The sequence below is a fragment of the Schistocerca gregaria genome, chromosome 1 (assembly GCF_023897955.1).
Source record: "Schistocerca gregaria isolate iqSchGreg1 chromosome 1, iqSchGreg1.2, whole genome shotgun sequence".
In the NCBI taxonomy this organism is placed as follows: Eukaryota; Metazoa; Arthropoda; class Insecta; order Orthoptera; family Acrididae; genus Schistocerca; species Schistocerca gregaria.
The window spans coordinates 170332296-170404384 of NC_064920.1; the positions used below are offsets into that span (position 1 = coordinate 170332296).

A 72089-nucleotide genomic window follows, 5' to 3' on the forward strand; every position below is an offset into this window, starting at 1 on the left:
ATTTTGGATATCACTGTCGTGTCCAGAATAAGATTTTCACTCTGCAGCAGAGTGTGCACAGACATAAAACTTCCTGGCAGAACTGTATGCTGGACCGAGACTCAAAATCGGAGCCTTCGCCTTTCGCGGGCAAGTGCTCTACCATCTGAGCCGAGTGTGCGCTAATATGATAGTTCCTGGCAGATTAAAACTGTGTGCCGGACCGAGACTCGAACTCGGGACCTTTGCCTTTCTCGGGCAAGTGCTCTACCAACTGAGCTACCCAAGCACTTCTCACGCCTAGTCCTCACACTTTTACTTCTGCCCGTACCTCGCCTCCTACTTTCCAATCATCCATTCAGAACTAGGTTCTGCAAGGTTCACAGGAGAACTCCTGTGAAGTTTGGAATTTAGGAGATGATTTACTGGCGGAAGTAAAGCTGTGAGGACCGGACGTCAGTCGTGCTTAGGTAGCTCGGATGGTAGAGCACTTGCCCGCGAAAGGCAAACGTCCCGAGTGCGAGTCTCGGTCCAGCACACACTTTTAATCTGCCAGGAAGTTTCACTCTCGTGTCCATTTTTCTTATTCCATCCGCCTGGGAGTAACATTCTACAAGCCTCCGAAGAAGCTCTCGTATATCTGATTTGTCCATCTTGGTAACCTCGTCAGATAGGAAAACGAATGAAGAAGTATCCGAGTAATGCACAAGAGGTACCACATTATTGATAATAAATGGAGAGAGACATTTATTATGACACTCACGCTGGTGCATTTCGGCAATAGAAGGGAAAAGCAGGAGAAAGTCCAGGACGAGGTTGTGCAAGGGCAGAAGTCTGATGGCAGAAGAAGCCCATAGTCGCGGCTGAAACGATTATTTCAGGGAAATTTGACGTCTTGGCGCCTTTAGTCAAAGGGTTGGAGAGAGAGGAACAAGACAAAAAATATTTTGTGAAATATGTGGGAGGAAGATACACTGTATGTTACCTAGATATTCTTGAACGTACAGTCACAGAAATTTATAGTAAATCCGTCTGAAATGCACAACGCTTTACGCTTACGTGTGGAAGAGCCTTACTTGTCCACGGATTTAAAAAAAAAAGGCACCAGCCATATCGAAGCCACGATGAAATAATCTGCTCTTCGATTGAATTCCATTCGTTTCTCTATTAACTCTACGCCGTGAGAATTCCTCACCGAACATCACTGGTAAGAATTTATGACAAGAGGTTTTAGTGGTCTACTACTTTACAGGGGTAGAAACAAATAGGATTCTTCCAGTGACTCTCTCTCAGGCGGCAGATTTTCAACTCCTAGTTTCAGGTGGTCACCCCACTTCGGGTTCTTCTAGACGTACACTACTCAATATTTTACTATTCTTCATCCACCGCGTAATGAAACAGTAAAGGATTCTTACGCCAGTTTACGTGCAAGTACAAATTTTATTTGTGAATAATATCAGCTGCTAGTTCTTATGTCGTCCATCTTCAACAGATTTCCCTGTGCATCGCTGTAATGTTCTAGCATAGCAACGTTTCCATAGGGGAAAGAGTGTTTGTTGTGCCTGGAGGATAGCATACCTACGACCACACCACGTTTTCTGATCGGTGTTTCAATCTAGAGACCGATTTTAGAATAACATGACGGAAGAGCGCTATGGACTGCCACAAACATTTTCTGGCATTTTCTACTGTTTTCGTTCTTATCAGACATTACGTTGTGTATTTTTTTATTCGGCCCTTGTAAATACTACGAGTTCTACATATTTAAGTGCTTTGTAATACCTTACAACAATTTGGATGATTCTTTTAATTCTTCAGTCAAAACATTTTGTGGTGAGGGCAGCTAAGCCGTGCGTCGTCAGTCCTGAACTGTCTTATGTCTTGGAACGGTCCTGCTTCTCTCATGCAACACGTGGTGCTTGCAAATGAACTGAATTTAGGTAGCACCTTAAAAATTTTCTGTGTCTTCAAGACGGAAATTCGTGTTAGTTGCTAATAAAATCTGTTTCAAAAGTGTTTTGAAATGAAATAGTTTGTTGATAATGCTTCTTCTTAATCTGATTTCACTTACTGATATATTGGAGTGTAGCAGAGTAAGGGCGTAACACAAAGGCTGTTAAATACAGCACTGGCCAGTTTTTCTCTACTGCAATACTTTTCAATTCCAACAGAATATTTGCCCATTCGTACATGACCATCTTGTACATTGGTACAGTTTTTCACGTTGGAACGAGCCTTACTTGTCCAGGAGTAATTTTTGTAATTTCAAAAAAAAAGGCACCAGCACCCATATAGAGAATGCTATAGTTTCAAAATAAATAAATTATATGAAACTTATATTACAGGGCTGGGTAGGGGCGAAACTATGGAACTTTATAAGGTCGTGGGTTATTTTCCCAGATGATATTGGATAACTGTAAGCATGACAATGGCTTCCGCATAAGCTAGGTGCCATCATCTAAGCTTGGATGTAATCGGTGAACACATCGAACAGAGTTGCACCAGACGGCTGTTCGTGGAATCTGTGTTTCTTCCTACAGAGAAGATATTCAATTTCCTGAAACAGACAAGGCGCGCAAGCATAAAGTGAATTCCATAAATCAGTCACATATTCAAAACATGGATGCTGGCCTATAGTTGAACACATCAGTTCAAAGACATTTTTTGAAACCAGTAATGACCTCCATTTTCCAATCGTTTCGAGAGGTTCACTGATCTAGTGAGCAACTAATAATAGCTGCTAGACAGGGAGTAGTGTATTTCTCAAAACCTACACAGAAGCACACTTTCCTGTCTTGGTGAGTGATTGGTCTTCTGACTGCTTTGGTGGGCCCATCAACAATACCCTGTCCTGTGTCCAACTTCTACGTTTGATATTTTCTACGCATATCAGTGTCTGTGTCACCCTAAAATTTTCGTCGAGTACATCCCCCACTTGTTATTTCCTGATTTCTTAACAGAAGTCCCATCGTTTTGAATTCGACGTATTAAATGACTCTTTAATGTTCTACTAATTAAGTAATATCAACTAATGAAAGACAATTTTTCTTCAGGTCTTATTACGCACGAACTTTCATTTATTGCTCTGTGGGCTACTAGCGAGCAGATAGGTTGCGAAGAGTATTCTCATAAAGCTAGTCCATATGAATGAATATGTATACACTTTAGATATTCCGAGATGTTTTCAAGCTATCTTCGACCAAAGCCACGAGTTCCAGCTTCTAGACAGCAGATGGTAGCAGACTATCATTTTAGTGCAAAAATGTTTAGAAGACTGATGGATGATGATAGGTTGTAGACAGTTCGAATCCTGCCTCGGGCATGGATGTGTGTGATGTCCTTAGGTTAGTTAGGTTTAGTTAGTTCAAAGTTCTAGGCGACTGATGACCTCAGAAGCTAAGTCGCATAGTGCTCAGAGCCATTTGAATCAATTTGTGGACAGTAGAAGTAAATTCCATACCTCACAGCAACAGAGAGACCTCTCAGAAACGGAGGAGATGCAAAGTAAAACAACACTTTGCTTGTTTGTTAGGAATACACGTAATTCCCAATATGTACATCAGCTTATGCTCTCGACATGTTCCTGTTCACATGTCGACTGAAATCCAAAAAAGCAGTTCCAACATATATCCAAGATGTTTCCAAAGACGCTACCGCTTTACATAGAGATCACAGTTTATATCTGTTGTGGTTGGCAGGAGAGCCAACCGTATTGCTAAAGGAGGCCGAAATGCACGCGTTTTAGCTCATGCAGGCTGGCGTGAGGTCTGGAACATGACAAGGGAATTAGAATTGAGAAAAAAGGAAGTAGCTGGTGGAATACTTAACTTTAATCCATTAATGGAGAACGTCGCTCTTTATGGTACATGATTTACAATATCAATAGAACGGATACTGGCGCCTTGCTAGGTCGTAGCAAATAACGTAGCTGAAGGCTATGCTAACTATCGTCTCGGAAAATGAGAGCGTAGAAGTCAGTGAACCATCGCCAGTCGGCTGTACAACTGGGGCGAGTGCTAGGAAGTCCCTCTAGCCCTGCCGTGTGGCGGCGCTCGGTCTGCAATCATTGATAGTGGCGACACGCAGGTCCGACGTATACTACCGGACCGCGGCCGATTTACAGGCTACCACCTAGCAAGTGTGATGGTGTCTGGGGGTGACACCACAATATCAATAACTGGTTGGTTGGTTTCATGTTCCACGGATCATGTGCATGATAAATCGTAGTGATGTGGAATGAGTTATTTTACATTCACATACCAAATTAATTTGTAAATATGGCTACATGCTGAACTTTCATAAAATTGTTTTAAAAAATACATGTATGTGAGTTACTAATTCCTATCCATCACATTTATACATTGCAGTCATATAAGCTCTTCTGTGGAATGAAAGAAGTTGTCATGAATGAACAGTTTCGGTGTGTTTTCAAATTTTATGTTGCTGTGTTTCATATTCTATACGACTGGGTAAGTTACCAAAAATTTAGTTGCAACATTGTGTACTCCACTTTGTGCTAAAGACCAACTGAGTGTGGAGTAATGAATATCATTTTTCCTTTTGGTACCGTAATTATGTACATCATTGTTGCTTTTGAACTGTAGCCGATTATTTACAACAAACTTCACAAGGAACTAAATATACTGTGAGCGGAAGTAAGAACGCCGAACTTCTTAAACAGGTATTTACTAGGTGAACGCGAGTGAGCATCACATACTATTATTACGGCCCATTTTTGGGCAACGAGAAGTTTCTTTCTTAAACATGAGTTACCTCAGAAGATAAATCCATAAGACATTACAAAATGAAAATATGGCAAATATATCAGCTTACAGATTTGTCGCTACCTAAGGTTTCCAGTGACTATGTGCAGGAGTGGCTGAACCAGTTTGTTTTAAAATTTCCAAAATTTGCGTACTCCAATTGAAATCCTCATCAATATGGACACTTAGGAGGCTTACCACTGAGGGTTTGACCATTCGCTGTAAGCCAGTCAATGACATGCCTACTTTTAAGAATATTGTTTACCATTTCTTCTGTTTCTGTATATGAGCTTGGATTCATTACAGTACAGCTCTCGCCTGCAAGAAGAACTAATTCGACTTATTATATATTAGGTAAGAGATCGTTTACACTTATGGGAGACAATAGTGTACCTATGATTGAGCCCTGGACAACACTGTATTTGAGTTCTCTCCTCTCAGAATAATGTCCATGGATTACATGGTTGAATTATTGAGTACAATTTTCTGCATTTTTTGGTTAGTTATGGTATTATTCATTGTTTGGCAATATCATCAGTCCACTAAACATTCATTTTATCTTCGAGAATATTGTAATTCATACAGTCAAATGCCCCAGATGGGCTGCAGAAAATAGCATCTGGTGCTATTTTCTTATTTAGAGTTTGTAAAATTTGGTTAATGAACATATAAATATCATTCCCAGTGGAGCAAGCGCAATGAAATAAATGTGATTTGCCAATGATATTATTACTCAGGTTAAATTATAGTATAAAATACACCACATTCTCATAATTTTTGGATATGTCTGTGGTAAACAGGTCGGTAGTTACAGAAATGTCTCCCATCACCTTCATTAATAGAGGGGTTTGGAAATGGCACATTATAATGTATACCTATGCATTATAAATTGTTCTCTGCTCATGGTGTAAGCAACAGGATCATTAGATGGCTGGTTTCAAAAATACAACACGCACAACATTACAATGTCATAGCTATCTAAACCTAATAACATGAATGTCAAATGTAGGTTAGACAGAGCTAGCACTATAAAACGTCATTTCTACAATCGTGACATGCATGAATTGCATATGTCTCTAGAAACACTATTCAGCTCATATCAGTGTTACAAAACGTAGACTATAAAACAGTCCTCAAGTATGTAGGGGAAGGCGGAGCAAGACGGGGACATGGGGTAAGATGGGAAATGGCTATAAGCTACAGTTAGTGTGCTGTCATCTGTCGATAGCTACGTCAATATCAATACACAGGTCCCAGTGTGTTGACATTGCTGAACCTTAGTTTCGCGGCGGTTTCTGAGAGTTTTGCAAGGTGCGTACAATTGTTACACTGATTTGTAATGTTTTACACCTTTCGGCGCCCTAAAACATGCGTTTCGTCAACATTTGTTGAGACTGTATATATAGCAATGAATAGTACGTCTCATTAACAGTAAACGGCAGTGTCAGTAGTCAATGTTCACTACATAGTGTTCATGTAGGCTTAACATAACCTGACAGAATGGTAGGGGGCAAGGCGGGGTGGGGCAAGATGGGGAGCTTCCCCGTCTTACTCCTACTATTTGTTCAGCCATTACGTTCTTATCGTCTCATGTGTTTACCTCGCTGCGGGTTTTGAACACGTACGTTACACGTTGAATACAATTGTAAATAGAATGATATTCGTTATTCCAACGTTTCCTAATTAATTACAAGGTATGCCTTAGACTATATGGTGAATACAAATACACAAAACGTGCCTAGTCCGTATTCTTGCTATGCTTTAACGACTGACTATAGGAAATATGGTATTTACCATATAATATAGACTTCCAGGAATGATGTGACTCAATAGTTCGTTCACGTGTTTTATTCCAGGTGGTTCCTAAGTATCGGCGACAATCGTCTAGGCAAGATTGGTCATTGGACTCAATGGAAGGCGCTGTAAATGCTGTTATAGAAAGTCATGGGTTCTTTCAGGGCTGCTCGACAGTTCAACGTGCCACAGACAACGACTGAACGACACGTGGCAAAGAAACGTGCTAATCCTGGCTATACAGTTGTGAAAAGGTTAGGACCAATCACTAGTGTGTTTACCCCAGAACAAGAGGCAGAACTTAAAGACTACTTAATACAGATGGAAGGACAGTATTTTGGCCTAACACGTAAAGAACTTTGTGGACTTGCTTTTCAGCTAGCTGAACGAAACAAAATCAAACATCCATTTAATACTGCAGCCAAACTGCTGGATGAGATTGGTTAAATGGGTTTCTTGCACGAAGTCCTACGTTAAAAATACGAAAACCAGAGGCTACATCAATCGCACGAGCAATAGGGTTTAATCGAGTTGCAGTAGATCGGTTATTCGATCTGTTAGAAAGTAAATTATACACATTAAAGTTTACGTGAGACAATTTTCAATTGCTATGAGACTGGTTTGTCATTCCAAAAGGTCACAAAAAGGTGCTTGCTTCGAAAGGAGGTCAGACAGGTGGGAGCAGTTACTTCAGCAGAAAGAGACCAGACTGACTGCAGAAATCTGTCTTTCAGCGTCGGGGTGCTACGTACCACCTATGTTAATTTATCCTCGAAAACGCATGCTACAAGCGTTTGAGACTGGCCTGCCCCCTGGTGCCTGAGCAGAAGTCCAAGAAACTGGTTGGATGACGAATGAACTATTTTTGACTTGGTTTAAGAGATTTATTGCACTTACTGGAGCAGCAAACGGAAACCGATACTTCTCATATTGGACGGCCACAAGACGCACACCAAGAATTCAGAACTGACTGATATGGCCCACGAAAATGGGGTTGTCTTGCTGTGTTTGCCACCATACTGCTCACACCGTCTTCAACCATCGGACGTGGCATTTATAAAACCTCTCTGTAAATTTTATGAAGATGAAGTAAGATCCTGGCTTCGCACCCATCCTGGAAAAGTTGTTACGCTGCATCACATCGCAAGTTTATTCGGCAAAGCCTTCATTCATTCAGCTACAATGTCCACAACAGTGAACGAGTTTCGGAAAACGGGTATTTGGCCTGTAAACAGAAATGTGTTTCAAGAAAGTGATTACCTTCCCTGTTCAACCACAGACACTCATCAAGCTCACATATCGTAAGTTACTGAAACGGAAGACCAAATACCAGAGACGTTGTCAAGACGTAAGACACCTGAACAATTAACAACTAACGGTCAAGCCTCTGTTTCGTCTAACTTTCAGATTACCAGCCCTGAGATGGTGTTAGCTATTCCAAAGGTGGATAAAAAACCAAAAGGAAACCATCTAATAGGCGTGGAAAACCCGTTGTTTTAACCGAATCCCCTTATACGAGTGAACTATCTGAAGAAATTAAACGAAAAGAAGTCCCCAAACGTGCTGCATGTAAACGAAAACTTTTCTCAAAGACGTTTACTAAACCTGGGGTACCACCGAAAGGACGTAATGACAAAGAAAAAGTGACGAACGTTACTGACGTCTTAACCACCCCTTCATGCTCAAGGGATAATAAACTGCGGTCGAATGACAACGAGGAAGAGAGTGAACAACGTTTATACTGCTATGACTTCTCTGAAGGAGGCTGGATACGGTGTATTAGCTGCGGACGCTGGGCCCACGACACTTGTGCAAGGATAGAAAGTGATGATGACGAGGCTGTCCACACTTGCGTACTATGTGAAAGTAAGAGGCCTAAATAAAACGTAATACCTGATTCTACAATTCGCAGAACCATGTTTCGAAACCTTATCGTCACATGATTTCGTTATTCCAGTCCTTATTTAAGCTTTAGAGATGAATTCATGCTAGTTCCCCATCTTACCCCGCATATCGGGCAAGACAGGGAATTGGTAGTTTATGTTTCGCAGCGAGATATTTCTAACTAAATGTAACAGGTTGGCAGGTTTCTTTGCATGCTATTGTAAGTTAATGGTTAAGTATTCAAATGATAATCAAACCTTCCTGAATTTGTTTATTTTGTCCCTCTTGTAAGGGTTTAAACTTGGCTTCCCCATCTTGCCCCGCCTTCCTCTACATAAAATAGTGAGATCATCATTCATACTCTATCGCAAGATACAGTGGAAAATAACAAAATACAGAGGGAGAAACTCCATATAAGCCAATGTGCTGACGTACTTGCATGAACTGTCAAGGACGTCATTCATATTCATATCGTAATAGCGAATAACTCGCTTAAAAGTAATCTTATGAAATATAATAAAATTAGTGGTGGGGAAACAAGAGCAATTATTGAAAGCTGATTCCATCTTTCGACTATTTTAGCCTTCGACGCACAATATATACCCAATCCGATGGTTTGACTACACGTTGTTGTATCAGAAAATGTCTCCAGTGCTTATCACACCACAAGTGTTCTCACGGAAGTACCACAGGCGAGCGCTTCACGGTAATAAGTTGGGTACGTGGACTTTCCACCTGTCGTGTTTCAGACACTTTGGGGCTGCCACAGTTACCGTGGGGCTTTCGACCAAGGCAGTTTCGCACCGTGTTTATTCCGACCAGAGCCTCCCCGACTTCAGATTTACCTCAGTCGATCAGCAACGGCAGATACGTTACCGTCGTCAGTCGCGCAGTGCTCTTGTCGAAGGTCTTCGTTTCCACTATAGTTTCGTAGGCCTAAACTACGTAAGATCTGGACACTAGTAGTAATGGAAATAATTCCAACAACGAAAAGGAAACACTGTCTTCTCAAGAATACTCATTGCTACCACATGCACAGGTAATGTGATGGGTATACGAGCTATCTGTTTTGTAAATTCCTAACGGAGTAAGTGTCGAGGCCGTTTAGAAATGAAAATGGCAGAATCATGGCTGAAGAGCACCATTCCAGCCCACCTGACGAAGCAGATGTGCAGATTAAGAAACGATTGCGTAGCTGCAGGAAGAGAGTCACGAAGAAAATATAGTGCCTGTGTTCCAAATTTTTAAAGAGCAGTTTCGAGATTTGAAGATAAAAGATTTTTTTTTTTTTTTTTTTTTTTTTGCAAATGAACCAAATTATGAGAATTTCAGAACTGTATTGTGTAAAGCAAGAAGGGAAACTATCGAGACTAACCATGACGCTGGTATATGTTCCAAGCTTCAACAGGGTGAAAACATTTTGAAATTTACTTACGGTATCACTTTTTTGAAAACTGGCGATAGGTCTGTTCCTCATAAAAGAATCCTGGTATTCGGTTGTGAAGAAGCAAAGAAAATCCCGCGTGAAATTTAAATAGTTCTTATTTACGAAATATTGCAGAGTTGTTCGGAAACGGTTCAAACAAATACACACACGAGCACACTTTACATCAGAAGCACAGAAAAAAAGAGACAGGTATTACCTCTTTCCTTTGGTACCTGACAAAAGTCAATATACACATTAAAGACTTCTTTCTGGATTGAAGAATCAGATCCATTTAACGTCACCGAAAACGGCGCTACCACACTTTGAAATTGCTACAATTAAAGCTATGAAAATTGTTCCCAGAAATATCCCTTACCACTTTTAATTTTCACTTCAACGATTACCTGTGCAAGCAAATGCAAGAACTGTGATTAACGGAGTTATGTAGGGATAGAGGGAAGTCCGACGGTTCTGCCGCAAATGTGCGGCAGTTTACATCTCCTAGCAATAAGAAATGATGAAGTTTAAATTAAATGTGGAATCTTTTTAACCAATAGCAAAAGACCATGAATGCTGTCGAAGACTGGCACAGGAATCAACTCCTCAATAAATCAATAGATTCTAACGTATATTTGCTGAGAAGTAAGCAGAAGAAGGATTGAGTACGAGTTATATTTTAAATTAAAAATCATTCCATTGCCCAACCACTTCAAAAAAGACAAAAAATGTTCAAATGTGTGTGAATTCGTAAGGGACCAAACTGCTGAGGTCATCGGTTACTAGACTTACACACTACTTGAACTAACTTAATGCTAAGAGCAACACACATACCCATGACCGAGGGAGGACTCCAACCTCCGGCAGGAGGGACCGAGCAATCCGTGACATGGCGCTTCAAAGCGCGGGCCGACTTCGTGCGGCTAAAAGAAGAAAGAGAAGCTGCAGAAAAATACCAAAACGCCATAAACACATCACCATGCCTAATACGGTGTAGGAAAACCGTTGGAATTCGAAACAGCTTCCAGTCGTCTCGGAATGGAGAAATACGTCTCTTGTTTGGTTCTCAATGGAATCTTGTAGCAGTCTTACAGCAAAATAGTGGTAAGTTCAGGTAAAAATTATGGAGGCAGATAATCATGTACCTGTCACCTCGAAATAGACAGCACAATCTCAAATTGAGAATGACCGTGGTGGTCAGAGAACATTGCGAGAATACATTCTCGTGCTCACATAATCAGTCCTGGATGATAAGAGCTGCGTGAACGAAGGATCACCAATTTGCAACAAAGCAGAGACGGATCCGATCAGGCAAAGTGGTCATAGTAATGCGACCTCAAAGTAGTCATGGGGCCTATAAAAATACCACGAACCGTCGTGCCCAAATCAAGACGGAACCAAGTAATATCTTGCCAGGGCTCGTTTCAACAAACACAGACAGACATCCAGTTTCTTTGCTCGATTATTGCTGTCTGACAAGTGAACCTTCGCAAACCACGGTACGACTAATGGACAACATTCATTACTGGAAAGTGTAAAGGCGACAACAGTTACACGAAGATGAATATCAGGGTCCGTGGAATTTGAATGGTTGATGAGAAACTCATTTGTCGCTTCTTTATCGATGACACCTTAAATGTTTACTTATATCGAACATTCTGCGAGGACGATCTTCCAGTACTACTGGCGAACATTCCTTTGGACTTTCGACAACCAGTGTACTTTCAGCATGATGGCTGTCCGGCACATTACTCTATAATAGCACGGAAAGTATTAGATCGCAGGTACAACTGACCACGTACTGGGTTTGCTTGAAGAATGAAGTTTATAGTGAAGTTTTAACAACGAGCGGTAAGATGATTAAGAGTATCACCAATGTATGTCAGCAGCTCACATCGGGAACACTTCTCAGCTGCGTTGATTATTCCATGTGCTCACAGAAAAGTGCTTCAAAGTGGGCGGATTCGTTTTAAAGCACGTACTATGAAATAATTCTTATAAACAAAAGCCCCATTGGTGAGAGGGCACACCTCTACCATACTTCTTTCACAGTTACTTAATACGCCTGGATTTCTTTTTCTGATCCAACGCAATTTTCTCTAGATAATGCAGTTTTGGAACTGAACTGAGTTATTTGTCGATTGCAGCAACACCTACCGTGCAAATAACGAAAGTGTTACATACATACAGTTTAATAGTACCCCAAACTAAGCAGTTGTGTGTGTCATTGCAGCCTCTTGTGTAAAATGTCATCACTGCATAGGATATTGCCTGACCACCTGTCACCTACTTCAGTCTGGCCGGAAACCGAAGAGCAAACTCAGAACATTGCTGTGGATCATAAGGTTTCAGATGCTGCACCTTCTGGACCCTGTACATGTACGAGTGTGAAATAAACCGCAAAATACAGAAATAAGGCTAGTTGACGATGGGATGGACGGTTGTCGAAACACTGTACGAGCAATAGCATTACTCTGGGCATGTGATGCACTGTGAATTACAGCAACAGCAGCCTCGTTACTACCTTCCTCTGGGATACGACGTTTTCCTCTTCCAGGCGCCACACCAAGCTCATCCGTGTTTTGGAAATTCATTATCTTCTTTTAATAACATCGCGCATCTCCTCATATGTTTCATTTAGTCTTACTCTTTCAATGCAGCACTGTGATTGCTCCCATTCACATAAAACAGTTTCACTAACAGCACACAGTCCGTCCTCTCGATAGCCACATCGTTCTATCACCTTAGGGTTTGTCAAATGACATCTTTTGTGTCATACAGTCATAGAGTACAGCAGCAGATTTTCACCTGGTAGCCAAAAATGAAACTTGTTTTCCGCCGTAAATCGGTTCCCCATCAACGCATTACCGTAACCGCCGTATAAAAATTACAGCCTGCACTCGACTTTTGCACAGATGAACTTTAATTGTAAACCCTGGGACCAGTGTGCATGATAGACCTCTAGTGTGGTGTAAATATGGCTACCAGTGTCACAGTGTAATTAGACTGGTGCACATCTATACTGCAGACAAAGTAGTAAATTCAGTATGAGCTCAAAGGAGAATGTATTTCTAACCATTTGTCTTACATAGTAATCTTCTGGGGACAGCTACAGTTTACATGCTGTTAGCATTGCATTATACACTCTCTTACTAAGCAGATTTCGGTAATTAAGTAATGTAGGAGATCGGTTGAAACAACTTACAGGAAATCAGCCAGGTGACATACTTGAAACAACCGTTATTTCTCCATTTGCACATTGAAAATAATTGGGTTTTTACCAATTGACCTGTCGGCGGTTGTGTAAAATGTCACCTGGTTTCATTATTTTAAGTTGTTTATTTTGCACACTGGAAGAAATTCTAGTTTCAGACAGAACTGGCGTCTATCGGTAATGAAATTAGTATATTTTCATTGTTGAGTTTTGCAAAGATCCCTCAAAAAACCTTTTACTTTAGTCGGTTTCCTCAATTTAAAAGTTATTTACATTTGGTTATGGATATCTCCTCTTTTCATACTAGTTGAGGTCTTCCTAGAGCCTTTGTATGCACTATATAATGATGGGTAGGAATGAAATTTTTTTTATTTCTTAATTTAAAAATAATGGAAACTGACGTAGTGAAGTATCATTTTTTATATCATAGATATTTATTGAACTGTTAGTTATATGATGGAATCCATATGATCTCCTGGTTGTCAATCGAGGTAGGTTCTCCCATCATCATCCCTAGCTTCCGTGTCGGCTCCCGCCTCCACCAGAAACGCTGCTGTATCTTCGTGCCCATGCCACGCAGCAAACTGCAGCGGTGTTCTGTTGTGACAGTTCCTTGCGTTGACGTCCGCGGAACACGCTACCAGCAGTCGCACAATATATGAGTGGCCACCGATTGCAGCCAAGTGCAGGGGCGTCTCCATACTGCTGATCCTGGCGTCAACCTCTGCCCCTCTCTCCAACAGACTCCTCACTATCTCCACGTATCCCACCTGTGCAAAGAAGTGCAGGGCGGTCATACCATCACTGTCCCTCGTCCTCACAACCGCCCCTGCCTCAATGAGTTCCAGCAGCTCCTCTACATCCCCCTCTTCAAACGCCTCAGTCAGTCTCCTGATTTCATTCTTTCCAAAACCGCTCCTGTGCGAAACATAAAAGAGTCTTACAAAAATGGCTCTGAGCACTATGGGACTCAACTTCTGAGGTAATCAGTCCCCTAGAGCTTAGAACTACTTTAACCTAACTAACCTAAGGACATCACACACATCCATGCCCGAGGCAGGATTTGAACCTGTGACCGTAGCGGTCACGCGGTTCCAGACTCTAGCACCTAGAACCGCTCGACCACCCCGGCCGGCAAAAGTCACACACACACACACACACACACACACACACACACACACACACACACACACACACACACACATTTTTTCCACTCTGTACAAACAGAGGGGATACGCAACAAATAAAGCCTATTCAGCTTACGTCCGGTAATGCATGATTTCCATACAAGAGACTATTTAATTGCACTGTTACAGAGACTGCGATGTAATACGTGCTGTACCATGCAGCCATAGTTACAATATGCATCATCTCCTGATAATGTTCCTCATACGTCACTCCCTAGCGCTCTCTCTGGCCACAGCAATTGATAATCTAGTGTCCGATTCACTTCTTTTGTTGAATCACCTTGTAGTGGATGTGATACAGCGTTGTACACAATGATTCCGTATTCGAATAGAGAGAATGCTGAAATGTTTACTTACGCAAAGGCAAATAACAACGGGCTGTGAGAAGCACGGTTGTATGAGAATACCTATCCCCACTGACAACAGCCACAGCATTTAGTGTTTGCAATCGTGTTTCGCCCTTTGTCTGATGGAGTGTCGTTCCAGGAAGCATGAAGTCTGGAAAGGCACCAGAATTCGAAGAAAATGACTAAGCAGCGGACCCGCCCGTCGACCATGTGGAACACTCTCCAAGCCAACCGTTACCCGCCACATCACTTACAGCAAGTGCAGCGCTCACTAGTGACAGGATTTTCACATCTGTAATACTTTGGTCACTGGATTCTTCACCAGGCTCCCCACGATTCCGGGATTTGGGTCATCCATCCTACACTCCTGGAAATGGAAAAAAGAAAACATTGACACCGGTGTGTCAGACTCACCATACTAGCTCCGGACACTGCGAGAGGGCTGTACAAGCAATTATCACACGCAGGGCACAGCGGACACACCAGGAACCGCGGTGTTGGCCGTCGAATGGCGCAAGCTGCGCAGAATTTGTGCACCGCCGCCGTCAGTGTCAGCCAGTTTGCCGTGGCATACGGAGCTCCATCGCAGTCTTTAACACTGGTAGCATGCCGCGACAGCGTGGACGTGAACCGTATGTGCAGTCGACGGACTTTGAGCGAGGGCGTATAGTGGGCATGCGGGAGGCCGGGTGGACGTACCGCCGAATTGCTCAACACGAGGGGCATGAGGTCTCCACAGTACATCGATGTTGTCGCCAGTGCTCGGCGGAAGGTGCACGTGCCCGTCGACCTGGGACCGGATTGCAGCGACGCACGGATGCACGCCAAGACCGTAGGATCCTACGCACCGCCGTAGGGGACCGCACCGCCACTTCCCAGCAAATTAGGGACACTGTTGCTCCTGGGGTATTGGCGAGGACCATTCGCAACCGTCTCCATGAAGCTGGGCTAAGGTCCCGCGCACCGTTAGGCCGTCTTCCGCTCAGGCCCCAACATCGTGCAGCCCACCTCCAGTGTTGTCGCGACAGGCGTAAATGGAGGGACGAATGGAGACGTGTCGTCTTCAGCGATGAGAGTCGCTTCTGCCTTGGTGCTAATGATGGTCGTATGTGTGTTTGGCGCCGTGCAGGTGAGCGCCACAATCAGGACTGCATACGACCGAGGGACACAGGGCCAACACCCGGCATCATGGTGTGGGAAGCGATCTCCTACACTGGCCGTACACCTCTGGTGATCGTCGAGGGGACACTGAATAGTGCACGGTACATCCAAACCGTCATCGAACCCATCGTTCTACCATTCCTAGACCGTCAAGGGAACTTGCTGTTCCAACAGGACTATGCACGTCTGCATGTATCCCGTGCCACCCAATGTGCTCTAGAAGGTGTAAGTCAACTACCCTGGCCAGCAATATCTCTGGATCTGTCCCCCATTGAGCATGTTTGGGACTGGATGAAGCGTCGTCTCACGCGGTCTGCACGTCCAGCACGAACGCTGGTCCAACTGAGGCGCCAGGTGGAATTGGCATGGCAAGCCGTTCCACAGGACTACATCCATCATCTCTACGATCGTCTCCATGGGAGAAAAGCAGCCTGCATTGCTGCGAAAGCTGGATATACACTGTACTAGTGCCGACATTGTGCATGCTCTGTTGCCTGTGTCTATGTGCCTGTGGTTCTGTCAGTGTGATCATGTGATGTATCTGACCCCAGGAATGTGTCAATAAAGTTTCCCCTTCCTAGGACAATGAATTCACGGTGTTCTTATTTCAATTTCCAGGAGTGTATTCACAGTTGAGGGCACCTTTACACCGAGTGGTATCTTCAACTTTCATAAGTCATCTGCAGGATTGTATGCAGAACCCCCACTGTATGGTGACAATCATCAGCAACGGTTCAGCTGGTACCTCTTTATTTCGGAACCAGTCTTGCTTCTACGTCGCTTAACGGGCCGTAATTGTCAGAGTTTCTTGCAGGTGATTTTGTCTCCTCTGCTGGCAGAAGAGCTAGTGATGATTCGAACGGTTATGTCATCCCTACATGATAGTTCTCCAACCCTGTTCACCTTTAACATCTGGATGCTTCTCAGTTGTGTCTTCACTGGGCGATGGATCGGACGAGGGGGATCCAGTTGCACGACCTTGTTCACAGGACCTCAACCCATGCGATTTCTGGTTATAGGACCATCTCAAAGGTGTTGTGTATGCAGAGACCATTAATGATGTGGAGACAGTGGGGCGGCGTATTCATGCTGCCTTTGACACTGTTTGGATATGGCCTGGCTGATGTGAATGTGTGAGACAACATGCTACGGCGCGTACACACATGGAAACGTTTTTCAACAAATACGTTAACTGTGGCTGCACGGTACAGCGCCTATTAGACTGTAGTCTCTGTAACAGTGTACATTTGAATAAAATAACCATAAATTTTCGGACGTAAGGTCATTATACATTTTTTGTGTTCCGTATCTTCTCATCAATGAATCCCTGGAGTTTGTACACTGTGGAACAATCACCCAGTTTATAGGATTTATTTTTATTGAGATAAGTATGATTTTTAAATATGATATAACCAAACAATACAAGAAACGTACTAAAATTGGAAAGCAAAGTGGCCAGAGTCAGCTACTGCACTGTAAAGGTCGCCAAACAAAGTTCTTGTGCGAAGCTCTCGGATAACTGTGGGCATAAACACTAATAGAAGTTATGAATACATGGAATACACTTCAAATGAACTGAATGTTGGTTGGTTTAAAAGGGAGGAAACGGACCAAACTACTTGATCATCGGTTCCTTGTTCCTATTGTAACAATTCCACAAGGGAAAGACTAAAACAAACTAGACACACAGCACAATACCAAGACGAAGGACAAACCACAAGAACGACAGAAGACCAACTAACACTACAAGGAACAAAATAGGCCAAATACAACAAAGAGATGCAAGAAACTGGTAGAAGAGAGTAAGACAAGAGAGCAGATTGCTGTGGCTGGCTGACAACGAAAATAAAAGGATAAACCAGTCTCTCTGCAACACATTAAAACCTCTACCCTAAAAGGGTGGAGGACACTGACGGACAAAGGACCTGCGCTGAAACTTACATCAAGTGACAAAACCCACCCTCAGCACAAAATGTAAAACCAAATCAGCCAATGAGGCGTTGTCTTCTAAACTAGGACAGTACAAAAGAATATGGGCCACTGTCAACTGGGCGCCCCACCGACACGCAAGTGGATCGTCACAGTGCCAGAGGTAGCCGTATGTCGCCCAAGCACTGCCAGTGTGGAGCCATCAGAGATTCACAGAGTACCTGTGAGACACCTGCATGGAGGACTTACACACTTTCGTAGTCTCCTTAATGGCACACAGTTTGTTGTGTTTACTCAGACTATGTCATTCTGCCTCCCAAAGCCGAGAAACCTTGCTGCATAATAATGAATGCTGGTCAGTTATTGGAATTTTTTTGTGGTTTTAGGGCGCACAACTACAATGGTCATTAGCGCCCAGACTAAGATAGGAATACACCGCGAAGCGTAAGGTTAAAACAGCAACTAAAAGCGACAACCCTATAAAAGACGTATTAACAGGCATAGGATTTAAAAAAAACAGCATAATCAAATGTCTTTAGACAGGTTTGTCAAGTTGATAAAACGAAGAACGCGAGCAACTGCTCCTAGGTCATCCGCTAAAATGGCATTCAGAGTACATGGCAGGCCAAGATCAAGACGCAGTGTAGTAAAATCCGGACAGGACGTTAAAATGTGGCGGGCCGTCAGCAATTGCCTACTTGGGCAGAACGGTGCCGGCGCAGCCGTCAGCAGATGGCGATGGCTGAACCGGCAGTGTCCAATTCGTAACTGGGCCAAAACGACCTCCTCCCGCCGAGAAGAACGTGAGGAGGACGACGTCCAAGCCGTGGGAAGAGGCTTCAAGGCCTGAAGCTTGTTGTCTGTAACTGCAGCCCAATCGGCATGCCACAGCGATAAAATGCGCCGACAAATCACCCTGCTACAATCTCATGAAGGGACACAACAAGAAGCAGTCCGAGGGTAGAGAACCGCAGCCTTGGCCGCTGCATCTGCAGCTTCGTTCCCAGGGATACCGACATGGCCAGGAACCCACATAAAGCTAACTGGAGACCTGTCGTCCACCAGCTGCTGAAGAGAGCGTTGGATCCGGTGCACGAAAGGGTGAACCGGATACGCATCACTGAGGCTCTGGATGGCGCTCAGGGAATCGGAGCAGATGACATAAGCAGAATGCCAGTGGCGGCAGATTTAAAGAACAGCCTGGTAGAGGGCAAAGAGCTCAGCTGTGAAGACCGAACAATGGCCATGGAGCCGGTATTTGAAACTTTGTGCCCCGACAATAAAAGAACAGCAGACACCGTCATTGGTCTTAGAGCCAGCTGTATAAATGAAGGTCATATTAATGAACTTCGAAGTTCGACGAAACGGGAGTGGTATACCGAACCAGGGGTAACCTCCTTTGGGAGCGAGCTGAGGTCAAGGTGAATCCGAACCTGAGCCTGGAGCCAAGGTGGCGTGTGGCTCTCGCCCTCTGTAAAGGTTGCAGGGAGTGAAAAATCAAGGTGTTGAAGGAGGCGACAAAAGCGAACTCCAGGGGGTAGCAGGGCAGAGACATACAACCCATATTGACGGTCGAGAGAGTCGTCAAAAAAGGAACGATAAGATGGGTGGTCGGGCATTGACAGTAGCCGACAGGCATACCGACAAAGCAGTATATCGCGCCGGTAGGTGAGTGGCAATTCACCGGCTTCAGCATGAAGACTCTCGATGGGACTAGTATAAAACGCTCCGATCGCAAGACGTAAACCCCGATGTTGTATGGAGTTGAGGCGGCGTAAGATGGATGGCCGTGCAGAGGAGTATACGAAGCTCCCATAATCCAGCTTGGAGCAGACGATCGACCGATATAGGCGAAGTAGGACGGTTCGATCTGCTCCCCACGACATACCACTGAGAACACGGAGGACAACGGGCAGCCAAATATGACATGTGGAGACCAGCTAAGTTTCCTGTCAAATGCAAGACCTAAAAAATTTGTTGTCTCCACGAATGGGAGAGCAACGGGACCGAGTTGTAAGGACGGTGGGAGGAACTCTTTGTAGCGACAGAAGTTACTACAGACCGTCTTCTCGGCAGAAAAACTGAAGCCATTGGCGACACTCCTGGAGTAAAGACGGTCAAGGGAACGCTGAAGACAGTGTTCCAGGAAATATGTACGCTGCGCGCTGCAATATTTGGTAAAATCGTCCAGGAAAGGGGAGCCTGATACATCAGCTGGGAGGCAATCCATTATAGGATTGAACGCTATGGCGAAGAGAGCGACGCTCAAAACTGAGCCCTGTGGCACCCTATTCTCCTGGCGAAAGGTGTCTGACAGGACAGAACCCACACGTACGCTGAACTGTCGATCCATTAAAAAGGAACGAATAAAAAGAGGGAGGCGACCGCGAAGACCCCATGTATGCATGGTGCGGAGAGTGTCCGCCCTCCAATAGGTATGTTAAGCCTTCTGCAAATCAAAGAACACAGCCGCGGTCAGGCGCTTCCACAAGAAGTTATTCATATTGAAGGTCGACAAGGTAACCAGATGGTCAACAGCAGAGCGGCCCCTACGAAATCCGCATTGTACATTGCTAAGTAGGAGTCGAGATTCGAGCAGCCAAACCAAACGAGAGTTAACCATTCGCTCCATCACCTTACAGACATAGCTGGTAAGCGAGGCGGGTCGATAACTGGAAGGCAAGTGCTTGTCCTTCCCCGGCTTAGGAATCGGTACAATAATAGACTCGCGCCAGCATGCGGGAACATGCCCCTCAGTCCAGATGCGATTATAAGTACGAAGAAGGAAACCTTTACCCGCAGGAGAAAGGTTCTTCAGCATCTGAATATGAATAGAATCAGGCCCTGGAGCGGAGGACCGTGACCGGGCAAGTGCATTTTCGAGTGCCCGCATGGTGAATGGGGCATTATAACTTTCAAGATTCGAGGAGCGGAAGTTAGGTGGCCTAGCCTCCTCTGCCTGTTTTCAGGGGAGGAAGGCAGCGTGGTAATGAGCGGAGCTCGAAACCTCTGCGAAAAAGCGGCCGAAGGCATTGGAGAAATCCTCAGGGGCCACAAGGACATCATTCGCGACCGTCAAGCCAGGAACTGGTGAGTGGACCTTAGTGCCAGATAGCCGGCGCAGGCTACCCCAGACAACAGAAAGAGTAAACCTGTTGAATGTGCTTGTGGAAGTAGCCCAGCTGGCTTTCTTGCTTTCTTTAATAATACGACGACACTGCGCACGTAATCCTTAATAATTAATACAATTCGCCACTGTAGGGTGGCGTTTAAAGGTACGTAAAGCACGTCGACGAGCACGTAAAGCGTGTCTACATGCTGCGGTCCACCAGGGGACCGGTACGCGACATGGAGAAGAAGTAGTGTGAAGGATGAAATATTCAGCAGTAGTGACAATGACTTCTGTGAGGTATGCGACCTGACTATCGCAGCTTGTGAAGGTTTGATCCTCAAAGGTCGCCAGTCTGCTTTGGAGATGTTCCAACTAGTTGAGCATGGAGAGGGGGTATGATGCAGAAGATGGATAACACACGAGAAGTGGTCGCTCGAATATTTATCAGAAAGTGCATACCACTCAAATCGGCGTGCAAGTTGGGCAGTACATATAGAGAAGTCTAAATGGGAATAGGTGCGAGATGTGTCCGAAAGAAAAGTAGGGGCGCCAGTATTGAGGCAGACAAGATTGAGCTGGCTGAAAAATCTGCTAACAGGGAGCCCCTCGGGCAGGATGCTGGAGAGCTCCAAAGGGGATGGTGGGCATTGAAGTCTCCAGTTAACAAAAATGGTGCAGGTAGCTGAGCAATAATTTGCATCATGTCTGCCCTGGTAACGGCAGACGACGATGGAGTGTAAACGGTACAAATGGAAAATGTAAAAGTGGGGAGAGTAATGCGGACGGCAACTGCCTGCAGGCCGGTGTGCAATGTGATGGGACCATAGTAGATATCATCCCGGACCAGCAACATAACCCCTCCATGAGCCGGAATACCTGCCACAGGGGGTAAGTCAAAATGCACAGAGGTGTAGTGTGCCAAAGCAATTTGATCGCATGGCCGTAGCTTCGTTTCCTGGAGGGCTACGACGAGCGGACGGTGCAAGAGGAGCAGCAATTTCAAGTCCTCTCGGTTGGAGCAAATGCGGCAAATATTCCAGTGAATAAGTGCCATCGTGAGAGGAAGAATATGCAAGAAGGGGTCATCTCGAAGGCCGCTGAGGGCCCGGCTTCGAGCGAGCACTGCCGCCGCTAGCAGGAGGCGGACAGACATTGTCCATTTGTTCTATAGGTTCATCGGCCAACTTGTGAAGATGGCCAGAAGGGGGAGCTTCCTCCGCTGGTGAACGGCCAGAGGTTCGGCTACCAGCAGTGCGGCCAGGCGAAACGGATGACGGCCTTTGGCGGCAACCGCTTGGTGGCGCAGGAGAAGTTATGCGCCGTGGCGGAGACAGAGAACTGTGCTTCCTATGAGCCTTCTTGGAAGGTCGTTTAGTGGAAGGATTGGTCGATGGCTGAGGGTTCGAGATACGTAGGAGGTCTGCACGGGATGGTTCCTTCTTGAAGACCCGTGCATCTGACTTCTGGGTCCTCGTCTTGGCAGAAGTTGATGAAGGTGCTTGTGTCTGAGGGGTGACGGGAGAAAGAGGAGACACGTCGACCGGGCGATGTCAGCACTGGCCGAACGGATGACGGTAGTGCTGAAGGTCAGATCGCATGTCTGCCTCGCCACCTCCCTGGCAGTCCGAGGAGAGGCGAGGACAGTACTGTATTCCCCCGCTGGGAGCAGCGTGGGCTTCCTACTAGTAAAGAGCTTGCGAGCAGCCGAGGTGGACACTTTCTCTTTGACCCGAATTTCTTGAATACAGCGTTCTTCCTTGTAGATGGGACAGTCACGGGAGGACGCTGCATGGTCACCCTGACAATTCACACAACGAGGAGACGGAGGTGAACAGTCACCCTCATAGGCATCCCTGCCTCAAGTGACACATTTAGCTGCATTGGAACAAGACTGGCGAGTGTGATTAAAACGCTGACACTGGTAGCAGCGCGTAGGTGTCGTGACATAATGGCGAACATAAATAATCTCGTAGCCCGCTTTGAGGCGCGATGCCAGCTGAACACTATCAAAGGTCAAGAAAAGCGTCCGGGTCAGTACAAGGTCATTTTTGACGTTTTTCATGGCCCTACGGACAGTCGTCACGCCCTGCTCAGTGAGGAAAGTCAGTCTCCTCGTCAGTCAATCCGTCGAGTGATCTAGTATATACCACACCACGAGACGAATTCAAAGTGCGGTGAGCCTCCACCCGGACAGGGATCGTGTACAGGAGCGTGGCCCGAAGCAGTTTTTGTGCCTGAAAGGCGCTCTCAGTTTCTAGTAACAAGGTACCGTTACGCAACGTGGTACAAGACTTGACTGATCCGGCTATGGCATCTACGCCCTTCTGGATAACGAAAGGGTTGACAGAGGAACAATCCTTTCCGTCCTTAGATCGAGAAACTACAAGGAACTGTGGGGCAGGCGGTAGTACTTTTGTCACTGGTGGCTGGTCAAGTTTCCGTTTGTGGGCAGAAGTCGAGAGAGAAGAAGAGAAATCCATTGCGGAGCAAACCCCCACGATTGCCAGCATCTCTGATGGCGCACTCCTTCCTTGTGGGAACGCTTTCAGAGGGCACTCCCGCCTTAGGTGGATGTTTACACCTCAGGTCACACCTCCCGAGAAACAGACGGAGGGACCAAACGGCATGGTCAGAAGGTATCAGCTCAGGCAATCACCCCTCCCTGGGCCTGGCCTTTACCAGGGGGTACGTGCGTGCCTTACTTGTCTACCCAGTGCGGGGAATTACGCGTTACCCCGTCATCGGGTACGAGTGCAAACGCGTGGGTCAGCCTTCAGGCGCGCACAGGGAGGAAGGAAGAAGAGGAGAATCAAGGGAGAGAGAAGAGACTGTCTCAAACGCCGAGGCGGAGACCAGAGAAGGCAAGGGAAAGAAGGCAAGGGAAAGAAGGCAAGGGAAAGAAGGCAAGGGAAAGAAGGCAAGGGAAAGAAGGCAAGGGAAAGAAGGCAAGGGGAAAGAAGGCAAGGGGAAAGAAGGCAAGGGGAAAGAAGGCAAGGGGAAAGAAGGCAAGGGGAAAGAAGGCAAGGGGAAAGAGAAAGGGAAAGGGAAAGGGAAAGGGAAAGAAGGGAAAGGGAAAGGGAAAGGGAAAGCAAAAAAGAAAGAAGGCAAGGGAAAGGGAAAGGGAAAGAAGGCAAGGGGAAAGGGAAAGGGAAAGGGAAAGAAGGGAAAGGGAAAGGGAAAGCAAAAGGGAAAGAAGGCAAGGGAAAGGGAAAGGGAAAGAAGGCAAGGGAAAGGGAAAGAAGGCAAGGGAAAGGGAAAGAAGGCAAGGGAAAGGGAAAGAAGGCAAAGGAAAGGGAAAGAAGGCAAGGGAAACGGAAAGAAGGAAAGGGAAAGGGAAAGAAGGCAAGGGAAACGGAAAGAAGGAAAGGGAAAGGGAAAGAAGGCAAGGGAAAGGGAAAGAAGGCTAGGGAAAGGGAAAGAAGGAAAGGGAAAGGGAAAGAAGGCTAGGGAAAGGGAAAGAAGGCAAGGGAAATGGAAAGAAGGAAAGGGAAAGGGAAAGAAGGCTAGGGAAAGGGAAAGAAGGCAAGGGAAAGGGAAAGAAGGAAAGGGAAAGGGAAAGAAGGAAAGGGAAAGGGAAAGAAGGAAAGGGAAAGGGAAAGAAGGAAAGGGAAAGGGAAAGAAGGAAAGGGAAAGGGAAAGAAGGAAAGGGAAAGGGAAAGAAGGAAAGGGAAAGGGAAAGAAGGAAAGGGAAAGAAAGACAGTGAGATGGAAAGAACAAAGAAAGGAACCAACGAAAGGAAGGAAGAAACGAGAAGAAGTGAAAAACCAAAATGACTGCAAATAAAGATCGTGCAACTGTCCGACTCCCAACGCAGGCGCTAACTACCCCCTGAGGGGGAGGGAATCCTTTTAGTCACCTCTTATGATAGGCAGGAATACCTCAGGCCTATTCTAACCCCTGAAACTGCAGGGGGAGTTATTGGAATGCCGTTCTCCATAAGTGGTTTCCATCTAGTGTAATGTATTGCGAATACATAGAAAGAAGGATTCTTTATTGTATGATTATATGATAGCAGAACACACACTGATAGCAGTTACTTCTGTAAAATATCTGGGAGTATGCGTGCGGAACGATTTGAAGTGGAATGATCATATAAAATTAATTGTTGGTAAGGCGGGTACCAGATTGAGAATCATTGGTAGAGTCCTTAGAAAATGTAGTCCATCAACAAAGGAGATGGCTTACAAAACACTCGTTTGACCTATATTTGAGTATTGCTCATCAGTGTGGAATGCGTACCAGGTCGGTTTGACCGAGAAGATAGAAAAGATCCAAAGAAGAGCGGCGTGTTTCAACACAGGGTTATTTGGTTAGCCTGATAGTGTTACGAAGATGTTTAGCAAACTCAAGTGGCAGGCTCTGCAAGAGAGGCGCTCTGCATCGCGGTGTAGCTTGCTGTCCAGGTTTTGAGAGGATGCGTTTCTGGATGAGGTACACAGTATATTGCTTCCCCCTACATATACATCCCGAGGAGATCACGAATGTAAAATTAGAGAGATTCGAGCGCGCCGGAGGCTTTCCGGCAGTCTATCTTCCTGTGAACCATACACAACTGGAACAGGAAAGGGAGGTAATGACAGTGGCACATTAAGTGCTCTCCCCCTCACACCGTTGGGTGGCTTGCGGAGTATAAATGTATAGACGTAACCTGTTTGGCCAGCCTGTTAACAAGTCCGTTGCCTGGGATTCAGACGTGACCTAGGGTCCAGACAAACACCACTGAACGCCTGGACCATTCCACGGCATAGATGGACTCCCGGATAGACGCTACAAAAGGATGGTGAGGGTAACATTGGCCGATAGGTTGTAGGCTGCTCAAGGAGTCAGTACACAGAAGAAACGACTCCCCAGGACTTAAATGTATGTGGTCAAGAGCACAAGATATAGCCACCAGTTCTGCAGTGAAAACACTGCAGCCATCGAGGAAGGAATGCGGTTAAATATGGCGAAGCCAACGTGCCCATCGTGTAAACCACTTCAGAGCCCAGGAACGCTTCAAGAATGGAAGGGAAGTGGCAGCAGAGAGCTGCGGGAGTCACTCGTCTTTAGGGCCATGTGAAAGGCCCAGGTGAAGCTTTGGCCGAGGTTTACACCATGGAAGTGTATGTGAATGGACCTCGAGTAGAGGTGGTAAAGGGAAGGACTCCAGACAGAAGCGATCAGACACGAAGCTCAATCATGAGCCATGACCAGGGCCGCCAATGCGGGAGAAGAACTGCAGTGGTTGGGAAAAAGAGACGTTAATTCGGATGTGCAGGAGAACTACGAATGTGTGCAACGTAACTGCCTATCAGTTGTGCATGCCTAAGCTTCAATGGGGGGACTCTGGCCTCCATCAGGATGCAGGTCACCGTACTCGTCCTAAGAGCTCCTGTCGCTAGTCGAACTCCACTGTGGTGCACTGGGTCGGGTAAATGCAACGCTGAGGGCACCACCGAACAATAAACCAGACTCCCACAGTCATGGCGAGATTGGAAAAAGGGCTCTATAGAGCTGTGGCAGCGTAGAGGGATCTGCACTCCAGTTGGCGTAGCTCAGGCAATGGTGGTCATTGAGGTGCTGATAGCACTTCCGCTTAAGCTGACGAAGATGAGAAAGCTAAATCAATCTAGCGTCGAAAACCAGTCCTAAGAATCGATACGTCTCCGCTACAATGAGAGGATCGTCATTAACTTGAAGTTCTGGTTCCAGATGAAAAGTACAACGCCCAAAGAAATGAATGACACACGACTTTGCGGCTGAAAATTGGAAGCTGTGGGCTAGAGCCCATGACTGTGCCTTTTGGATGACTCCCTGTAGGCGTCGCTCAGGTACTGGAGCAACAGTACGAAATGCAGAGGTCGTCTGCATACAGAGAAGGTGAGACGGATGGCCCTACAACTTCTGCAAGGCTGTTAATAGCCATTAAAAATACACACTCAGTACAGAGCCCTGATGAGCCCATTATGCTGCATAAGAGGTGAACTACGGGAGGCACCAACTTTGACATGGAAAGTACGGATCAATAAGTAATTTTGGGATAAAATTCGAAGTGGGTCCCCAGAGACCTCACTCATATAACATGACAAGGATATGTTGTCGCCAGGTCATGGCGTAAGCTATCTTTGTAAATAAAAAAAGATGGCAACAAGGTGTCGGCACCTGGAAAAGGCTGTTCAGGTGGCTGACTCTAGGGCACGAGGTTATGAGTGGTAGACTGACCCCGGCGGAAACCGCCCTGGCATGGAGCCAGTCGGTCACATGGTTCCAGGACCCAAGAAAACCACTGACACACAATACGTTCTAGGACCTTACAAAGAACGTTGGGTGAAGCTGATGAGCCGATAGCTATCTGCACCAAGTGGGTTTTTACCTGGTTTGAGCATTGGAAAGATTGTGCTCTCCCGCCATTGCGATGGAAAGACGCCATCGCACCAGATCTCGTTGAAGATGACGAGGAGATATCGCTTGTAGTTGGACGAGAGATGACTGATCATCTGACTGTAGATCCGATCCAATCCAGGAGCTGTGTCGAGGCAATGTGCAAGGACACTGCGGAGCTCCCACTCTATAAATGGGGCATTATAGCGTTCACTATGGCGTCTAGTGGACGAGAGGACTTTCCATTCGATGCGCCATTTGAGAGTGCGAAAGGCTGGGGGTAATTCTCCACTGCAGAGGCTCGAGCATATTGTTCAGCGAAGTGCTTGGCAATCGAGTTTGCGTCGGTAAATAAGACAGACAGATACCTGTTGGGGTCTGTTACACGTCTGATCTTCATCTAGACTTGGGAAGCTGATGTACGGAACCCAATGGTCGAGACGTACCTCTCCCAACACTCCCGTTTCCATCTTCTTATAAGCTGGCGTACGCGGACAGGGAACCGTTTAGAAGCTCTTAGGTGCTCCAGATATGTGTGCAGCTTATGTTGCTGTAGAGCCGCCTATGCTCTTTAATGGCCTCAGCAATTTCCGGCGACCACCAAGGTACTGTCTTTCGCCAGGGACACCCTAAGGAAGAAGGGATCGTGTTTTCCGCCGAAGAAACGATCGTTCTATTCACCTGCTCAACTATGACATCGTTAGTAGCATGTGGAGGAAATCCAATGGGGAAAAAAGAGGTGAAAGTTTCCCAGTCTGCCTTTCTTAGAGTCCACCTGGATAGGAGTCCATGTGCATGACGCCAAGGGAGTAGCAGGAAGATGAAGTGGTCACTAGAACACAAGTCATCATAGACTTTCCAGTGGACTGATGGGAGAAGTCCTGGGCTGCAAAGAGATAAATTAATGGCCCAGTAAATGCCATGAACCACACTAAAATGCGTGGCAGCCCCAGTATTTATGAGGCAGAGGTCGAGCTGAGACATAAAATTTTCGACCTCTCTACCTTGGCCAGTAAGCATGGTGCCACCCCATAAGGGGTTATGGGCGTTAAAATCTCCCAAAAGTAGTAAAGCTTTAGGGAGTTGTTCAATCAGTGCAGCCAAGATGTCCAGGAGTACCACACCATCTGGAGGAAGATATACATTGCAGACAGTAATTTCCTTTGTTGTCATAATCCTGACAACCACAGCTTCAAGGAGTGTGAAGAGGCACAGGTTCTCTACATACTGAGTTCAGGACATAGACAAACTCCATCAGACACACCACTATATTCACTATTGTTCTTTTAATATCCCCTATAACCGCAAAGGGTAGGGGTCCACATTGCCGGGAACCAAGATTCCTGGAGGGCAGTGAAGAAATCAAGTGTAAGGCTTAAACAGTCATGTAGCTCAACCAGGTGGTAGAAAAAACAGCGGCAATTTCACTGAAGGATGACGATATCGTGAGGCAGGGAAGGCATGAACCGCTCAAAGAGCCAGTTTACACTTCAGGCTCACCTGCTGCCACAGTTCCTGAGCAGCCTTTATCCATTGTATCTGATGGTCCGGCGAATCTAGGTCCTGAGTGGATGCCAGAATCTTCACCTCACCCTCAGATGCAGAGCTTGTAGGTAGTGGTGGTATGGGTGCCAACGCAATTTCCTTGTTCTTGGGGGCCTTGCTTTTAGATTTTACTCACTGCTCTTTGAGTTTCTCTGGCTGGGAGGGATTCTTTGATTCGGAGTCCAGGACTGAGGAGGATCGTGAAGCCGTATGACCAGCTGCTTTTGGGCACTTCAGCCACTGGTGGGTGGCAGCTTCCCCAATAGTAGAAACCTGGGGAGGAAGTGAGCTGAAAGAGACACGCCTTTCTAACTGAAAAGTGGGGACAGACATCCCCAATGTTTGGGGAGGGGGGGATAGTGCTTCCAAAGTAGGTGGTGTGGGAGCAACCGGGAGGGAAGAGCCCCCCCCACCGTCAAGGGGGCACGAGTAGTCTATGGCTCAGAACCAACTGGAATTGACTGAACAGATGGGGCTAGAAGTGTTCTTGTAGTGGTGGTGTAAGAAGATGTCGGAGGTATGGGATGTAGGTGGTCAAATTTCCTCTTAGCCTCTGTGTAGGACAGTCAGTCCACGATCTTGTATTTTATGATTTTCCGTTCCTTCTGGAGAAGCATGCAGTCTGGTGAGCAAGGGAATGGCGCTCTCTGCAGTTGATACAGATGAGAGGTGGGGCATATGAAGTATTGGGATGTGATGAACATCCCCTGTCACAACAATACCCTGGACCATATTTAAGCTCTTATGGTTTGTGATGGAACCACAGACACTCCCAGCTTGTCACAGGCGTGTAGTGCCTGTGACTGGGCATACGATGCTGTTTTTATCCAGACTGAGCCCTATCGCCTTTTCTACAATCCCTACACCTCCCCAAAATTGTCCTTTAAATGTTCCACAAAAATCTGAGGCTTCATCGACATGAAGGATGCCCCATCAGCTCTCGTACATATGAGGTACTGGGGGGGGGAGGTCAGATTTGCTACCTTCCTTAGCCTGACATTCCTCCCATGGTGTGGCCAGGGAAGGGTACTCTCACCATGTACTTTCAGCAATGAAATATTTATACAAATTCAAAAGCTAAAGGCCATTTTTCAGACACATTATGTTAAGCTAATTGTAACTGGTCTTGAGGCAGATACTAAATCTGTGTCATGCCACAATGCAACACTATATGATAGGGGTCATGAATTACAGAAGCTGTTCTCGAGCTGCAGTTTTACACCGATGAGCCAAAACTTTATGACCACATGTTTAACAGCGTGTTGTTCGAATTTTCAAACACAGTCCAACAAAGATTCCGATTGCCATGGATTCTGCAAGTCATTTAAGTAAGAGGGCAATCCCAAAAGTAAGGTCTATTTTCTTATAAGTACAAAACTCTGTGTGGGAGATGGTCACTGTTATGAAGGGTGCTTCGCGCCCTGTGGGTAAACATGCACCCGTCGCACTGAGGGGCTCAGTCTTGGCTTGACAGCCGTTGAGTATGGAGCTCTCGTTTAGTGTAACCGCTAAGTGCAAATTGCGCGCAGTTTTTCGGTTTTTGAACACAAAGGGCACTGCACCGATTTAAATCCATTGCCAATTGACGGAAGTGTATGGAAAGCCGTGCATGGATGTCAAAAATGTTCGTAAGTGGTGTAGTGTATTTGCAGCTGGTCAGTCCGTAATTCACGACGAACAAAGGAGTGGGAGAACGCCAGTTTCAGGAGACAGTGTTGAAGGTTGAGCAAAACATCTGTGAAGATCGGCGGATCACACTGGATCATCTCTGCATGTTGGTTCCTGAAGTTTCCCCAAGCATCGCTCACAGAATTTTAACGGAAACATTGAACTATCCAAGGCGTGCGCAAGATGGGTGCCAAGCATGCTGACTGAGGACCACATGTCGCAACGACTTGATGCTTCCCGCTCATTTCTTCACCGCATTGCAGCCGAACAGGACCACTTTCTGGACTCAATTTTCACGAGTGACGAAACCTGTGCATACCACTTTACACCTAAGACCAAGCAACATTCTTCTTCGCCAAAGCCGTGGAAGTCAAGCAAGCGCAGTCTGCCGGTAAAGTCATGACAACAGTTTTTTTGGGATCGGCAATGGGTTGGTCGACTTAATGCCTACTGGGACCACAATTAACGATGATAGGTACTGTGAGATTGTGAAGAAACTAAAACGGGCAATTCAGAACCGGGAAAGAGGAATGTTGAGCAAGAGCCTACACATTCTTCATGACAACGTTCGCCCATACATCGCTCGGCAAACCGTTGCTTTCCTGCCACAGTTTCAGAGGAACATAATCACCCACCCTATAGCCCTGACTTGCCGCCCAGTGACTATCACCTGTTACCTACGTTAAAAGAACATTTGGCCGGAAAGCGATTCAGCTCCGACGACGAGGTGAAAGAAGAGGTTCATATCTTTCTGAACAGCATGGCGGCGAGCTCGTATGAAGTGGGCATACAGAAACTGCCACAGCGTCTACAAAAATGCACCGACAGAAATGGCGATTAAGTCAAAAAATAGCTAAATGTTCAAGCTGTAAACTGATGTAAACCACTGTAGGAATAAACAGGTCTATGTACTTATAAAAAATATCTGAAGTTACTTTTGGGATTACCCTCGTATGTGGCCCTAGATGTCTATGCACAGGTGAAGCAATTCCTGCAAAGTAAGAGACGGCTATGTACTGGCACATAGTTGGTTCCAGATGTGTGTTCCAATGGGTACATGACAGGCACGTTTTCTGGCCAAGACATTGTGATTAAACTGCAGCAAGATTTTGACTTTGCAACACAGACGGTTATCCTCCTGGAAGATGTCATCACCTCAAGTTGAGACTACAAGCATGAAGCGATGCAAGTGGACCGTAATGTTGACGTAGTTCACAGCCGTCATAGTGCCTTTTATTACCATCACAGATCTAGTTGAAGCCCAACTCAATGTATCTCTTAACACCACACATCTGTGGTGCAGTGTACGTTTCGTGCCTGGTTGACGGCGTGTGATGACCCAACCATCGATCTGTTGTAACAAGAAATGCGATTTATTCGACAGGCCACATGTTTCTATTTATCCGCAGTGAAAACTCTGTGATGCTGTGACCTCTACAATCGTGACTGACTATGTCATTGGGTTAACTCAGGAATATGTAGGGGTCGTGTGACGTGGAGCTCCATGTTCGACGATGGCCTTTGGACGGTGTGCTGCGAGACACTTGTGCCTCCCCCAGCACTGCACTGTGTCGTCAGACTTATCACAGATGCCTACCTGTCTAGAGTTACACGGGAGGGATCATCCGACCTCTACGTTTCGTGAAGAGACGAGGTCGTCCAAAACCATAAGGCCTACTCCTCGTTTCACCATCCTTCAACCACTTTCCATAGGTGCTCACGACGGCATTAGGTAAATAGGCGACCACCTTTGCCTTTTCAGAGATTCTCGTTTCCAGTCGCAGTGCCACAACAATGGGCCCTTTGTCAAAACGGCTTGTACCAGTGGATTTGCGCCAGAATCTTTGTTATAATGGCTACCCATTCGTCTCGGTTCCGCTGACATTCTTCCTTTACTTGGCCACATGCCCGCTACTGCAACAGGAGGCATTCAACATAATAGTTGGCTGCGGACATAATGTTTTCAGTCATCACTGTATGTGCACAATCGGTCTGGAAATACACCTACTTACCAGAACAGGGCGTGAGCAAGCTCCAATGCACATGTTACATTTACGAGTGTCTCAGCTTGTAGGTATGTTCATTGGGAAGTCACATCAGGATAGAGAACTAGCGATTATAATCTGAAAAAGTACTGATTTACTAGGAGGGCCCACAGAATGATTTATAGTTCAAGACTGTAAAAGAATTTCACTAAATCGAGCTGGGAGCTTCTGTGGACTGTGTACGCTTCCCCGCCCTTAACAGACCCCAGAGACAATGTTGGCGAAAATGCCTTCGAATTAGAAAAGACTGTCAGGGATGCGATTAGGACTCTTACACTGATGATTCCATGCAAACTAGCACCGTGGTGTAGTGGTTATAATACTAAAATGTTGCATGAAGGGTCGTGTGTTCAAAACTCACCTGGACTTTACACTTTTAATTTCTATACTCGGTTCCTCAAATATCATCAATCATTGTACTGGAGTGTTTTGTAGCTGTATATATACCGTTTGTGTTCTATCCAGAGGCAGTTGGCTCCTTGCTCTTGTATCTGCAAGTGCTGAATAAACCTTCGTGAAATGAAGTTAGTGTTCATCATTAATTACATCTTCTTTTGCACGGCAATATTCTGGTGCAGACGCTGGGTATTGGAACTTGTGATAGCGCACATTACTGACGACACAGTGGCTCCCATCAGGTCACGACAGAGCCGCCGTTAACGTGGCGAGGAACCTGAGTTCGATCCATATTCAACAGATCGCAGTCTATCGCAGACAGGAGAAGACGAGTACTTTACGATGACAGCAACTGTGAGCCGGGTTCTCTGGTGACGATGGCCCTGATCCAAACAAGTGGCTGAAGGTATATGGGCGTATAGCCAAATTTAACATATGGGATAACATATGACAGTTGTATGAGAACAACGAGGAGAAGTTCACGAGCTGGGGAGTATTCCAGGCGGAACTGTGAAGTAATTCGGTGACACACAACGACAAAAGTGCAAAGCTGAAGATGAAGTGCAAGGCTGAAGATGAAGTGCAGGGCTCAGCGTCCGGGAGAAACTATAGCATCCTACATTCAGGACGTCTTGGAGCTGTGTAAAATAGTGGATGTTAGACTGAAGGAGGAAGATAAGGTTGCACATCTCATGAAGGGTGTTGCTGAGGACATGTATCAAGCCCTACTGCTGAAGGAGGTTCCGACAGCAGGCGACTTCATAAAATGGTGACAGTATATCGAGACCATGCATCAAAAAATAATTACACGCAAGAAGTTTGAACGGCTTCCAAACGTCGTGTTGATGTCTGTGACGGGGGAAGCAACTGATTTCACAAGTGTTCTTCGTTAGATAGAGGAAATTCAGAAGACACTTGGATTGCATGGCGAGCAAAAAACCGAGACGCTTCAAGAGGTCGCAAGGACGAAGTGGAACAGAAATTTAACCAAATCTCCCGTCCTTCATTTCCCTGAAGAGGTGAAAAAGTCGAAACCCAGGCGGAGTTACATTCCTACAATGCCACATGAGTAACCTGTCTGGGCTAAGTTAGTGACATTCATTGGAAGGTTATTAGTAGCACCATAGAAAACTTCATGCATGACAGGAGCGCTGATGTTTGTCAACTCCTTCGGTACACAGCATCACTGTTACAGAAATGAGTACCTCCTACAGCACCATTACTAGGTCATTCCCAAACGGAGAAGCAGAGAAATGTGGTAAGAAGACCCAGTATTGTGTGGATGCTGTTCAAAGCTTCGGTGTTGCTGTGATGTCATGAGGGTGTTGTAGGTGAACAACAAGCGTATGAGCACATGTGCTTACAGTACCTTGCCTACTAGATATCTGCTGTGTGTAATCTGACTCTTTGGAGCTTGATGAAAAATTCCCCTGTACCGCTCAGAGTTAACAAGATAATTTAACTATGAAAACTGATGGGATGCAGTATACATGCACCAAGAAAATAGAAACAAATAATGCAACAGGCAAAGTTGTAAGACTATCCTGCACAGTGGTAGACGCACTGAGACAGGACATATGGAATCTTGAATACATTGAAAAGTACATCGTGATCATAAATAGAAAGTGCTATCATCAATTCATAGCTGCCCGCATTCGTTGGCTTCCTGTAAGATGTTTGTTGAAGCTGGGGCTGGCAGAAGCAATGCTGGTGGTGGGTGCAGATGCAGAGTTTCACCTGCTTGCTCAAAGGTGTCCACCTGGCTGTTGAATAAGTAGTGTGAGACATGGAACTGGGTGAAGGGAGGAAGCCTGAATTTGCGACGTGTCACCATTTACATCAGGGCATCATGAGAAATAAGTTGTAGATGCATTGCTGCTCTCATTGTCTAATATTGCAGCATACTGTTATGTTCCTGGCGCTGATGAGGAGAGACATACTCTACATTTTCTACTTCTCGTTATCCAGTTTATTACCAGTCAGAAGTATCTCATTATCAACAGCATCTGTGACACCAAACAACTAGACCCAACTTTTCGTCAAGAGGGTTGTTGTGAGCTATACATCAGGCAGAAAAAATCCCGAGCACTCGCCTGCCTGAGCACGATCTGCAGAGGTTACTGTGTGTTTCCTTGCTGGGTAGCACACCTGTGTACTCACAACAAGAACGCCTCCTGGTAAGAACACAGTCAACATATCCTTTTTTCGGAACAGGCATAATGCCAAAACTTAGATACACATACGGATGAAAAGAACTAGTGACTGCAAGAAACTATTAATTGCTTAGAGATCAAAGCAATTCTTGAAGCTACAAAACATTTCGCTCTTCCAACATTTTTGTTACATTACCTCGTAACAAACATTTCGTTTCATAGATCTGTTGTACCTGCCATGAAATGACAACGAAAGCTTTGTGAGCTATCATCAGATCAATTTTGTAGCCTTCACTGAAGGTGTATTTCCCAGCCCTGACACATCTACATAATTCAATGGTAAACATTACACAAACAAACAAAAAAAACCACACAAACAAAAAAAACCACACAAACAAAAAAAAACCCACACAAACAAAAAAAAACCCACACAAACAAAAAAAAACCACACAAACAAAAAAAAACCACACAAACAAAAAAAACCACACAAACAAAAAAAACCACACAAACAAAAAAAAACCACACAAACAAAAAAAAACCACACAAACAAAAAACCACACAAACAAAAAACCACACAAACAAAAAACCACACAAACAAAAAACCACACAAACAAAAAACCACACAAACAAAAAACCACACAAACAAAAAACCACAAAACAAAAAACCACAAAACAAAAAACCACAAAAAAAACAACACAAAAAAAACAACACACAAAAAACAACACACAAAAAACAACACACAAAAAAACAACACACAAAAAAACAACACACAAAAAAACAACACACAAAAAACAACACACAAAAAACAACACAAAAAAAACAACACAAAAAAAACAACACAAAAAACCACACAAAAAACCACACAAAAAACCACACAAAAAACCACACAAAAAACAACACAAAAAACAACACAAAAAACAACACAAAAAACAACACAAAAAACAACACAAAAAACAACACAAAAAACAACACAAAAAACAACACAAAAAACCACACAAAAAACCACACAAAAAACCACAAAAAAACCACAAAAAAACCACACAAAAAAACCACACAAAAAAACCACACAAAAAAACCACACAAAAAAACCACACAAAAAAACAACACAAAAAAACAACACAAAAAAACAACACAAAAAAACAACACAAAAAAACAACACAAAAAAACAACACAAAAAAACAACACAAAAAAACAACACAAAAAAACAACACAAAAACAACAACACAAAAACAACAACACAAAAACAACAACACAAAAAACAACACAAAAAACAACACAAAAAACAACACAAAAAACCACACAAAAAACCACACAAAAAACCACACAAAAAACCACACAAAAAACCACACAAAAAACCACACAAAAAACCACACAAAAAACCACACAAAAAACCACACAAAAAACCACACAAAAAACCACACAAAAAACCACACAAAAAACCACACAAAAAACCACACAAAAAACCACACAAAAAACCACACAAAAAACCACACAAAAAACCACACAAACACACACACAAAAAACCACACAAACACACACACAAAAAACCACACAAACACACACACAAAAAACCACACAAACACACACACAAAAAACCACACAAACACACACACAAACACACAAAAAACCACACAAACACACAAAAAACCACACAAACACACAAAAAACCACACAAACACAAAAAACCACACAAACACACAAAAACTTAGCGCTCGAAAACACAGATTAGCATCTTGTTCTTATGCTTGTGCTTACCTGATTTCTTTAGGTGGCTGCCCGAGTAGCCGACACACTTCGACCACATCCTTGGGCTGGTTGTGCACAGCATCAGCCCAACCCTGAGTGGCCAGCACCTGGAAGTTGGCCTTTATGAAGGCGACGGCGGCTTTTATGAGGCTGGGGCACGTGTGTCTGACAGCGAGCACTGCTGTTGCTGCCGCTGTCTCCACAGTCAGCAGCGAAGCCAGCTGCTGCTCGCACTCTGTCTTCAATCCCGACAAATCGTATTTGTCTGCTGCTGCCAAAACTTGGGGAGTCATGCTGGACGGAAGTGGAGTCCTCAGTGTGTGGCAGTAGGCCAGTAGCTCTCTTAGCACCGGACCCTCCACGTCTGTTATGGTGACCTCATTGCTGCTGGACTCTATCGTGTCGTGGCTGAACATTGCGCTGAAGACTGGGCTCCTCGCTGCTAGGATGGCCCTCCGTGCCTTCAGCTGCGTCTCTCCTGCCACGAGAGTCACCATGGGGCCCTCCCCAGCGTCCAGTAAGGCCTCTAGGTCGACAGCTGCAGTTTCCTCAACCTTGGTAACGGATTCCATTGCAGGTGATTCTGGAACACAGCGTTACTGATCAGCTCTTTGATCTCACACAGCGCTCTCATTAATTATATGACGCACAGAGACACCTGTGTGAAGCAACAGTTCGCAATATTTGTTCTTTACATGTACATTACGACACCCTGATATTCTTGCTGTGTGAGACTGATGCCATAAGTGAATAACTTTAGTTCTTAGGTAACACAGTACCAATATTTCCTTAACAGTTTTAACACTTCTTTTGCACAAAATGTATCCCATTTCTTTAGTTTCTATTTACATTTCAGTCTATCAAACACTGAATCTTCCAAAATGGTGTACTGGCACAATACCGATAAGTGTAATATATTGATTATTCCTAGCTACTGAGGTGTTATCTTGAAGCTGTGAGAAAAGAGGACAGGCACTCCAAGGCGCGGAAGCAGAGATTATGCTGAGGGCAGAGAAACTAGGAGAGATATTATTACATGAAGAAGACCGTAAGGGATGCGCCTTGCGAAAATGCAGACGCTCCCAGACGCAGTCCCAGGGCGCTAGTTACTCTTCAAGGAATTAACATCCAACTTAATATGTCGTCTAGATGCTGTGGTACGTTGCCGCCGTAAAACTTTGAAACCAACAGGCACGTATTAGCGATAAAGAGCGCTTGGAAGGCTTCAGGAAAAGGAACTACGTTAGTGAGTTGAGCGAAGGTGTTCGGCGCGCGGGAAACGCGGTCGGAGACGGGCAGATGGCAGTTCTGGTCTAGACACCAAAGAGTACAGTTCGGATTGAGACGCGAAAGCGGACAGTCGGTCGTTAGGTAGCTAGGAAGTGATACGACTTTGAACACTTCGCGTTGTGTGGTTTCGCGGGACTTAGTCTATGAGCAGTGAGCAACCGCGCACCTAGTGTGAACTATAACTTTTGGCGAAGATAACGAGGTGGAATATCAGACTTGCGTTTCGAGATAAGATTGTGAATGATTGAATTGTGCCAAATGGATATGCGCTCGAGTGTAACAATAACTCTAAATACGACCACTTTCACTATTAGTCTCCTTTCGGAATAAACATTATTCTAACGAAATGGCAAGTGTGTGGCCTACATGATTTATGGGCCGTTAATTCAGTTCTGGATATTATTACTACTGTTATATGAACTTTGTATTTCGCGAACTTGCCATCAGCCAGACAATTTAACCAGAGGGTCACAAGTGTCTAATTTATGGGGTGTAATGAGAGAAGTGCATACGTTTCAAACAGGCAGGCATGAGGAAGTTCAGTTCCGACCCTCTTACAAACCTGCGTGACACCGACTTTTAAACCACTTTCTCGAAAGAAAATTTTCGTTTATCTTAGAGCTAGAGCGTGGCGCATCCCACTATCCCGTGCCACTTGCCACCAGGTATGGGCGCTACTGCAGGTGACCACAAGGGTTAAAGCGGGTGTAGGGGCAGACAGGTATTTTTTCACTGTGTGATGAGAAGACGTTATACTGGAAATGTTTTCTGATTTGTCTTCCAGTGTTGACAATTTTGTCGACTTGTGTGCTTCGTTGCGATCAGCTGCTACGCTATGAACATGGTTTCATGAATGTGCATTACAGAGACGGCCATCATCTAGCGCGTTACGTTATTAGTAACAATGAATATGAAATCGCATTAATGTTATTACAATACAGTGCAATGAGCAGAGGGAAAATAACATTCAAAACATTCAGTAAACATTTTTGATCGTCTCTCTTGATGCACAATACATTACTAAGGATTGCAATTATGACTCACACAGACAACACAAAACTACTTCGTGAGGCAATTACAGAGTCACGACTTAGGGGTCTGTGTGCGTGACACCAATCTTAAACCGAGTACGGTTGACACGAAGTATTGAAGATGGAGCTGGCAATAAACCATCAGCACTGCAGGTCCGACAGCCTACTTATCGCGTTCTTACTATAGCTGATCTATTGACGGCTCTTAACATACCAATTTACTTACACTGCCAATCACTAATTAGATCGGCACATATCCGACCAGAGGTGCCACACCCCACAAAGTCAGTGTTGGCTCTTGAGTAAAAATGTGACGACCATCAACTGGTTAACTGCCCAGAATTCGGCGGAGTGAAACTTCCACCACAAGTTAACTCCCATTCGCTTGGATCCGACGTCAGTTCAACCAAAGAACATCGGATTAGCTCTGCGGTTGTTCAGCAGCTGGACAGCCGAAGGCATACAATTCCTCAAGCAAACAAAAGCTCTAGGAATCGAAAATTGTGACGCAACGGAATCTTCCGAAAGGAAAATGAATTCTATCAGCATTCTCGCCGAGAAAGGTAACCCACTGCTTCTGGAAGAATTCTCCAGTCACTAACACAAAAAAAAAATTGCTCTGAGCACTATGGGACTTAACATCTATGGTCATCAGTCCCCTAGAACTTAGAACTACTTAAACCTAACTAACCTAAGGACAACTCACAACACCCAGTCTCTAACAGTAAGAATTCATAATAACTTAAAATATTTGAATGGTTGTGGAAAAGATGGTTCAGCTGTGTCCCGCAGCTAAATTTAATCAGCCTCCACTTGAGCTTCATTTCGCCATTCTCAGTTGAGAGTTGCCATAAATTCAAATCATCGTTGACCACATATCGTACCCTGGTAAGAAAACTGACAAGTAAAAAAACGCCATCTTTAGTTTATGTCACTGAAAAATGTGTGAAGCCGTCCGGTGTGTCCGAGCGGTTCTAGGCGCTTCAGTCTGAAACAGCGCGACCGCTACGGTCGCAGGTTCGAATCCTGCCTCGGTTACTGGAGTATGTAATAAGAATTCCATCTTGGTTCCAACCTATCTTATGGTAGGTAAAGTGTTTCACTGGGGTAAGCACAATGTTGCACTGCGAGTTTAAAAGTAGGCTGCTGTACACTTCATATTTGCGGTAGGGCTTTCTGATATGTCGCAAAGGTATGTGCAGCTTTATGGTAATGAAAATATGTTTTGTGGGGAAGGTAAGCTGTTTTGCGGAAATACAATCTGCGTTTCCTCACACCTTTCAGGCTTGCAGTGAGAGAATTTACTGCACGGCATATCACAAGACTAACCACACCTGAACTCTCTGGCAGGTCACATGTTTGTTTCCTGAACGAGGCTTCAAGCTGGGCACTTAGTTATTACTGAGTAATTCGCCTGTGCCTTACGAAGCAGCTTGAAACACATCTAGACCAAGCCTGGCCAAACAGCGTTATGCTAGCGCGAGCGCTTTGGCTGCGCTCTTGCCTAAAGCTCTGAGCGCTGGCACGAGAGGGGCTGAGGTGTGAGGAAGAACAGGGAAGTGAAGGCTGCAGCCGGACGGCAAACATTCGCCTTGTCAGGTGCCAAGCAGTTTGCCGACAGCACTGCTCGCGGTAAATTAGATTTACGTTGTGCATTGGTATTACTATGAAGTTCACACATATGTCTGAAAAATAAAAAGTGGAAAAGCTACATTGTTCAGCGCCGAATGGAATACTCTCCGTATCGTTTGAAGTCCGCGCAAAGTGCTTAATGTGCCATCACCTTACTATGCCCATGAAAATACTGGTTCGTGATTACAACACAGTCAGGTAGACGAAATGACGCATTTGTCATCTGACGAACGACAGCGGAAGTTATATGAACCGAAGACAGCCATTAAGGAAAAAAACCTCAGTTAAAGTTAAGTAGATTGGTGACTAAAATCTTTTGTGACCAACATTACTTGTTATTTGAATTCAGTACGCGTCTTAATGCAACGAGACAACCATTTGGTAACATGATTAATGCCACCAAATAAAAAGTAGTACTACTGAAAGATCAGCTTCAGGTTCATGACATGGAACATTTCCCACATATCAAAGGAATCGTTTGTGGACAAGACATAGTCAACAACGTTTTAGTAACGAACATCTCAATTTCTGGTTGGTTGGTTGGTTTAAAGATTAAAGGGACCAAACTGCAAAGGTCATTGGTCCCTTGTTTCATAAAAACACAGAGCATATTGGAATCATAATTTCTGAAAGATTCCAAAAGACAGCGCGGTTCAAGGCAGATTTCGCTTTGTTAGATCCATCTCACTTTTGACTGCTAGTGACCTCATTACTTCCAATTTGAGCTGATCCAGGTACTTACAGAATTTTCTAAAATGTCACACCAAGAGCAATAACGTCAACAGCACGGACATATCACTAAAGTTGTTTCACTGTTTTGTACAACAAATCTGAGGGAACTATTTTTTGTGTTAACAAAATCAAGACTGTCTCACCAACATTCAGGTTTAAGAGGTTTTAACCTGTGTAGAAGCCCCATGTCTCTGACTATCACGAATCTTAGTTGTTGACATCAGATATTACAACACTGAACTGTGCATAACATTTATAAACATTACAACGTAATGTAAAGTGCCTATCTGTAGAGCTTTCGTAGTTCTGAACAGTGTAGTAGCACTACCGTATGTGCTTCTTTAATCAAGTGATAAGTTATACCTTTGGAAGTAAAATAAAAATTTGAAAGTAAACGTGGTAAAATCCTGCTTGTGTGTTGCAATATTCGCCGTTTAGTTGAAGCTGAACTGTATTGCGAACACGTCTTCCTAAGTTCCGTCCGTATGCAGCTTTCAACATGTATCCCTCTCACACACTTACTCGGAATAGTGCAGTGGAGGGGGAAACCGGAGCGCTGACCCGACATGAGAGCGCTCTGGGATCACTAATCTTGGCCACGCCTGATCCTGACGAACAGTGTTGATCCAACTTACACTTCATAATTTAGAAGTGTCAGAGAACTTCACAATTGTACAAGCATCTCTCCAAAGTTCACAATTCATTTAGGCACCCGTAAAGAGGAACGAACTCATATGAGAGGTATTCAAGCCTCACTTCAGACATAGCAATAGCGAACGTCAGTTGACTTAGGTTGAAACATTTTAGGATAAAAACTTGGGCAGGACAGAACAAAATTTTTTCAACATACCTTCTGGAAGCTCATGACTACTACGTGCAGTTACACTGATTTGTGTCCCAGTAATCCACGTTTTGCAGGAAGGCACATGTAAAAAAATACTTGTAAGCCTGTACCGTTGATGTGAATCTTGATTTTTGGACCATGTTTTACTCAAGAATTATAACGTTTCTGGAGAACGAAAATATCCTCTATAAAAATCAACATGGATTCAGCAATCAGATGTTACTAAACTGTTCGCTCTATTCCTCCACGAGATCCATAGTACTGTAGACAATGGCTGGCAGGTCGATGTCATGTTCCTTGGCTCCATGAACGCATGTAACACCGTCCTGCACTGCCGTCTAGTGAAAAAAATTCGAGCATATCGAGTATCCGACTAGATCTGCAACTGGATTCAAGACCTTTGCGTCATCGGTCCATTATTGTTTACAATGTATATAAATGATCTAGTAGAAAGGGTCGCAAACTGTTTAAGACTTGTGGCAGATGTGGTTGTCTCGAAGAAAGTAGCAGTGCCAGATGACAGCATCGATTTGCAGAGTAACCTGGAGAGGATCGATGAATGATGCAGATTCCGATGGTTGACTCTGAACATAAATGTAAGATGTTGCGCATATATAGAAAAAAGATCCACTACTGTACTATTGATTACAATCTACAGTAAAATATCTAGGAGCAATTATCCTGAGCGACCACAAATGGAATGACCACAAAGCAAATTGTAGGAAAAGCAGATGGCAGACACATTCATAGGAATAATCTTAAGGAAATGTAACGCATCCACGAAGAAAGTGCATGCAACGCCATTTTTCGACCAACTTTTGAGTATTGTTCATCTATCTGGGTTCGTTACCTGTAGGGTCGATAGAGGAAATGGAGAAGATCCAGGAGAGCAACGAGTTGCGTCACGGGTTTTTCCGGTCAGCGCGACAGTTTTACAGCGATTGTCAACAACGTCCAGTGGCAGACGGTACAAGTGAGGCATTGTGCATCGTAGATGGATTGTTTCAGAAAATGTGTAAACAGGTATTATATTAATTCGCCTTCGAATCCAGTTCAACACTAAAACGAAATACGAATCATCGTGAATGGATAGACACCAAAGAATTGCATACCACTAATGAAAATCCTCTCAAATTTCTTAATTGCAGCTTTATTAAGTCCACACATCACCGGTTTTGGCCTTTATAACTAGCTATTAATCAAGTGTATATAAAACTGCCGAATGTTAATATTTAATATGATATGTATACAAATATTTTCCTATTCGTTATGATAGGAAACGAGAGATTGTACAGTGCAACTACAGAAGGAATCAACAGCTTACTTTATGCAGTATAAAAGCAACGTCATATGACAGAAATTAAGCTAAAGTGGATTTAAACAATTTCGCGCCGAATTACGTTATGAGAAAAATGAATGTAACATAATTAAAAAACTGTCGAATCCAAGAATTGAAACACCATGCTTTAGTTTAATGAGTTATTCTGACATTTCAGAAATACAATGGTACGTTTCTCAAGTAAATTGAGCAGGTAATACTTAGAATAAATAGATGTGTAAAGCAGTTGCAATGAACGAGGCATCCAGGTACAGCGTAAGCAACTGGCGTGGGTTTTCATTAATTGAATGACAGTTGCCGAATCAGCATCATCCAAACATGCAGAAACCAACAACTCCATTTAACATACATAGCCAAAAAAAATATTATAACACCATGAAAGACAACGTCCATTGTGTTCCGATGATGGCATATGCCACCTGGGGGATAGCAGATGTACTGATAACGGATTCGATATCGTCCAACAGGGGAGAGCGTTGTGTGTATTCCAACAGGATAATGCTCGTCCTTACACTGACCATGAAACTCAACGTGCTCTGCCAGACATGCAGCAACTTCTCTGGCCACCATGAGCTCAGGATGTCTCTTCAATCGAGCACGTCCAATGATGGGACGAGAAGTGACACATGTGACTCACCAACCAAGAACTCATACAGAAATACGTGAACATGTAGATCAGGCATGGCACACTATTTTCATCTGTACGATCAACTAGATGTCAGAGTCAGCGCATGCATTGCCGCTTGTGGAGGCTACACCACGTACCAACATGTCCCAAAAATGTTGAAATGTGTGTGAAATCTTATGGGACTTAACTGCTAAGGTCATCAGTCCCTAAGCTTACACGCTACTTAACCTCAATTATCCTAAGGACAAACAGACACCCATGTCTGAGGGAGGACTAACCTCCACTGGTAAACAAGTTTCAGCATTGGTCCTAATTTAGTACTCTGGAACTTTTTGTGCTGCTGATCTGTAATGTAATCATTTCACTTAATCCATATGCACTATAGCAACACTAAATCTTGAGTGAACTGGAAACCTCAAAGGGTGTTCTAATTTTTTTTTTTCCACAGTGTACCCCGATGCTTTGTAAACATTCTGATAACTAAGCGTATGCAACGAAAAAACCATAAGTCTGTCTTTTACAATGTAAAAGACAAGACTGAACCAGTCATAGACCGTAAGTGATTTACACTGATTGCACAGGCGATGTACAAATCACTGCACCGGTCCTCTGTAATATCACAAATCTAACTGGCTATCAGTAAGCACTGCCGATTTGGTCCATCGACATTTGTTGTGTTTCACTGCTGCTGTCACGAGTTGTCAGAGTGTAAACATGCTTTTAAGGCAATGACTTTAGCCATTTTAGGTTTCATTAAGGCTTACCTTCGCAAGGTAATTTTATTCAATCAAGAGGCACTACAAATGGTTCCAATGGCTCTGAGCACTATGGGACTCAACTGCTGTGGTCATTACTCCCCCAGAACGTAGAACTACTTAAACCTAACTAACCTATGGACATCACACACATCCATGGCCGAAACAGGATTCGAACCTGCGACCGTAGCAGTCGCACGGTTCTGGACTGCGCGCCTAGAACCGCGAGGCCACCGCGGCCGGCGGCACTACAAAGTATGCTGTCTATTTCATAAGGAGCACTTTTAGACCTAGCTGATTTTATAAACATTGATCAGCTTTTATTGGAAAAGAGAATTATGAGGGAACCCCTAATTTTCTTTCATTTATATTCCGTCACTTCGTAGCAAACCGAAATGACTCCACATAGGCCTAAATGACGTCACTGAACAGTATCCTACATTTTCTTGCCTCTTGCTATCACTAAGAGAACGAAAAAACTTCCTATCAGGTTAAACACAAATAATGAAAACTAAAAAATTATTCTGCGCTTGGCCCCTCTTTAAACAGATGTCTGCATAACCTCGAAGAGTTAGATTTTCTGAGTGAAAAAGGCGCAGTCAGTCCCTACAACAAGGAGGAATACACGGCCAACAGATAAATATGCCAACCGATATACGATGTTCTGTGTCTGTACCTTCCTGCACATTTAGTCTAGACAACGCTTTACACGTCTTAGGGTTTGAAAAAGTGGTTTATGAGCCGGCTAAAGAAACTACGTGAGATAATCTAGCAAACTAATACTGATGAATTTCTCCTCGTGAAACCAGAAGCATGATATGATTGTTTTGGAGCGACGTTTCTACAAATTTCTTTTCTGTCTTCTGGCGACAAGGACCCATTAAGCGGCTGATTTCCCGAAAAGAAATCGAAAGTGTAGTTTGCCAGGGAAGCCTGCATTCACATAAGAAAGTAGCAGATATTCTGAATCAGAGAAGTTGTCACCTCTGTAGCAGCGCAAAATCGCCAGTTCAATCCGATTAAAGGCTTCCTCCACGCACCGACGTCTGCAGTGGCTCGTTGAAACTTGGGAGTACGCCAGGATCCAAATTTTACGGTGGAATTTATGCTATGTTAGTGAACAATTATGACATAAAAAGAGAACACCTGAGGTCGAACCTCAAAGCATGAAGCGAGCTGCCAGGCAACATGGGACGGGCAGTCACGTTAGGTACATATCTGACTGACGATGTAACAAACCATTTCGCGGCTCGCCTCTTCCAGCTGCGTATCCTGCTCCAAAAATAACTACTTCGCTATTTCACTGACAGTTTCACATATAAGTTTGCGATACGAAACGCGCAGGCTCAGCGTACTTACCTGCTGCATATATACTTGATGTGCACTTCCTACTGCGCTACCTCCTCACTGTGTCACGCCTTGCGAGTGACTGTTACAAACTTCCAAGCTACGCGAGGCGGCAGCAGCTGTAGTGTCACGTGACTATCGTTCCCCGAAATCTGGCGGAGAAGACCGAACGCGCTAGGCGTGACCTTCGCTTCGCCCAGCGTTTCTTTCCAAGAAATGAGCCGACTGGTTCCTGTGCCGGAACGGTGCATTACGAGTAATCTATGATAACGAATGACGTCTTGCTGCAGTGGTAGACGCGGCTGAGCAAGTACTTATATCTACCTGGATTTCTCTCCCATTTCGTCGATCATACGTAGTATATGCGCAAATATTGTGTATTTCAGTAACAGAAAGTACGTTATAATGAACGGCGAATGTGCTACGGAAACGAAAATAGCGTCCTGCGTGCGGAAAGAAATTCTAATATGGCCGATAAAGTTCTCAGTATACCTAATTATTTATCAGATTCAGTCAGACAAACTAAAATTTTTTACCCTTTCTATATTGTCTACGAAATAATACTCCATTACACTGTCGTAATGTGAAGATAACCCATAGAACGCTTCAGTTTTGTTTTCATTTTTTCCCAACATTTTTTTGTTTTAATTTCATTATACATTGAAAACGTCATTTCAGAATAAGCTATCATAAGTTTAATTTTTGGTTCAATTATGTTTCTGTTTATGTCATATATTTGTGATGAATTTGATTGCTATTTTCATTTGTTCTGCTGTTGCATGCTCCCTCATTAATTAGCACGACTATTTATTTCAGTTTCTATAAGTAGAGTAACATGAAACTGTGTTTTGACATAAAAATGTAAATCACCGTAATCAGAATCATTGAAAGTGTTATGTGAAGCGAGATGTATGAATGGTGCGTAACTATACGGATATGTCGACAGAGAAACATCAACAAAGACTGAAGCGAGAAGTACTGAATGGAGGTGACTGTTTGGCCGTGCATTTACTACTATGCGATGTGATAGTGGCCAGTGAAAATTATCAGTGTTTCAACACCGTTGTATTTATCATTTCGAAGTGTACCACGATTAAAGATCTAGTGATTTTCCATGTCGCGTTGCTCATTAACCAGAACTGCGTGTTTTGGTTCATTAAGTATAAAACTTTGACGTGCAGATCGGTAAGTTGCGTTCACGACGTAAGGAAACCGTTTGTAGACAGCACGAAGCACGGACATTTAAATCTAACAGAAAATATAACGCATTTTCTTGTCGTATACTGATTCTACGAACTAACTGTGAACGTACGGTGTGCTAACCGCTGCGTGACTGAAGTGATTACGGAGACAATAGTGCACGTCACGGAGTGTTCGGTATCGCGAAAAAATGTCTTACGGTTCGATTAACTTGATTTACTTTCGTAGTGCAGGCGGATATACTGTGAAAAATCATGCGCCGCAGTTGATTGGTAAACCATCACTCTAAAATCTGACGAAGCTATACAGTATACATTATGTCCTCAGATTACGTCAAGTTTCTTATGTCCGCCATGCACGCAAATATGTAAGCAGAAACTAATTCTACAGACGTAGATCTTTCCTGTTAAATTCGCAACAATTGCCCACGGTGAAGGAGTTCAACAAGATACCTGTTGTTGGACTAGACTCTCACGGATCATGGACTAAATATGCGTACATGTACGACTCGCTGGCAACATCAGCTAAGTATTGTAAAGGGACAATGGGTAAGAGATAGTACGAACTACATTTTTCTAATCACTGCTGTAAGAACTCATTATATAGGTACAACAATAACTTTTATTGATCATTCACTTTATGTAACTGCTATTCTCATTTATTATCAGTAACGTCCAGAACAATGGTTAAAACTTGATTTCGTTGACTGAATTATTTCTTTCTGTAATCTTAATACTTTTGCAAACTCATTCATTTTCGGCTCAGTAGTTACTGCAAATAGTTGCTATTAATAGTAATGAAGTAAAAGTTAAACAATTTTTTGATTGTCAATGTTTCTTTATTTGTGTAGTTGATAGGTGTTCATCTGCATTTGTATATTTTGTTGTTCTGTACTTAATTCCATACAAATTGTAGAGCTATGCAGATGAAGTTTGCGTGCTGAACATTATCTGCTATTACATTAGCAAACAGTAGCATGCCACGAGTTGTGTAGTCTGTTTAGGGGAATACTTCATCAATGGTAACTGTTTTACTAGGTCAGTGAGTGATCACTCATAAATTTAAAGTTTTTGGTTAATTACTTGCATGTGTGAGAGTACTGTTCGGTTAAACTAAGAAAAAGGTAGAGTATTTCTGGTTTCAGTAGTCTTTAAACTTCCATTCACGAGAAACTAGGGGACATGGATTGGGATATTCTCCATTCGAGTAATTGAACATTGTCAGTTCAATCTAGTCGATCTCCGAGAACATGCTGTTTTGGATAGTAGAGTTTCATTTTTTGATACCCTCTGATGTGCTATGTTCACAGTAAGGAAATTTAGAAACAGCTGGAGTAAATTTTCACTTGCGGTAATAAATGGCAGCTGTCGTTAAATGTGGGTAAATAGAAAAAAAGATCTTTAACTGGCAACAAAGCGTAACAACAGAAGGACAGTAGTAAGAAGCGGTGTGAAACTGACAAGTCTAATAAAATCAGTATTAGGGAAGGCGAATGGAAGACATGGATTTATTGGAAGAGTTCAGGGAAACTGCACTCTGTAACGCGTCTTTCTAGTCACAGTGTTTATAGGCATGACGATAGACATCGAACGATTTCGAGACGTGTTCTTCGGATGCAAAATGATCTTGATGGTCCATACGAAAATATAATAGAGATTGTCGAGAAACGTAATTGCTAACCATCGGAAGAAAGACGTTGCTCCAGAGCAAGTTCAAAAAACCAGCCTCCTACAGAAATTGCATGACCATTCTGATGTCGCCGTCGTAATACCGCATAGGGATCTTGAGAATAAGGTGAGAAGATACTGGGGAATGCTGAAGCTTGTAGAGAGTCGTAGTCCCTCGACCGATATGGAAATGTCATAAGAAAGAAAATCTAGATCACTGTAACGAAGTAATCTCGACCATAAAGTATGTTTTGTGTAGATTCTGTACTGTACAAGGCCTGTCTAAAAAGTATCCGACCTTTGGCCAGAAAAAATATTTCGAATACCTGACAGAGTTGGGACCCTAATCCCCTTCAAAATAGGCCCCTTGTGCTTGCAAACAATTAGCCCACCTATCCTTTTACTGCTGGAACCACCTCTGGAAGTCTTCTTTCGGAATGGTGTTCAGCTCCGTCGTCGTGTTCTGCATTATCTCTTCTCTACTCTCAAAACGGGGTCCTTTCAGTTTCGTCCTTAATTTTCGAAACAACCAGTAGTCGCAAGGAGACATTTCTGGAGAGTTGGGAGGTTTGTGAACGGCAGTAATTCCACGTTTGGCCAGGAAATTTTAGATCAAGTTGGATGAATGTGCGAGGGCGTTGTCGTGATGCAGTTGCCAGTTTTTCACCGTTCACATGTGTGGTATTTTGCGCCGAACTGCTTCACGGAGTCGCCATAGATGTTGATAGTACTTCTTTGCAACTGTTTGTCCTTCCGGTGTTTATTCTTGATGCACAATTCCACGAGCATGAAAGAAGACAGTCAGCGTCACCTTGATTTTGCTTCGCAACCTGCCGCAATTCGGCCTTGGAGACACGGGATGCTTCCATTGCGACGATTGTCTTTGTGTTTCTGGGTCGTACCCGTACACGCATGACTCGTCTCCAGTCATCACGGTGTTCAGGATCAGTGTTGGTGGTGTCCAAAAGGTCCTGTGCAACGTCAAATCGGAGGTCTTTTTGTTCCAGTAACAAAAACTTGGGCACGAATTTCGCAGCCACTCGGTGCATGTTCAAATCATCACACAAAATTGCATGTGCAAAACTTTACTAGCTCGAACCTCTTGAGCAATCTTCCACACGATCAAACGACCATCTGCCATCACCAAAGTTTGTATCCTCTCCACAACAGATGCATTCCAAGCAATTTTGGGCCTGCCAGAGCACTGATCACTCTCCTGTGATGTGCGGCCATTTTTGAATCTGTTGAACCACTCCTTAATTTGTGTTACACCCATCACATCTTCTCCAAACACTTGATGAGTCTTACGAACTGTTTCGCATTGAGAATCACGAAACGTCTGAGAAAATTTGAAGCAGTATCTGTCCTCAAAACTTTCAGTCATCTTCACAGAACCGGTAATCCGACGAACACGTTATGTACCACCTCTCTCAGCGACCGACAGGCAGCCACTGGCGTGCTGGAAGGCGGGGACAAAATTCACGTGTGCGCATAAAGGTCTCTTCCTTTACTGTGTACAGTGGCACCGCGCTATCGTCTGTCTTTTGCGTGGTAAAATCAAAGGTCGTATACCTTTTAGACAGACCTCGTATGTAGATGTAGATTTATTTCACAGTAATGCAACATTTACGTTGTTGTTTAAGGAGAATGATGCCTTGTCGTAAAATCAACCACCCGAGTCCGCAGCTCGTTGCCGTGCGGTAGCGTTCTCGCTTCCCACGCCCGGGTTCCCGGGTTCGATTCCCGGCGGGGTTAGAGATTTTCTCTGCCTCGTGATGACTGGGTGTTGTGTGACGTCCTTAGGTCAGTTAGGTTTAAGTAGTTCTAAGTTCTAGGGGAGTGATGGCTATAGATATTAAGTCCCATAATGCTCAGAGCCATTTGAACCAACCACCCGATTTTGTTTATTACTAGCTTACTCCCCATTGCTTCGCTCGTATAGACCGTATGGCCTTCAGACTTTTTTGTTTTCTTTCAGTCAAATTTCTATGTTGTTCACAAATTGCAACACCTTCTATGCTTCCAACACTAATAATTGTTCGTGGGGCTCTCAACGATCTTCTGTCATTTTCCAACCGATGGGAAGAATCCGTAAATTGTGGGAAACAATCTAACACTGAGATTGTTGCAATGTTACACTCGGCACAGATTTTAGTGCCAGGAAGTATATCCACTGACTGGCCGGATCTGTAAAATTTATTAGAATACTTCTTGAAAACCGCTTGTTTTGTGAAACCTAGTAGCCGTCCTATTGAATCATTCCGTTTAAAGCCAGTGGCTGCTTTCAGTGTCTTTATTTAAAATCTAAGTCTACTGATGCTTGCATGTAGCGCAATTTCTTTTCCAGTCCGTCTTAAAACGTCTTTTAAATTGTCTATATCGTATCTCTAGGGTCTGCTTCCAAAATTTGTTTCTACCATTAATTTCGGACGGTGTTTGTTAGCCTGTGTGATATTCGGAATTATGTTGAATGTCTGCAGTGCATTCAGCGCAATACTCCAGTCTCCATCACTTTGATCAGTCCGTGCGAAGTAACTCGCTCTTAATTCTGACGATCGTCCTCTTTAAGTCATACGACATTCCAACTGAACTTCAGCAGACGATTGGACGCTTAACTCACCTTCTTATATATGCTTCTTTGTGAACGTTACGAGGAACATGATGACCAGATGCCAACACAGGTGACCATTAAAGTCTCGACAGCGACGAAACTTGTGGGACACACGTCCTCTGTCGATGAAGTATCACTGTAACTCTTCAGGTGGCTGCAGGTCTCCGAAAGAGCCGAAATAGTAGATGTTATTGGTATTTTCCTTAACACACGCCACTCAGGAGGTTCCTCGTCCCACAGCGACCGCCCAATTCACAATTCCACATTTCAAAATAGTCTTGAGTAACACATTCCACATAAACATACCATGGAATCTTGGAATGCAACACGCAGCTAAACTGGAAGTTTGCCGAGAATACTAGTACCTTATGTACTGTGTCTTCTATCGCGCATGTTATGCTACTGTGCTGGCTGTGCTCTCTACACCCCACTATTTGTCAGCATTAATACAACTGTTTTGTGCTGCAGGAAAACCAAGCCATTTAACTAGTTCACTATGTCCTAGATGTCTTATGATGTGTTTTACGGGAAACACATATGATTCTCAGCTCATCTGAACTTCCTGAAATGTCAGTGGAACTGCCATCCTTTAAGATGTAAGTTCCGGGATTTGTTCTCTGTGCTCTGGAAACTGTGAATATCTCATTCGTCCAGTAAGGGTGGTATGACTTCTCAAATGCTGTCTTGTGTTTTGGGATGTACATCAAACAAGTTACATTAAATTTATGTTTGTATAACTTCTACATTTTAAAGCGATAGTATACCGCGTTCATGAGTCTGTTATCATGAACATCGACTGGCCTAATTTTTATTGTGCTACGTTTGGTTCGATTGTATTGTGTAGTTAATTCTGGAGGATAGTCATCTATTTGTATGAATTGCGTAGATTGAAACGCATACAGGGTTGACCTTTTATTGTTCTGCTGGGATGTTCATGATACTCGTTTTCAGGTGGGTGAATGTTCAGTGGTGATGTATTCCATACTGCTGCATCATGGTCTTGAAATATACATTGTAAAACTGCCCACTGTGATTGGTTTGTAGGTTGTCCGGGTCAGTTCGTACCTGCCTGTTACAGATGGTCTAAGACCTCTGCGACATCTCTCCCCAATTCTGTTTTAACATATAATACCTAGACAAATGTAGAATATTTTCCAATGACAATTAGAATATATTTGAATCTATTATTCTCATGTGAATATTATCTACAAGATCATCCTGTCATAAGACATCCAAGCCTTTGATCATAACATGCTTATGAGGGTACGTTTTACGTATTAGTGTATGCTGCTCTTGAACTATTGACTGCATATTTAGTTGATTACATCTTTCTCTCCCTCACTCTAGGCTACTGATAATTGAAACAACCTCATTCGAATGAGCGGTATTATGAGCTGCAGCTGGTGTCATCAGCAGGTGAAGTCGACCTGTTAGCTCTTTGGGAGCGTAATAATACACTCCTGGAAATGGAAAAAAGAACACATTGACACAGGTGTGTCAGACCCACCATACTTGCTCGGGACACTGCGAGAGGGCTGTACAAGCAATGATCACACGCACGGCACAGCGGACACACCAGGAACCGCGGTGTTGGCCGTCGAATGGCGCTAGCTGCGCAGCATTTGTGCACCGCCGCCGTCAGTGTCTGCCAGTTTGCCGTGGCATACGGAGCTCCATCGCAGTCTTTAACACTGGTAGCATGCCGCGACAGCGTGGACGTGAACCGTATGTGCACTTGACGGACTTTGAGCGAGGGCGTATAGTGGGCATGCGGGAGGCCGGGTGGACGTACCGCCGAATTGCTCAACACGTGGGGCGTGAGGTCTCCACATTACATCGATGTTGTCGCCAGTGGTCGGCGGAAGGTGCACGTGTCCGTTGACCTGGGACCGGACCGCAGCGACGCACGGATGCACGCCAAGACCATAAGATCCTACACAGTGCCGTAGGGGACCGCACCGCCACTTCCCAGCAAATTAGGGACACTGTTGCTCCTGGGGTATCGGCGAGGACCATTCGCAACCGTCTCCATGAAGCTGGACTATGGTCCCGCACACCGTTAGGCCGTCTTCCGCTCATGCCCCAACATCGTGCAGCCCGCCTCCAGTGGTGTCGCGACAGGTGTGAATGGAGGGACGAATGGAGACGTGTCGTCTTCAGCGACGAGAGTCGCTTCTGCCTTGGTGCCAATGATGGTCGTATGCGTGTTTGGCGCCGTGCAGGTGAGCGCCACAATCAGGACTGCATACGACCGAGGCACACAGGACCAACACCCGGCATCATGGTGTGGGGAGCGATCTCCTACACTAGCCGTACACCTCTGGTGATCGTCGAGGGGACACTGCGACAAATTCCGTCAGCTAGGAAAACGTAGCTTAAGGAAAATATTTTTCGAGGACTGCAGCTGACACTGGTCGTGTCAAACTATTCATCTGTCTCAGAATGAACAAAGAGTGTTTTTCTAAGGCTAGCAGCTGCACCCAATATTCCATCCACTTGCACGCAAACCCAGGCTGTTTGTCTCGGATATTCCTTTCCTCCTCCCCACGGATGTGATACTTTACTCAAACGGCTGCACACATTCTGCTTGAAGATAAAAAATTGCAAGTTATAACTTGCTGGCATGGCACTCTTGAGTTCCTATTGGTCCTCTACAAAATAGAGGGTGGAGTCTCTGAAGCTATATAAAGCCCAACCCCCACCGCAATCATCGACAGTGCGTAGTGTGACTCCTACACCATGGAACGCTCAGTCAGCAGTGGTGTCGGCGGCAGTGGTAGTGGGACACGGCCAAACTTGAGTCAGTTGCCATGTAAGTGTTTATAAAAAGAAATTATGAGTTCCAATTGTGTCAGTTGTGACATTTCTTAGCAAAGTATTCAAAACTTTTCCAGAGTGTGATACATTTTTCGTAACAAGTGGTTATAAAAGTTCTCTTTTCTTACTATTACAGCATTCATTCACGAAATGCTATTCCAGTCAGAACGCCAGCTGGAGGCTGGAAGTCTCCAGCAAGCGGAAGAGTTTGTGCAGTCATAATGTATGTACGCCTCAGAATTCAGTGTGTGATAGTTGTATGTTCAGAAAGCGTCTCTTAAAGTGTTCAAATAGTAACAAGTGCTTATAACACGTCTACTGTTGTTCTAGCATTAGAGCAGCAGCAACTGGAAACTGAAAGTCCCCATCAAGTGGAAGAGCTTGTGCTAGCATCATGTAAGTACATCTCCAAATTCTGTGTGCTAGTTTACATGTTTAGAAAATAGCTCTTGATGCATTCAGTTCCCAACAAGCGATTATAAAACTTTTGATCATGCTATTGCAGCATCAGAGCAGCAGCTCAATCTCTATGAGCTGCTGCTGCTGGAGTCTGAAGTGCAGCAAGAGAGTAAGTACAGTTGTAATGTGGTATATTGCCACTGCACATTTTTTATCATATACAGTTGTGTGAGGTTTACATATAAATTCATTGTTGTAAATGTTTCTACTACTCAAGAGGAACATGGAATTCCTGTAAGGGTATGCTTCGAGAATGATGACCTGGAGTCCTCATTTCCATCTGGCATGAACTTTTTACTTATTTATTTAATTGTTTTCGTAGTTATAATCAGTTTCCCGATGTAGTAAAATTCAGTACAAATTTTTGTTGTTGTTTCCATTAATTAATATCTTGTTGTAGGCGACTTCCGTGAGATTGGTCGATGGCTCCACAACAACAAGAGAGTGAGATGCTTGAGTGAGAACGTGAGATGGTGGCTGCTGAAAGACAAAGCGATCCCTCCCTTCTGGAGCAGTGGATGGATATATATGAGTGGGTGGGAGAACTGCCAGAAAAATCGACTGAACAGCTCAGTACTGGGATCCAGAACATAAAACGTGATTATAATGTGACCGTCATCGTTTAAACATTTAATTATTTTTCAGGAGTGGTTTATTATTTGTCATTGATTGCTTTCAGCAAATTTTTTTTTAATTGAGCATTTTGCTTAATTTTTCCCGTTATTTGTATGTTACAGAGGTGGCAACAACACCGCCGCGACAGGAGATGGCTGTGCCACGTGCACCTAGACCGGTGGTTGTGGGGGCGGGTGTGAAACACACACCCGAGCGGCGTGCACCGCCGTGCAAAGCGCCGCTCGTTGCCTCGTGGGAGGCGGCCGTAGCTGATGCAGTGCCTGCCCCCGAACCACAGCATACCATATGGCGTCCGTGGGTGGTTCAGTCAGAGCAATTATCGCCCACCCCACAGGATGGGAATGGTGTATGCTCCACTATGCAGGAGCATCAAGGACCGTCTTGGTCGCAGCCTGGGTGCTCCCTCAGGAGGTCGCAGCCACCACATCCTACTACTCACGCTCCGACTTCTCGCCCTCGCCAGCAGCGCAAGGCATGTGTACCTAGGCGCATACCGCTCACCCCTTAAAGGCGCCTCAGCCGCTGCAGCCTCTTCCACCGGCTGGATGCAGTCATCAAGTAACTGTAGTATTAATTATAATAATGAATCTGTGGCTAGCGGTAGTGCTCTATCCCGTCCTGATAGTGAAGGTCATCAGATTAGCGGTGTCATGGCCTCTCTAGAATACTCAGCGGTTGCTAGGGCCTTTGAGGGGCGCACCTCATTTAGTAGAATAGAAAATCCAGCTGGGGGGTATCGTGACCCATCCAGATTTCAAGAAGTGTGACTCCCACTGTTGGAGGCAGTGCTCCAGAATCCCCTAGAAGATCCGAGATATATTGCCATTAAATGTAATGCAGTGCTCTGCTGCGAGTTGACCCATCCTCCCAAACAACAGGGTGCCGCCGAGGAGAAAACCTTACATTATATCTGGGGTGATAATGGGGCTATATCTCCGAGTACATCAGTCGCTGAGTAGTATTCTGAATCCATCTTTGGAGCTATGGTTCAAATGGCTCTAAGCACTATGGGACTTAACATCTAAGGTCATCAGTCCCCAACACTTAGAACGTCTTAAACCTAAATGTCCTACAGACATCACACACATCGATGCCTGAGGCAGGATTCGAACCTGCGACCGTAGCAGCATCATGGTTCTGGACTGACGCGCCTAAAACCGCTCGGCCACAGCGTCCGGCTTTGGGTGCTATACTGGCGCAGTTTTCCGAGATGAACGTAAGAGAGTCAGCTAAAGCACTCAGCCAATGACCCCCACCTTGACACCTATATTCATGTCTGTGATCTGCTAAATGGGCTGCCCAGTTATATCGAACTCCTTGAGAATATTAAGAAGAAATGGGCTTCCATTAACGTTTAAAATGAAGAAGATAACGCTTGTTTTGGATGGCCAATACTCTCTTGTGAAAGAAAAATTAAGCAAAATACAGAGCGCGCATCTCGATATGGGATAGGACTTAATATTTGTCGAAGTTATAGCTTTGACGGTGTTGAGATCCCGTAAAGATCAGGACATATCAAAATTTGAGGCACAAAATCCGGTAAAATTGGATCACGCTTATGTCCTCAAGATGAAGCAGAAAAGCAAGCCAGATGAGCAGATCAAGAATATTATAGTTGAACCACTCCATATTTCGAAATATGCAGGTGAGCGTGATCTTCATGTAAAATTCTGATCTTATCTGAAAGTGATAATCAGCATTTGGTATGGATCAAAGACATTTCCCGCCTCCTTTACAGCCAATTGTCGAACCATAAAGATAAGAAACACATTTGCTTCAGATAGCTAAATAAATTTTCAGAATAAAAGTAATTTCACCAACTAAGACATATTGCCTACAGTACAATTTTTATTCAAGTCTTTCATCACAATATCAAGTCATTAGACGATGACCGGTTTCAGTCATAGACAACATGAACCAAAAAATAGCGTTTACTACAGAAATAGAAGAAGCGGGCGCCATTAACTATTCAGACTTCACCATTAAGAAGATTGATAACAGACAAAAATTTTTGATTTTCAGAAAGCCTACATGCACTGATACTATTATCGGAGCCAGTTCATGCCATCCGCCACGATATAAAATAGCCTATTTCACCTCTTTGATCCACCGACTTTTTACATTACCATTGGCCGTCAATTAAATACGCCGAGAACTTAGTATATTAAGGCAAATCGCAGTAGCCCAGGGTTTCTCTGCTGAATATGTTATGTGCTCATACAATAGGATAAAAGAGCAGAATGTAAATAGTAGGCAAATCCACAAACATGTAGAAAAAAGAAAGAATACAGAAAACCTGGACACCATTCGAATGAAATTTTTACGGAAAAATGTCAAGACTAATAGAAAAGTGTTTGAGTAAATCTAAGTTTAGATGTGGTTTTCAAGTTAATTGCACACTGAAACTCCGTGTAAAACATAACTTGATTAAAGACACTGATAAATTTGACGGTTCCGGGATTTACAAGATCGCTTGCAGTAGTTGTGACAAATTTTATATCGGTCAAACTGGCCGTTCGTTTAAAATTAGATTCAGGGGGCACTTGCAGGGACATTAAAAATCTGCATTTGGCACAAACGAGCAATACTGTAGGCAATATTGAAAGTTGTACGAACATTCAACACAGGGCAGAAAAGTGTCGCTCTTTCGACTTCATGTGGAAGTTGAAAATTTACGAAACCATAAAGCATGAGCCCACTACTGCACCCAATGGGCAAAACGATTTTGTTCCCAACACATACATTGCTTTGCTCGACAAGCAAATAATGCCTCGCGTATTTATACCTAGCCTTACTTGATGATTTATGTTGAGAACAGTAGGCCTTTGCTTACTTTTATACATTAGTCGCTCTAATCCTGTAACTGATTGTGTCCTATCTATTCAAGGAATGTATGCCCAAACTATGTAATCCTATTTATTGACTGTTAATATGTTGTTTCAACGTTTTCTGTGGGAGACATATCACGATGTATGTAAAGCCCTCTAGTGGTTAAGTTCTTACGATCGGTGCGCGCCTACGTAACATCATGTTTGCCGACCCAGCAGAGGGCGCTGATAATTGCTCTGGCTTCTCTCAGCTGTCATATAGACGTTTTATCTTTCATAGACAATTTATAGGTTGCTACAGGCAGTCTATTTTGTATATTAATTGTTGACAGTAAATTCACGATAAAAGGGTAGGAACCATTCTCTTCATATATTTCGTTTTAATAATTTTATATGGGTAACTGTATTATTCTTTATACACTCCTCGAAATGGAAAAAAGAACACATTGACACCGGTGTGTCAGACCCACCATACTTGCTCCGGACACTGCGAGAGGGCTGTACAAGCAATGATCACACGCACGGCACAGCGGACATACTAGGAACCGCGGTGTTGGCCGTCGAATGGCAATAGCTGCGCAGCATTTGTGCACCGCCGCCGTCAGTGTCAGCCAGTTTGCCGTGGCATACGGAGCTCCATCGTAGTCTTTAACACAGGAAGAAGTCGCGATAGCGATTTCAGAACTAAAAAACAAAAAGGCGCCAGGACCAGACGGTATCCACTCTGAGGTACTAAAACAAATTGCACCGCAGATCACCCCATATCTCACAACATTGCTAAACGACGCATTAAGGCTGGGTCGAGTGCCTGCAGTGTGGAAGTCCTCGAAGGCGGTCATCATCAAAAAAGCCCCAGACAAAGACCCCTCAGATCCCAAGTCATACAGACCAATATGCCTCATCAACACACTGGGTAAAATACAAGAGAAACTACTTTGTAAACGATTACGAGCACATAGAACACTACGGGGACTAACACCACACCAATACGGCTTCAGGGAAGGGAAATCTATAGACGACGCAATAAACAGAGCACTCCAAATAGTACATAACACACCTAACAAATACACACTTGCCATTATGGTAGATATATCAGGTGCTTTCGATAACCTGTGGTGGCCGGCCTTGTTCAAGAGGCTCAGACACCTGCAGGTGCCGGAATCCCTGTACAATAGCTTCATCGACTATTGCAAAGACAGGACAGTCGTTTGGCACATGGACAATCAGAAAGTAATCAAACGTATTACAAAAGGCTGTCCACAAGGGTCGATCTGCGGCCCCATCTTCTGGGACATAGTGATTGAACCGCTCCTACAGTTACTAGAGGAGCACACTTTGACAGATGGAGTTGTCGCCTATGCTGACGATCTACTCGTGGTTGTATCAGCAAATAACCGGGCCCAGCTAGAAGAAAGAGCCAATGGAATACTTCATACAATAACCAAATGGTGTGCTAAGAACAAACTAAAGATAGCAGAAACCAAAACAACATACACACTGTTAAAGGGCATCCTACGCAGGAACCCAACAGCCAAAATAGGGGACACAAACATAAAAAGACTCGCGGTTACACGCTATCTAGGAGTATACATTGACGAACGTTTGAACTTCCACGAACACATGCGAATATGCACAAACAAAGCAGAAAAGCTACTACACAAACTGGCAAGGCTAAATTCGGAACAATTTAGACTACCCCTGTCAGTCACACGAACATACCATTGTGCTCTCTTCGAGTCAGTACTATGCTTTGCTGCCAGTACATGGGCCCACAGATTGAGTCTCTCAACCAACAGAACCATCGTACGTAGAGGACAAAGAAGTGTTTTACTTCGATTAACTGGGGCCTTCAACACAACGTCAATTGATGCACTATGTGTGGTCATGGGAATCTTCCCAATAGACATCACAATCAGGTACCGTGCAGCAATGTACTGGCTTAGGATGGGGAGAATAGACCAGGTTCGGCAGATCATTGGTGTACCGATTGAGTCAACACGCCAACTTAAAACATGGCGAGTGGATACCTGGCAGAGCGAGTGGGACAACAGCGATAAGGGCCGCCGAGTATACAACTTCTTCCCTGACATCCGGGAAAGACTAAAACTGAAACATATCGATCCCAGCCGCGGTATGGTACACTTCATCACAGGACACAGCCCCTATCCCACGCACCTGAACCGCGTGAGTCTGCAGCAGACTAATAGATGCACATGCGGGGAAGAAGGTTCCCCTGAACACATCGTCTTTTTCTGCGGACAACGCACGATCACAAGACGCACAGTACACGTAGACCACTTGAACACACAAAATGAACTACATGCCATAGTACGCGATCCTGAAAGGTGGACTGAACTTAATACACTGACTGACGAAATCTCAAAGATTCAACATGTTGAATATTTACGCAACAGACCATACAGAAGGCAAGTCGGCACAACCAGACAACAGGATGCCCAGGGGATCACAGACATTACTGATACATCGAGTGAAGAAGAAGAAGACACAGATGCAGACCAAGGCACCAACACAGATATTGAGGCGTCCAGCGCGTATGACCCATAGTGTCAACTAAAGTGGCCTCAAAGACTTTTCCCGAAAGACCGACAAATGGTGCATATGTCACATAAATTCTGGAAAACTGATTGCACCTAAATGTAAATATGTATATAGTTAATAGTACCTCCATGTCTAACATGAGCTTAAAGCTAGGCACCTCTTCAAGGGACCTACGCCTTCTGGTAAGAGGCAGCGCACGGCCTGGATGGAAGGATCTTAATTGTGGTCCCTCTTGACTGAGCCCAACCCGACGGATACATATTGTAGATCGGGGAAAACCACCTTTCAGGCTGTGTTGCTGGCGGGGCCGGGAGGTGCTAACTAACGCATTATGCAGTATCATAAGCCTTACTGCTTCAACACAAATTGTCAGTTTTAAAGCACCTGTACAACCGCTACCATAACCACTATTTCACCAATACCATCGAAGCCAAAGCTTAAAGGTAGGCACCTCCTCAAGGGACCTACGCCTCCTGGTAAGAGGCGGCACACGGCCTGGATGGAAGGATCTTAATTGTGGTTCCTCTTGACTGAGCCCAACCCGACAGATACATCTTGTAGATCGGGGAAAACCACCGTTCAGGCCGTGTTGTCGGCGAGCCCGGGAGGTGCTAACAACCGAACAGTCTTTATTAGGAGCCATGCAAGCCCGAAATAAACAGCCACATTCCATCTCACCTCTATTACCATTACCATAACAACTTTCCACCAATAACTTCTAAGCCAGATCATAAAGCTGGGCATTATTTGTTATTCATCACAAGGTAGCTTTGCAGACTAGACATGGAGGGTTAGTTGGCTAATGTACCTCAACCTTCCATAGTTAAGTAAGTACTTAGAATGGCAGACATTAGAAGGAATGGTGAGCGACGTCCAGGGACTTGAGGATCATTCCAAGACCCTGGACGCCGCCCACAACCAGGTGACGGGCCCATACTACACCATTCCTTTCCCTATTCCTTTCCCTTTTCTCTACTTCTTCCAAACATCCTATTAATTATTAAGTTTTTGTATTATTATTTTCTTAATTCTTTCGTATACTTGTCTGTCTGTCTGTATCCTACTTATTTTTTTTTTTTTTTTTTTTAAAAATCTTTATTTAACCAATGTTATATTATGATACAGAATAACCCACCACCTGAAGCATTAGTGGGTCTTTGCTTACATACAATAATACAGTTACTACAGCATTCATTGCTTAATATTATTACCTACTTTTTAGTGTTAGTTTTTTGTTTTCGCTATGGGCATTTCTACTTCTAATATTAACCTACTTAATCTAACTGCAACGTTACACACGTGCCAGCGTGAGTATAAACCTACTGTTTGTGGCCGGGCCCACTGAGCTGATCCCAGTGGGCATGCCCCTGGCACCGGGCTGGCCCAAGACGTTTGAACCGCTGCAGTTTATACTAAGGTATTATCCTAACTTATCCTACTTCTTAACCTATTCCTACGCTACTGTCAATTTCGGTGTGTTGGTCAAATCCGGTAGAAATGTGCACCCTCCTCCTGGTCCAGGAGCGTGGCGGATCCCAGCCGTGAAACGGCTGGCCAATTCCACGTCCGGCGGAAAGGGACGGGTGCACTTAGGTCTGGTCAGGTGTTTGTCAGTTTCGGGTTAATTTTGATTGTTCCTAAGAAAGTCCTTTAATATTTTGCCCGAGATCTCATTCGCAAGATTATTTAAAGTTTGAAAGTGATCCTCGCGCCTGAGTAAGTGGTACGTGTCTTGATTTGGTAGTTGGAGTCTGAGTTGTGATGCTACTTCGTCAAAGAGATGGCACTCATACACCACATGGTCTGGGGTGCCCTGTGGGGCCCCACAGTCGCACGCTGGTGTAGCCCGTTTCCCGAATCTGCATAAGTATGCTGGATAGGGTCCATGTCCAGTGAGGAAGTGCAGAAGTCCTCTTGATGGCTTGAAATATCTGAGCTGTAAGCGCTCCTTAATATTTGGCAGCAGTTCATGCGTTCTCCGACCTGTGTCGTCCGCATCCCATTGCTCTTGCCAAAGTTCTTCCCCCCTATTTCTAATTTCCGATTTAGAGCCCGTGTAGATCCCCATTATTTCTATCATTTTATCCCTGTTGCCTTTCTTGGCCCAGTACCATGCCGCCTGTTCTCTTATTTTAATGTCCAGAGGACACAGACCCATGAGTACTAATAGCGCCCCCCCTGGTGTTGTTCTATATGCTCCTACAGAGCGCAGGAGCATATTCCGCTGCACTCTCCTCACGGCCATGGCAGGCATGACCCTCGTGAGCCTGTGAGCCCAGACTCCTGACGCGTATCCCACAATGGAGGTCAGTATGCTGTTATGATATAGTTTGATTAGGTCTGGTGGTAAGTGAAACCGCTTGTGTCCTATGCCAATGAGTTTATTCAGTGTTTCTAGGGATCTCTGTGTTATTGTGTCAACATGCGATGTATAGTTCCATCTCTCATCGACGATTACGCCCAAGTACCGGGCCTCACGTCGCCGAAGCACTGGCGAGCAGTCTATTCTCACCGTCGGGTTCCTAACTAGTTGTCCCTTGAGCAACAGATATGTAGACTTACTGGGTGATATAGTCATTTTTGTTCTGTGACACCATGTGGTCAAGATAGAAATTGCTCTCTCAATTTTCGGTTCCAGTTCTTCGCGGCTGCGGCCGCCAACCAACAGAAGGAGGTCGTCTGCGTAGGCTATGCCCTCTAGCACATCCTCGCTATTCTGCAGATCTTCTAAGAGTGGTTCCATTGTTATGTCCCAAAAGAGTGGCCCAAGGACAGAGCCCTGTGGACACCCCTTTGTAATCTGCTTTCTAACCCTCCCGCTAGGGGACGATAGCCAGACCTCCCTTCCCTCACAGTAGCTCCTAAAACAACCATATAGCGGCCCTGGACACTCTTTCTCTCGCAAGCGAGAGAAGAGCGAGGGCCACCACAGATTGTCGAAGGCGCCGCTGATATCCACCATGATGCCAACAATGTATTTGTGCGGGGCTGAGCCACAGACCTCCGCGGCAAGGGCGATAGCGTCAGACGCTGATCTCCCCGACCGGAAACCGAATTGCCTGTCGCACATCCCACACAACACACGATGTGCAGCCAGTCTGTCTGCCAGCAACCTCTCAAAATGTTTCCCCAGTATGTCTAGTAGGCAGATAGGCCTGTATGATTTGGCTTCTTTTGGGTCCTTATCTGGGCCTTTCTTAAGTATTACAACATTTGCCTTCTTCCAGGTGTTAGGGAATTTTCTGAGTCTCAAGCACTCATTGTACAACTTGGTGAGAGGTGCCACCAGCTGGGGAGCCAGGAACTGCACCACTTCCGTTGTGATACCGTCTGGTCCAGGAGCCTTCCCCTTTTTGAGGGCTTTTATCTGGGCTTCGACCTCCTCTTCTGAGAAGGGATAGACCATACTGTTGTTTTCATAATCTTGTCGGTCTTCCTCCCTGATCAGCCTTTGTACTTCTGTATCCTCTTCTTCCACATCATCAGGCAGCAGGACCCGGAGAAGGACCTCGGCAGTTTCCTGCCAAGTCTCTGTCATCCGGTCCCCGCTCCTGACGGTGGACAGCACCATGGGCGATCTTATTTTCTCCCGTACTAGTTTGTAAGGGGTACCCCATGGGTCTGTGGCGAGTTGATTTAAAACAAATTTTTCCCAGCTTGCAAGTCGGACTGCCCTGAGCTCCTGTTGAAAATGATCCTTCACCTCTCTGTAAATTTGTAGCCATCGTTGTTTTTCCCTCCAGACGGCACACCGCTTGTAGTACCTCCTAGCCCTCCTTACAGACTGGCGCATCTGTTCTAGTTCTGTCGACCATGGTGTTGGGGAGGCCGCGACGGCTCTCCTCCTGGTTGGTACGGCTGCTTTCACCGCTCTGTTGACTGCACTCACCAGTTCTTCGGCGTATAGCTCCACGTTTACGTCACCTTCCGGCCATGTCGGAATGTCACACTCTCTCGCCAGGCGATCCCAGTCGGCCTTATTGTAATTGAATTGCAGCTCCCACCCCATGTCCCAGCGGCACTCCTTGTCTCCCAGTGAAAAGGTAATCAGATTGTGGTCACTTGTTGTCATGTGTTCCCATACTTTCCAATCAATTACCTTGGTTGCGGCGTTGGGCGTTACCAAGGTAATATCAATATTGGTACCTTCTCCCCCGCCACCTGCATAGGTAGGGGGGTGCCCTTGCTTGTTAGCGACCATGAGCTGTAGGGCCATGATGGTCTCTTCAGCCTTTTCTCCACGTTCATCTCTTGTGCCGCTGAACCACAGGGGGGACTTTGCATTTATGTCTGCTGTGACTATTATTCTCCGCCCCTGCAGTGCCGTGGTTATCTGAGTTAGTTTATCTAAGAACTCGTCAATCTCCCTTCCGTACTGGAAGTACATATTAATGATGTACAGTACCCCGATGGGTGATTGGAACTCCACGACATTGCAGTGGTCATCAGAAAGCTGTGTAAGCACTGTAACTCTCAGTGCCTTGTTAATAATTATGATTGCAGCTTTTGGCTCACCTGTGCTATGAGTTATTTGCCAGTTGGCAGCTGTAAAGGGGATCCGTCCAGCTTTAGAGTATGGCTCCTGTAGACAGAGTATGTCAAGTCTCCTCTCCTCCACCACCTTCCGGAGTTCCTGCGTGACTAGTCTGCTGTTATGACAGTTAATCTGCCCTACGTTTATAAGGCTCAGTGGAAAAGTATGTTCTAATATGCGATTCTGGCCAGGTCTTATTCCAGTCGTGTGCAAGCCTTCCATTTGTAATTACAGACTGGTGATATAGTTCTTCCAGATCAAATTTTTCGTTTCGCCTTTCGAATACTTTTTTCACCAAGTCACGTAGGGCTCCAAAGTCAGTGGGGAGATTCATTGTCTTGAGCTGTATTCTATCTACAGCCTCCATTACCGAAAAGGTGACGTCTCTACCATATTCATGGCCAACACGCACCACATGCCTTAGAGCGGTGGTGAGGACAGCCGGCTCCTCCAGGCGCGATAGCTGCAATGCCTGTTCCAAATTTGAGTAAATCCTCCTTGGATCCACGCCCATGCCTCCAGAGGAGGGTGGATCTTTCAACGTACTCGTACTGCTCACATCATTGATTTGTATTTTCCCTTCATCAGCTGTGTTGTCTTTGATTGTCGGGAAAGTCAAACTCCCTACCACAGGATGCCCTTTTGGTCGCTCATGATCTGTAATCGACCTTCTTCCCCAGCTTGGAGGAGAGGGTGCGTCCTTCTGCCCACTAGGGTCTGCTTGAATCCCTATGTCTACCATTTGCACTTTTCCAGTAGTTGCATTGTTGAACTTCCGCAGAAGTTCTCTAAATCTGCTTGCTCTCAACGCATCCCTTAACCTCTTACTGGGCGACTTCCTTTTGGGCTTCCTGGATGCAGGAACAGACTCAGCCATAGTCTATTCTTGCTATAAGCCGTTGCTCGAGCATCCTGTATGTAGGGCAGTTCCTTCCAGTAGCATTGCAACTTTTCTTTCCTCTCCTCACACAAGGGATACATATCCCTGTTTTACAACAGGTTTTCCTTGTATGGTTTTCTGCCCCACACCTGGAGCAGGCCGGCTTCCTCTCGCAATGCTTGTGGACATGGTCCAGATCACCGCAGTTATGACATCTGGGAACCACCAGGTAGTCCCTCACATTAATTGCGTGAAACCCCATATAAATTCTGCCCATAGCGGTCAGTTTGCGCCACATACTCCCCGAGACTTCCGCGACGTGATGGACAACATCACGATCGCGGGGGTCCCGTTCTGAAGCGCAACTTAAACTCATTTTTGAAGGCTTCCATATTCATTTCCTCGAAGTTCTGTTCTTTTATGGTTTCATATATCTCATTTTCCTCTATTGCCACAGGTACATCATATAATATCACCAGCGGATTCCGCTTTTTAGGCGGTTCGCATTTCACTACCTTATTAAGCTTCGTGTGATTAAGTATTTTTTCCCTGTCTTCTTCTGTAGCAACATTTACAATAACCACATTTTTGGTTGCCTTAACTTTGTTTATTTTAATTTTTTCTTTTGCAGGGTTCACCGTTGTGGTGAATATTTCTTGTACTTTCTTAGTATCATGTCCGGACAGGGGTCTCAAGAAGACCGCCGTGTCCGGCCTTTTCGACACCTTGGCGATTGTCTCTTTTGTGGTTTGCGTTTTTGGAGCCGCTTGCGCAGCTACACCAGCCCATGTTTTTGTCGGCTGTTTACGTAGACGCTCGTTTTCTTTTTCTAGTTCTTCTAGCCGCCCCTCGAGCTTCGCGCTAGCGATCGCCCAGGCGGCGAGCTCCTTTTTGATGGACAGGACAGCAGTATTGCTTATTTTGCCGTTCTTTATACTAGAGTCCAATAATTGATTTATTCTGTTGTGCCAGTCAGTTACATTCTCCTCGTTTTGCCCCAGGCCCTCTTCTGGGACAGGAACAATAGGCATCGAACACCTCGAATGCACACTCGAGTCACTCGTCTCTTGTTCAGCCATGATGATGTAGACGAGTGAAAAAAGTTGGGAGCCCGTCTCTTACCCCGGACCGGCTCCTCTGGCATGGGGGGGGACTTCTTGCAGCTCGCCCACCGACCTCGCCCCAAGGTCAAGGGCCTTCTCGAACTGCTGGGTTCAGCGCGCCGTCGCCAGCGCACTGGTCCCCATCGATGGCTTCATCATCGGCGATTTCACGCGACGCTCCTCGGCAACTGCACCCCGCACTCCGGAGAGGCGGTTGCACCTCTCGTCCTTCGCCGCCTACTAGCCCGAGTTTCCACCTTTCGGCCAAGGACCCACTCCTACTCAGGTGGCGGGCCGGTCCCCCAGACGTTCGGCGGTCTGGACCCAGTTAACCTAGCCCAGGCGATGTCACCACCTCCTGGGTTTGGCAGAACACGCCCCGGTTACCCAGGGGCGCGGCGAGGCACCCTTGCCGACTCGCGCCGCGTTCCCACGCCGACAAACGAAGTCGCCGGCATGCAGAGCTCCTGCTGGTCTGGGCCCTGCGAACAGAAGGGACAGATGTTCGTCCCTCGACACAGCTCCCCCTGTGCCATGCACCCTTCGCTTTCGCATCGGGTTGGGTCGCAGCTCTCCCTTTTGTCGCAAGGCAAAACGCCAAGCTTAACGTCTGGCACCACGGGAAGGCGGAAAGAGCCACTTGGGAAGGAGAGGCTATAGGAGACGCGTCACTTCCCCTGTGAGGACTGCCGCGGCACGCCCGTCTGGAAGCGATACGCCCCAGTGCGAGCCTCCGTGCCTTACGGCGCGCCGGCTACGGGCGGGCCCGCGCCGAACGCGCCGTCGAGCGACCGACCTCACGCCATCCTACTTATTTTATATTTTATATTAGTTTTAAGATTTTAATATGCTGCACAATAACAAAAAAAAAGATAAGAACCATACAAAGCCCGCCTCCACGTGGCGGGACACGGGCAACGGTGTGGGTGGGGACGGGAGCCGGGGTGATGGCACAATCAGCCACTCCGGACCCCGGACCCAGCCACAGCGGCCAAGAGGCTATATAAGACCCACCATAAGAAATTAGGCGGTGGGTCATTAAATATAAAGCAGCAAGTGAAAAAAAAAGGTCTTTAACACTGGTAGCATGCCGCGACAGCGTGGACGTGAACTGTATGTGCAGTTGACGGACTTTGAGCGAGGGCGTATAGTGGGCATGCGGGAGGCCGGGTGGACGTACCGCCGAATTGCTCAACACGTGGGGCGTGGGGCGTGAGGTCTCCACAGTACATCGATGTTGTCGCCAGTGGTCGGCGGAAGGTTCACGTGCCCGTCGACCTGGGACCGGACCGAAGCGACGCACGGATGCACGCCAAGACCGTAGGATCCTACGCAGTGCCGTAGGGGACCACACCGCCACTTCCCAGCAAATTAGGGACACTGTTGCTCCTGGGGTATCGGCGAGGACCATTCGCAACCGTCTCCATGAAGCTGGACTATGGTCCCGCACACCGTTAGGCCGTCTTCCGCTCACGTCCCAACATCGTGCAGCCCGCCTCCAGAGGTGTCGCGACAGGCGTGAATGGAGGGACGAATGGAGACGTGTCGTCTTCAGCGATGAGAGTCGCTTCTGCCTTGGTGCCAATGATGGTCGTATGCGTGTTTGGCGCCGTGCAGGTGAGCGCCACAATCAGGACTGCAAACGACCGAGGCACACAGGGCCAACACCCGGCATCATGGTGTGGGGAGCTATCACCTACACTGGCCGTACACCTTTGGTGATCGTCGAGGGGACACTGAATAGTGCACGGTACATCCAAACCGTCATCGAACCCATCGTTCTACCATTCCTAGACCGGCAAGGGAACTTGCTGTTCCAACAGGACAATGCACGTCCGCATGTATCCCGTGCCACCCAACGTGCTCTAGATGGTGTAAGTCAACTACCCTGGCCAGCAAGATCTCCGGATCTGTCCCCCATTGATCATGTTTGGGACTGGATGAAGCGTCGTCTCACGCGGTCTGCTTGTCCAGCATGAACGCTGGTCCAACTGAGGCGCCAGGTGGAAATGGCGTGGCAAGCCGTTCCACAGGACTACATCCAGCATCTCTACGATCGTCTCCATGGGAGAATAGCAGCCTTCATTGCTGCGAAAGGTGGATATACACTGTACTAGTGCCGACATTGTGCATGCTCTGTTGCCTTTGTCTATGTGCCTGTGGTTCTGTCAGTGTGATCATGTGATGTATCTGACCCCAGGAATATGTCAATAAAGTTTCCCCTTCCTGGGACAATGAATTCACGGTGTTCTTATTTCAATTTCCAGGAGTGTATGTATCACAATTGGATTCTATGATAGTTATCAATATTTAAAAGTCTACTGCATGTATTTTGCCTAATGTGATTCTATCAGATTTTGTTTTTTGCGTAAATGATGACTCCATCTAAGCCCACAGTAGTGACATCTAGGGAGGAAGTAGGCAACCAGATTTCTTGTAGCTACTGTACTTCAGTAGGCAGTTGGAATCTGACGATGCTGTGCCGATTATATTTATATGTTTTGACGATGCCATTATGGCCTTATCACTTTAGGATATGGTGTAAAAGAGGTATGTTTTACCCTATTTTATTTGTAAATTTCCCTGGTTGTATGAGAGTATATTGTGATATGTATTGCTGTATTATGTTGAAAGACGCACTGCTCACTAGGTGTATATATTTGTATATTGTAGATCTGAGGATGGTTATTTGGACTGAAACCGGTCATCATCTGGAGAATTGATATTGTGACCAAAGAATGGAATAAAAAACATTAAAAAAATACTAAAAAATGCAACTGATGGACAGTGAATCCAAGGAAACCGATTTGTGTTGTTATGCCTACAGATGAAAACAAGTTCATTAAATTCAAGAATGCTCACCGCCAGGAACATTGTCCATTTGTTGAATATACAAACTTAGAACTTTTGCTAGCTCCTTTTAACTATTGTAAAGGGAACCCCCTAGTCTCACATATCACCTTCACGCAAAAACACATATCATATGCGGTAGTGTACCATATGATCCAAGTCTTAACTGCTATGAATCTTATGTTGGGGACAATCCAGTCGTTTGGTTGCTCAATGTGCTTGAAAACCACTCATGGGATGTTGATAGGCTTTACAGCACCAAAATCCCAATGACAAAATTGGAGGAGGATTAACAATTATACAATGATACAGTTGACTGTCATATGTGTGGGCTACCATTAGATATAAAAGCTGAAACTATGTGCAGAGATCATTGTCATCCTACAGGGAACTTTTGCGGTAGAGCTGACAATGCATACAACGTGGTATCAGTTACCACGACACATACCCATTTCTGTCCATAACTTAAGTGGGTACGATGCTCACTTTCTCGTTGAGCAATTAGCTAATTTTGGTTGGGAGAAAAATCAGGTCACTAGTATTGGAACAAGGGTGACTCTGAGCCACTCTGCATTGTTGCCAGATGTATGCAAGATGGCGGCGATCACGTCATCCAAGATGGCGGCGTGTGGACTTGCCAACAGCACATGACGTTATACAAGACTGTGGCCATGACATCATCCAAGATGGTGGCTTTTGTTGAGAATTTCGAATTTTGGCGGGAAGATAGCTCAACTGCGCTACCTCAACCAACCCAACATCCCACCTTCCATCCCCTCCATCACAAAAATTGGGGAAGTTCAAATTCCCACACGATAATGCATCACAGCTATACTATCCTGAGAAAATCGCAGGAAGATATGTCACTTGGGATACCCTCACTAACCTAAGTCACCCAACTGCCATCTCTTCCAATGGATTCGTGGGAAAAGGACTTGTCCAGTGCTGGACATAAGTCTTTATTATTTTGCATGCAGCAGTCTTTATTTAAACAATTTGATGCAGTACAGCCATTCAGTATGTTCACCTCCAACTGACTAGTACCCAGTAATGTCACCAGAGGATGTTGTTATCTGATCTGTGATGTAACCCACGATGACGGTCTGGGGTGGGGGAAAATGGCAGGAAAAGGACTCTGCAGGTGCTGGACATGTATCGTTATTTTGTAGGCAGAGACTCCACGACAAGATCTAGAGTCCTACTGACCTAGAACACAGCACTGCCACCAGTGGGTGCTGTCATTCTTCCTGTGATGTAATCCATGACGATGGGCCAACGGGGGAAAATTGCGCAAAAGTGACTCAGCCTGTGATGGGCAGCTGGAGAGAGTAAGGAAAGAGTGTGCTTTACTTATTTTCGATCAATTTATTTAGGGATGGAGAGTATTTATCACACTGATACAAGACACATTCTGGTTTCACAGTAAAGAGTCTGCAGCCCTGTAAACTGTTCCTTTATAACGCTCTGCAGACATGCAAACACTTCCTAACTTAAGGAAACAATTTTAGTACAGACCAGCAAACAGCTGCTAAATAATGAAGCACAGTGATGTGTAGACACACGCATTACTCGTAAACTACCCCAATAGTGCGTAGCACAGACTAAAGACCCACTCGCAAAATAATGCTACAGTCCTGCA

General features: G+C 45.0%; 1 protein-coding gene and 1 non-coding gene across 3 annotated transcripts; both read right to left on the reverse strand.

The window, feature by feature from the left end:
* Positions 1 to 194: 194 nt before the first annotated feature.
* Positions 195 to 269, reverse strand: Trnas-aga (transfer RNA serine (anticodon AGA)). The gene has a single exon. It is a non-coding gene; the product is annotated as a tRNA-Ser (tRNA).
* A 12623-nt stretch (positions 270 to 12892) lies between these two features.
* LOC126285019 (serine/threonine-protein phosphatase 6 regulatory ankyrin repeat subunit C-like) lies at positions 12893 to 46406 on the reverse strand. Of its 2 annotated transcripts, none has more exons than XM_049984342.1 (3): positions 46319 to 46406; positions 36718 to 37291; positions 12893 to 13975 (listed from the first exon to the last, which is right to left on the reverse strand). In XM_049984342.1, exons 2-3 carry the CDS (start codon positions 37278 to 37280, stop codon positions 13540 to 13542), a joined length of 999 nt encoding a protein of 332 aa, XP_049840299.1. In that variant the 5' UTR covers positions 37281 to 37291; positions 46319 to 46406; the 3' UTR covers positions 12893 to 13539. The 2 variants fall into 2 exon arrangements, with proteins under 2 accessions (XP_049840299.1, XP_049840290.1); XM_049984333.1 differs by lacking the exon at positions 46319 to 46406 and adding an exon at positions 39256 to 39302 and having other exon boundaries at positions 13285 to 13975.
* Between the last annotated feature and the right edge of the window lie 25683 nt (positions 46407 to 72089).

Bases quoted from the DNA above. Each gene is read 5' to 3' on its own strand.
- LOC126285019 (XM_049984342.1), bottom strand. From the start codon at position 37,280: ATGGAATCCGTTACCAAGGTTGAGGAAACTGCAGCTGTCGACCTAGAG. The intron at 13,976-36,717 runs GTAAGCACAAGC...TGTTTCGCACAG, and splicing joins CAGCCACCTAAAGAAATCAG to GAGCGGTTTTGGAAAGAATG.